A 72,089-nucleotide genomic window follows, 5' to 3' on the forward strand; every position below is an offset into this window, starting at 1 on the left:
TTTGATAGGGCAGGAACATTTCAGAACAAGACAGGGAAGCCTGATTTTTAAGATAGTATCACAAGGGATATATTTGTTCCAACAATGAATCTATTTGTTTCTGAGTCTCTGTAGACAACAGGCCCACGCTGACTCACAGGGCCCATGTTGGAGGATCCCACTATTGCTAGTAAGGGAGAAGAATCATGTCTGTAGACCTGAAAGCGGGAGATTTCCCGCCAAGAAATCAGGATCTCCTGCTAAGTGGCCCCCCCGTTCAGCAACAGCAGGCAACGTCTTCATAAAGCACCTGCTACTGCTATCTAATCCCACGCCCCATGCAGTGGCGTAGCTAGGTGGGGCGTAGGGGGAGCGGTTGCTCCCCCATACAGCTGTTTCAAAAAAATGGCGCCTATGCGCCTCAAGCCAATAAATAGTGTTTTTCTGCTCCCTCCCTCCTGAGCCGCTGGCGCTGCAGTCCCCGGTCTCACCTGCCTGCCTCCTCGGCTCCGGGCCCCCTGCATTCGAAGCGGCAGTCACAGATCGCCTCCCTTTGGGCCTTCCCTCCCTGTGTCCCGCCCTCGCGGAAACCGGAAGTTACCTCAGATGAGGGCGGGACACAGGGAGGGAAGGCCAGAAGAGAGGCGATCTGCGACTGCTGCTTCAAATGCAGGGGGCCCGGAGCCGTGGAGGCAGGCAGGTGAGACCGGGGACTACAGCGGCGGGGGGAGCGACGGGGGGGTGGCAGCGGCAGGGGGGAGCGACAGGGGACGGCAGGGAGAGCAACAAGGGCGGGGTCGGCAGCGGGGGGGGGGGGGCGGATGCGCCCGGCCTAGACTCTCAGCGGCCCTGGCTTCACGCACACCTCTTTTTAGAATATGCCTAAAAAAATGTACGTGTAAATTCCAATTATTGCTAATTACTGTGGATAATTGGTCATTAATGGCCAATTATCAACACTAATATGCTCATTAATTAATTGAATAGCGTGTGTAAATTGGCCATATGCACAATTTAACGTGCACTACTCGACACGCCTTATATAGAATCCAGGGGTTTACGCCTTACTTTGGGCACGAGCATTTATGTCTGCCATACTGGTGTAAATACTTGTGCCCCACTAATGGCACTTTGACATGCAATGCAGGTATTCTATAACATCGAGCCAAATTACTGGGAACTCCCCTGACCTGCCTATGCCCCTCCCATGGCCACACCCCCTTTGGAGTTGCACACTATGAAATTTAGGTGTGTATGCTAAAGAATAGGGAATACAGCAGATCCACGCGTAACTCCTAATTACTGCCAATTAAGCGCTTGTTAATGCCAGTAATTGATTAGCTAATTAGTTTACATGCAGTTCTGGGATCTGCGCCCAACTTTGGGCTACCTATAAAGAATCCGACAGACGGTGTTAGAGGCGGTAGGGGCTGGGTTGGGGGGTTAGGTCGAAGACAAGAGAGGAGAATCAGAGAGGAAGAAACTCAACTGGGCAGACTGGATTGGCCAATTGGTCTTTGTCTTCCATCGTTTCCTTTATTACTACAGAATGTTGCAATACAGAGTAATACGGGACCATGCAAATAGCGTACACAACTGAAACAATTTTACATAAACTACTACTACTACTACTTATCATTTCTATAACGCTACTACTCCAGGGTAACTTGTATGACAACACGGCCAGTGTTTACTATTTTGACCCCATTAGTTGGCGTGATGTTAGTATTGCAGTTCTAGTAGTAACGTTACTAGAGGAAACAATACTAGCTGTTACAGCACCTTTTAAAGGACCAGCACAAAGATCATGCAGTACACGAGTCTTTCAGACAACAAAAGAAAAAAACGATGGATACTCTATGTGGTCTATGTACTCCCAGAATTTCGAATTATTGTTAGATGGACCTGGTCAAAGGTATCACAGTTTGCAATGTCTCCTTTTGGTGTCTGAAATGTGCTCGGAATTATATATTGATAAAGGAAAATTACCAACCTTGAGTGAAACTATAAAAATTATTGTTTCATTTTAATGTTTACCGAGGTAGATTTAGACTGACTGACTCTCCGACATATTTTCTTTTCTTTTGTTCTTGCTAATCTCGGTGCTTTCCACATAAGAAGGTGACTCTACTCAACTCTGTTGACCAACTTTACAATATTGCCTTTGTTCACTGTTGGAATGGAACACTGCATACTGTAAATATTTGAAAGGAAGGCGTGGGAGTGAAATATGTGTATCTGCTATCACTGTCCTTATCTCTGTTTTGCTTTATAACCCCTCATTGTAGAGTAATAGAAAGGATCTTTTGGCTTTGGCAGGAGGTTGTGTAAGAAGTTTGCTGTTCACTCAGTTCAACAGGTAACCTGACTTCATTTTCATTGATAAGAATTTCATTTCATTTTTTTCCAGTAATTAAATGCATCGTTATTAAAAATTTGCAAGCGCATTAAATATAACCCAACCCCCCAGGAGATAATTTCATGATAAAGTAGCCAAAAGGTTTCTGGCACCCACCAATTCCTTAGACTTCTAAAACACTACCCTCACTAAAGAAGAAATGCAATTTACCTGATTCAGAGGGTTTTTTTATTGTCTATATCCATGACTTAGCACCTCAGGCATAGTTTTACCATGGATTTCTGTAGCAGCTCACCAAAACCCTGTTGCCAACGCTCACGAAGTGGCTACCTGCTAGGCTCAGCTGGGTGCCAAAAGAGCAATCGGGTCCAATTTATGAAGTCACAAAAATATACGCCATTTTAAAAACAGATACAGGATATTTAAGGTGATTTTTAAGGGTGTAACCCTATTTGCAACACCACATCGTATTGTTTGGGTTTAATCAATGTTTTTAATTCTTGTTTTGATTTTGTTTTTATGATGCCTTTATGAACATATTTCATGTATATTTTATTGATGTTTGCTCTTGGTTATGATTTATGGTTTCATAGATGTTTTTTATGTTAATATATTTATCATATTCTTTTACGATTATTGTTGTTTATAGTTTATAGCTATATTTATTCATGTTTTATATTTGGTTTTGTAGACTCCTGAAGAAGGTTCTACGGCGCCGAAACACAGCTGTGTTGAGTCAACTTGTTATAATAAACATCACGTTTTATTCAATTATACATTTCTCCCATTGATTGGAAAGAGCCTATCTTCTCCCACTTTCCTTTTTTTCGCCCTTTTATGAAAGCACACTACACAGTTACCCCCGGATTGTTTATAGCATAACTAAAATTGTGCGTGCATATTATGGATCTGCGTACACAAATTAACTCCCTGTTTACTAAGCTGCACTAGTGGCTGCCATGCGGCAATGTTGACATAGCCCATTCAAAGTGAATGGGCTGTGTCGGCATTACTGCATGCCAGCCGCTAGCGTGGTTTAGTAAAAAAAAGGGGGGGGGTTAATTATTTAACAAGCCAATCAGTGCTGTTAATTGCCACTTATTGATACTAATTGGCATGAATTAGAATTTACACACATAACTTGCTAGGCATATTCTGTAAAGTGGTGTGCATAAATTCTAATGCGCACTGCCAAAAAGGGGGCGTGGAATGGGTGGACCATCAGTGTTCTGAAAGTCAACGATCCCGATAATAGAATATACCTGCTCTGCACCTAACTTAGTACTCTATAAACTGGCTAGGCATATTCTATAACTGCTTGGCACACCCTTGCTTCACCCATGTCCCTCACACTTCCACGTCCCTCTCACAGTTACACACTACATAAGTACATAAGTACATAAGTAATGCCACACTGGGAAAAGACCAAGGGTCCATCGAGCCCAGCATCTTGTCCACGACAGCAGCCAATCCAGGCCAAGGGCACCTGGCAAGCTTCCCAAAGGCACCTGGCAAGCTTCCCCTAATTCTGTAAGAGCCATCAAAAATTGTGCACGCAAATTTGGGTTTGTAACCAGTTTGCACCCACAATTCAATTAAATAACGAGCTAATTAGCACCAATAATTGGCTTTTAAACAATTTATTGACACTAACTAGATTCAATTGGAATATACGTGCATTTACACACACGTTGAAAAATGGAGGTGTGGAAATGGGCGGGGTCACGTATGTTCCTTACATCTACGTATGTTGTCATAGAATAAGGAGGGGATATGCGCCCAATTTAGACAGGTACATTTGCAGCTCGTTTCAGTTGGTGCAATAATGACTGCACCTAAAGTTAGTTGCAATTCCCAGGCGTAAGTGGTATTTTCTAAATTGCGCCTGGTAAGCCTGCGGTGGGCTTACCGTCACTTAGAAAAAGAGCCCCTAAGTCTCTCCGCTATGGCCTTGTCGTCTCTGAGTGCTCCTTGAGGATCTAATGATCCCACTAACTCCCTCACAGGCTTTCTGCTTCTAATGTACCTGAAAACGTTTTCGCTATGAGTCTTTGCCTCTATAGCAAGATTCCTTTCAAATTCCCTTTTAGCCTTCTTTATCAATGCCTTGCATCTAACTATCCAGTGCTTAAGCTACTTCCTGTTTTCTTCATTTGGATCTTTTTTCTGTTTACTAAAAGCTGCTCCTTTGGCTTACCTTTTAACCATGCCTGCTGTCTTTTGGCTTTCATTCCTCCTTTTTTGATACTTGGAATACGTCTGATCTGGGCTTCTGAGATGGCATTTTTAAACAACATCCATGCCTGATTAAATCTTTTAACCTTTGCTGCTGCTCCTTCCAGCATCATTTGGTAAATGTGTTCCTCATTTTATCATAACTGCCCTTTCCCAAGTTACATGTTTGTTGCAATAGATTTCTTTAGTGTCCTCATTCCAGTTATTATTTATTTATTTATTTATTTATTGCATTTGTATCCCACATTTTCCCACCTATTTGCAGGCTCAATGTGGCTTACATAGTTTTATTAACATTGTCATTCTAGGGTATCAGATACAGTTAGTATTGTGCCAAGGTTAAGTAGGGAAGAGAGAAGAGGAAGGGAGTGATTAGGGTAGTTATAGAAGGTGGGTCTTCTTAACTGAGTAGGTTGGTGAGGTGGATTTGTTATGGTATAAGCCAATTGTCAGAATTATTTTATCAATATAAAAATGCATCTTTTAAAAGATGTATTGAAACTGCATTTCAATACCTTCTTTCCCCTTTTCCTTGGAAATTTCTGGTAGCAGGACTAGTCAATTACAAACACTTAACAGAGACAAAAGCTGGCTGGGAGGGTCACCAAGACATCTCTAGAGAACAAAAAACTGGAGCAGACAGAGACTCATATGACTCAAATGACAAAAGAAACTCCACCTATCACAGCAGACTGAAACCCTCAAGCTATAGAAAAGCCATTTGCCAGCAGATATCCAGGAAACATGTGACCATGCTTCCCTGCAAACTACAATACCCAAGATCCCCTGCAAACTACAACTCAGTGAACATTATAAAAAGCCTGGAAACAGCCCAGCTCTCTCTCTTGGAACCTGTCTCCTCTTGGGACCTGCTGCTCTCTTTGGGGTCTGCTGATGCCTTGCTCCTGACCATGTGCTCATCAATCAGCTGGACCACAGCATGCTTGTAACAAGGACTGTAAGTTAACCTACCTGCTACTTTGTTCTATTTTATGCACAAGTTCTCTGTTCTAAGATCCTTTTAAAACCTATCTCTCGTGTGCAATTGTATTTTAAAATAAACCTTTTCTGAAGCTAAAAGTATAGTCTCTTTGTGTTCTGAGTACCACATTTCAACAGAGGTATATACTTAATTTATTTAATTTATTGCAATTATCACCTTTGGTGATTGGTGGAGAAATTGATATCCTAAAACTTATAAATACAGCGCCTGCTCTTAAATTATAAACAGTAGCGAGTGCTCTAGAGCTCTTTCCCCCAAAATAAATTTCTTGTAACAGATTAATAAGGGAGATCTGCACCTAACTTTATCTGCCAAGCGCCCCCAAAACTGTTTCTCGGGATTAGACGAAAGACTAGATCTAAAATAGCTCCCGCTCTTGTCAGTTCCTGAACCAGCTGCTCTACGAAGTAGTCATTTATTCCATCTGGGGACTTTATTTCCCTAGCATTACTTGATGTGACATCTTTCTAGTCAATATTGGGGTAATTGAAATCATAAGCAAAAATGACTTTTGCTGCTAATCAATTTAAATCCCAGTGATACCTAAGGGGCCCTTTCACTAAGCCGCATAAGTGCCTACGCGAGCCCAACACGTGCCAAATCTGAGTTACTGCCCGGCTACCGCGAGGCCCGGGCGGTAATTTCATTTTTGATGCACGTCCCCTACGCGCACCAGAAAATAATTTTTATTTTCTGGCATGCGGCGCTACTGGGTGGTAAAAGGCATTTGACGCACGTAGACCATTACACGTGAGACCTTACCGTTAAGTCAATAGCTGGCGGTAAGGTCTCAGACCCAAAATGGACGCGCACCGATTTTCATTTTGCCACACGTCCATTTTCGGTCAAAATTTTAAAAAAAGTATTTTTTACAGGTGTGCTGAAAAATGGATCTGCGCACGTCCAAAACCTGCGCCTACACTACTGCAGGCCATTTCTCAGGGCACCTCAGTAAAAGGACCCCTTAGTGATCACATTCTTACAAAACTATTGTCACCACAAAACGAATTGCAATAAATGGAGAAAATAGACCTCAGACTTAAGTGGCAGTACTTGTAAGCTCTGTCGAGCAGGGACTGTCTCTTCATGTTCAAGTGTACAGCGCTGCATACTTCTAGTAGCGCTATAGAAATGATAAGTAGTAGTAGTCTTTAGGATTCCGGAATCTTGCTATTCTTTGGGTTCCGGAATGTTGCTACTCTTTGGGATTCCGCACAGAATCTTGCTCCTCTTTGGGATTCTGGAATCTTGCTACCCTTTGTCCTTATCCTTTATTTGTCCTGTTTGTCTGTCCTAATTAGATTGTAAGCTCTGCCGAGCAGGGACTGTCTCTTCATGTTCAAGTGTACAGCGCTGCATACGTCTAGTAGCGCTATAGAAATGATAAGTAGTAGTAGTAGTAGTACTACTAATCAATATCCATGAGAAGCCTTCAGTACGATTTAAAAAATTTTAAAAACCTCCATTTTATCATCAAAATCAGATCTTCACAAGAATCCAACAGTTAGTCAAACACTGGAATTATACTCATTCTCAAACAAAATTGCAGTATCTCACTCTGAAAAGATTTCTAGATTTTTAATTATGTGCTTTATAATCTTTGTGGCTGTTATTCACATCAACCTGAATATAAATGGTGTTTAAAATTGTGTGTACAAATTTAGGTACGCACCCAGTTTTCACGTGCAATTTAATTAACGAGCCAATGAGCACCAATAAATGGACGCTAAGAATCAATTATCAGCACTAACTGGCCTTAATTGAAATTTATGCACGCATTTAAGTCACATGGATCTGCGTGTAAATTTTATTCGCAGTTCCAAAATGGGGTGCGGCCATGGGAGGTTCATGAATGAATCAGGGATGTTCTTAGAATTTATGTGCACTGTTATGTAATAAGGGAGATCTGCACCTAACTTTAGACACGAGGTCTTACACCAGGGGTGCAAGTCCTTGCATCTAAAGTTAGGCCCTGAGCACTAGATTCTATATATAATGTCTATAAAATCGGTGCCAAAATGAAATACATCTAGCCATCAGGGCCGCGGGGGGGGGGGGGGGGGGGGGCAGGGGGGACAACTGCCTGCCTCCTCGGCTCCGGGCCCCCTGCATTCAAAGCGGCAGTCACAGATCGCCTCCCTTCGGGCCTTCCTTCCCTGTGTCCCGCCCTCACGGAAACCGGAAGTTACATCAGATGAGGGCGGGACACAGGGAGGGAAGGCCAGAAGGGAGGCGATCTGCGACTGCCGCTTCGAATGCAAGGGGCCCGGAGCCGTGGAGGCAGGCAGGTGAGACCGCGGACTGCAGTGACGGGGGTGGCAGCGGTGGGGGGAGCAGCAGGGGGAGCGACGGGGGGTGGCAGCGGCAGGGGGCGGAGTCGGGGCGGCCTTGCCCCAGGCCCGGCCTAGTCTCTCGGTGGCCCTGCTAGCCATATTCTATAAAGTGTGCCTAAATTTAGCAGTTTATAGAATACACCGAGTGCTGGTCTGCGCAACTAAATTTAATCGAGGTGTAAATGCTGACACTTAAATTAAGCGCAGACCAGGTGTATTCTATAACCACACATACAGATTTTAGAAATGCCCACGACCCACCCGTTACACACTCATGACTACGCCCCCTTTCAACTATGCGAATTAGAATTTATGCGCACCACATTACAGAATACGCTTAGACAGTTCTGCGCGTAAATTCTAATTAATGCCAATTAGTGTTAATAATTGCTTGCTAAGTGGCTATTATCAGCACCAATTGGCTTGTTAACTAATTAAGGGGTATGTTTACTAAGGTACGTTAGCGTTTTTAACACACCTGTAAATTTAAGGCGCGTTAAACGCTAATGCGCCTATACATGTCTATGGGCGCCTTAGCGTTTAACGCCCGTAAACCATTTATGTGTGTTAAAAATGCAAATGCGCCCATAGCGCCGCTTAGTAAACATAGGCGTAAGTTGTGTGCGCAAATCCATATTACGACTGGATATATGTGCACAACTTAAGTCGTGCTAAATAGAATCCCGGGATAAGCGTATTCTATAAACAGTGCCTAACTTTCAGCGCAGTTTATAGAACAATGCTTTTGGCACAATTTCCGTCCTGAAAGGGAACTTTAAAACAATACAGGAACGTAAGGCCTTTGAAGTCAGAATGATTAAATATTTTGACACCCACCAGACAGGACTTTACAAAGATCTGGGTTTTCTAGACCAATATAAACCATAAAATTGTACTGCGTTGTCACCCTCCTGTCTCCATGCATGTCTCCCTGTCTCTCACTTATCCACCCCCATCCTGTTAGACTGTCACTGGAATGCTTTGATGCTTCACTTATATATACTGTCATCTACCAACATTTGCTTATTTCCGATCTGACGAAGAAGGGCAACCTTCAAAAGCTAATCAAGAAATGTATTAAGTTATGTCCAATAAAAACGGTATCATCTTATTTTCTTTTCCATGTTTTATTTTGTTTTATTTCTATTGATTACCTTTAAAAGTGGACTAACACGGCTACCACACCTCTCGGCACAATTTATAGAATTTGGTCCCAAATGGCCAAATTCAATGTACCAAGACAGCCGCTTCTACTACTACTACTACTACTACTACTTAACATTTCTAGAGCACTACTAGAAATATTCTAGCCCTCCAGACTTGGTTGGAAGTTTGGCAGCTAGCCTCACACTTAGCTGCCTTGAGATTGCTGCAGCTAAGCCTCAGCTGCTCATGGGCTTTATTAAGCACCTGTGGCTTTGCTGCTTTGCCTTTGCAATGCCAAAAGTCATGGTTGTTGGTGTGCTGTTAGGTGCACTTCTGCCTGCTTTGCTTGAGCTTCCCTGATTTACCCCTTTTGGCTTCCTACTTTTCCCTTTTGGTGCTGTTAGGAGCACTTCTGTCTTGTTGGTGTGCTATTAGGAGCACTTCTGTCTGGTGGTGTGTTGTTAGGAGCGCTTCTGCCTCGCTTTGTCTGAGCTTCCCTGCCTTATCCTTTTGGTGCTGTTTGGAGCACTTCTGCCTTGCTTTGGTTTGTACCTGTATGCCTTGTCTGTCTTATGTTGTTTCTCTAGTCCCCTCTGCCTTTACCTTCAGTCCCTATTTAATCAAGCTTGTTGCTGTATCCTGTCACCTGAGGGAGTACCCTCAGTCTTGAGTCCTGATTCTTGGTCCCTGTTTAGTCAAGCTTGCTTTAGAGTCCTATACCCTGTGTGAGTTCCTGTATCCCATAAAGCCTGCCGGCTGCCCGCACCTAGGGGCTCAACCCCTAGGGAACGGCGGTCAAGCGCAGGTGAAGTCCTGCTCCAGTCCTGTGTTCCAGTCTGATAGTTCTGGTCCTATGTGTTCCTGCTTGCTTATCCAAATCTGCAGTGTCTGTCTTGTTTGTTTGTTTGTTTGTTAGTCCAGTTCTGGTTGGGGTTTTTTTTGCCTGCTGCTGCCGCTGAACGGCAGTAGCCCAAGGGCTCACATACCTCTAGTATCCGAGACCGTGACACCCGATTACCGCCAGGTACACATCGGCGCTACAAAAATGGAAATATTTTTGCAGCATCGGATATGGCACACACCGGGAGAGGGAAGTACTTCCCTCAGTAGCGAGGGGTAAGCCCGCGTTGGGCTTAGCGCCGCTTCATAAAAGTGCCCCTACACGCCTAATGATCGAGTCCCCGTCTAATGGTACTTAAAAGAGATGAGCAGGGACTAAGAAGACAGCGGGAACTGAAAAATTTGGCACTTTTTTTTTCACTCCATTTCCATGAGCTGGTCCAGAATAGCAATTTAAGAGCAAACACGTGTATTCATTGCAAAATCTGTAATATTACATTGAATACACAGAGTCCCGCATGCATGAACCATTACGATGTCACATAAGGGCCAACAATAATATCGGAAAACTGAAGGCACAAGCAGATTCATCAGCTTATCCCACCCAGTGAGGTAATCCATTCCAGAGGCATGATGACAGAAATGGTGAAGAGGTCTCCTGAGCAGAGTTTATGATGCATTCACAACACTGAAAGTGTCATTGTGCAGAAATAGAATTAAACAAAACAGGATCTCAAAATGTGTCTGTTATTGCATGTCTTTTGCCACACAGGAATATACATGATTTTTTTTTTCTCTCTGAACGATTCTAATGATGGATTAAACTCCGTTTTAAGCCTCTTTCAAACTGTTTCTATATAAAATACAATAAACATAGAATTTAGTCACAGATAAACTCCCATAGCTTAACCAGTATTGATGAGGCATAAAAGTTAGCACAGCAAACCAAACTATGCACATATGGGAGTGGAGGAGTGGCTTAGTGGTTAGAGCAGTGGTCTTACAATCCAGAGGTGGTCCGTTCAAATCCCACTGCTGCTCCTTGTGATCTTGGGCAAGTCACTTAACCCTCCATTGCCCTCAGGTACAAACTTAGATTGTCAGCCCTCCTGGGACAGAGAAATATCCAGTGTACCTGAATGGAACTCACCTTGAGCTACTACTGAAAAACGTGTGAGCAAAATCTAAATAAATACATATATGGAATGTTGCTACTATTGAAGATTCTACATGGAATGCTGGTACTATTTGAGATTCTGTTGCTACTATTTGAGATTCTACACAGCATGTTGCTGGTGGAGGAGTGGCCTAGTGGTTAGAGCACTGATCTTGCAATCCCAAGGTGGCTGGTTCAAATCCCACTGCTGCTCCTTGTGATCTTGGGCAAGTCACTTAACCCTCCATTTCCTCAGGTACAAACTTAGATTATGAGCCCTCCTGGGACAGAGAACTATCCAGAGTACCTGAATGTAACTCACTTTAAGCTACTACTAAAAAAGGTGTGAGCTAAATCTAAAAAAAAAATGGGTGCAGTTAATATTTTAATCACAAATTAATATGTTAAACTGACATGCAACATGCCTATAAAAGAACAAAGCCTTATAATCCTAAAATGATTCTGGAGAAAGCAAAAAGTAAGGCCATTTCATCTCTTCTTGGTTTTTGTAGCTCATTTCAAAATATTCTTTTACTACTGAAAGTCTATAACTCCTGAACAGTTTGGGATGGGACATGAGTGCGAGCTTATGTCTTTACCTGTTCACACTTTACTATGGCATTTAAACCTGCTACCAGCTTGTTTGATATCCTTTTGGGAATACTCTATCAAATACAATGGTTGGTGGAACTAGACAAAAAGTACTCTATTTAACGTGGAGGGGCATAATCGAATGTCGCCGGCCAAATAGATCACCGGAGATCTATGTTGGCGGCGGCGCTACAGCTGGCCGGAACCGTATTATCGAAAAGGATGGCCGGCCATCTTTTTTTTCGATAATACGGTTTAGCCCGGCCAAATGCCGTGGAGTTCGCTGGGTTTGAGATGGCCGGGTTTGTTTTTCAGCAATAATGGAAAGTTATGTCGGCCATCTCAAACCCCGGCCAAATTCAAGGCATTTGGCCGTGGGAGGAGCCAGCATTTTTAGTCCACTGGCCCCCTGACATGCCAGGACACCAATCAGCCACCCTAGGGTCACTGCAGTGGACTTCAGAAAAGCTCCCACGTGCATAGCTCCCTTACTTTGGGAGCTGAGCCCCCCAACCCCCCCAAACCCACTACCCACAAAAGTACTGCACCCACTAAAATTGCTCCAGGGACCTGCATACAGCCTCTAGGACTTATTGCTGCTGTATAACTTTGGCACACCAGTTCACACCTGAAGACTAATCTCTCTGAAAAAGTCCTTTCTTGAAATAAGCACGTTTACTCACAGTTAACTGCAGATCAGAGGTTGTGCCCCACTGGCAAAGAGTCCCCTGGTACTAAGATTAGCGGTAGGTCAGAGCTGGCACAATGGTGTACAATGCCCTCTTTCAGCACCATTCAAGGTAAGAACTACGTTCTCTAACGTGGGTAACACAGGAAAGGGAACTAAAACTGGCTTACAAAAATGGCCACTACCGCATGGACTACAACAGGAAACAAAACAGGGCACACTCTGACCCAGTTAGCAGGGGGGAAAAGCACCATGGGAGTAGAGCCCAGTACCCTACACCCACCACAATGCTTTGCTAATGTGATTCTGCAGGGCACCTAACAGAAAAGGTGTCACACTCACCCGAGAGCCACATCGCAACCAGGGAAAGGCTGTCGGAGGATACAATACATTCTGCTGTCATGGAGGTGGGTACGGCATTTGAGGCTGGCATAGAGGCTGGCAAAAAAGGATTTTAGTTTTATTTTTTTAGTTTGGAAAGGGATTGGTGACCACTGGGGGAGTATGGGGAGGTCATACCCCATTCCCTCCAGTGGTCATCTGGTCAGTTGGGGCACCTTTTTGAGGCTTGGTCGTGAAAATAAAAGGACCAAGTAAAGTCGGCGAAATACTGCTTAACGCCGCTTTTCTTTTCCATTATCGGCGATAGACGGCCATCTGGTAGCCACGCCCATTTCCGCCCATGTCCCGCCTGTGCTGATATACTGACACGCCCCCTTGAACTTTCGTCGGCGAAGCGACGGGAAAGCGGCGATGCTGTCAAAAATGCCGCTTTTGATTATACTGATTTTGCCGCTTTTAAGAAATCGCCGGCCATCTCCCAATTTGTGTCGGAAGATGGCCGGCGATCACTTTCGATTATAAGCTGGATAGTGAACGGTAGTGCAGTCTGACAGGATGGACTCCACCAAATTACCTCAGCAACAGTCTGGACTCCTGCTGTCTTAATCGTGTTTATAAAAAGCTTTTTGACATGCACAGGATCCAATACGTGAAAACTAGCACTAAAAAAAAAAAAGCTTTTCCCTGTGTACAGGTGATACAGGTCTGTAAAACAATGAGTAGAGTGGAACGGATAGATGTGAATCGCTTTTTTACCCTTTCCAGAAATACTAGCACTAGGGAGCACGCAGTGAAGCTACAAAGTAGTAAATTTAAAACAAATTGGAGAAAATATTTCTTCACTCAACGTGTAATTAAACTCTGGAATTCGTTGCCAGAGAATGTGGTAAAGGCAGTTAGCTTAGCAGGGTTTAAAAAAGGTTTGGTTAACTTCCTAAAAGAAAAGTACATGAGCCATTATTAAGATGGACTTGGGGGAAATCCACTGCTTATTTCTAGGATAAACAGCATAAAATGTTTTGTACTTTTTGGGGATCTTGCCAGGTATTTGTGACCTGGATTGGCCACTGCTGGAAACATGATACTGGGCTTGATGGACCTTCGGTCTGTCCCAGTATGGCAACACTTATATTCTTACAAATGTAATGTGTATTATAAAATACTAAGAAATGTGGAATGTGCTACATGTTTTGTTCAACAGACCAACAAAAACCAAAAGGACCCTTCAAGAGTGGGGGGGAGGGGGCATCAACACAGCATTTTTTAAAATCAGACCCACATGGTCTGTGTTTCGGCGAAGCCTCAAGGGTCTTCCAATGGTCAAAAAATCACATCCGAGAAGAATGCTTAATTGTAATACACAGAAAAGACACTGTCAAACAACCCGGGTATAGAGAGAAAAGTGCCAAAAATTCTTCTGTGTATGCTAAAATGCTAATAACTCTGAACTGTGCTACATTTGTGTCTCTGTGGCAAGGTTTGCTTTTCTTCACAGTATATAGATAGATAGATAGATAGATAGATAGATAGATAGATAGATAGATAGATAGATAGATAGATAGATAGATAGATAGATAGATAGATAGATAGATAGATAGATAGATCCATCCATGGGACTGTCTGACCTGACTCTGAGGACTCTTGTCAGGTCGATTCCTGCCAAACCCAGGTATGCTCCCGAGGGGGTGTTACATTCAGACCACTAACCAGATATATCAGGGACAACAGATTTTGGGTGAACCTAGGCAAGAAGTGGGTGGGCACCAAGTGTTCTCTCCCTCCCCCCCCCCCCCCCCCCCCCCAACCACCACCAAAAATACATCTCAGCTGGCAGGAAAATGCTTCTTTCCACCTTGGCAGTCTGCAGCAGGCATGCGCTGAAAACTGAGCATGCACGGGTGCCAGTATCGTGGAGAGCAGCATTTTCGTTACCATCAGGGGGAAGTGTTAAGCTGGCGGAGCTTGAGAGACCCCCACCAGCCACCGCTAAATGTGTGCTACTGTTGGGTGGGCCTGAGCTCTAAGTGGGTGGGCTCAGACCCACCTGTGTCTACGCCACTGAGATATATATGACATTGTGTGCCTCCAGCTAGGGTAAATAGATTTTAATGGGTAGGATTTTCCTCCCTTTTCCCCAGGAACAACAACAACAAATTCAATGAAATCTCTCAAGCATTTCTACTCCTATCTCATCTGTGACTGCTACCTGGATGCTCCGCTCCCAGACCACTCTCAAACTGTCCAGTTAGTCCGAGGACATAGTTAGCGACTCTTATCTGGGTACCAGCACCCACTAACTGAGTAAGTACCTTTGAATAACAGGTCCACAAGGTCAAAAAAAAGCCTACTGAGCCAATACAGTAAATAGAGAAGGGAATTAAACGGATGAGCGGCTTCCTTTCAGGACTGAGTGAATACTGACGAGTGAAGGGATGATGTGTGATGTTTACTGCAGGGTGGCTAATGAAAGTACCGAAACAGCCTTCACCTCAAGTTTTCAGAAAGAGAAACAATAGCCCGACTGACCTGATGCATGAAGAGGATGTTGTTTTGTCATTATAAGCACCATACGGGGGAAAGTCTTTTCATTTTCCTAAAGTGGTTTATTTGGTTTTTGACTAGCAGAGCCTCGCCTCCTGGCTCCAAACAGTAGAAAGGAAAACATCCCATGCAGTTCGTGCCAAAATCCACACTCTACATCATATGGCGTTTCCTCCTGATATCCTCTGCATGTGACCTCTGGTCTTTTCCTTTGATAACCATGCATTTGTTGACCTGGTACCCACTGGGTACACCCATGGTTACTTTTCTCTGCCAGAAGGAAACTTCATACAGTAACCATGGTCAGGGAAATGTATCCAACAATTTGCTCATCTGCATGAAAGGGAGTGGGACTTAATATACCACCTTTCTGTGGTTTTTCCAACTACATTCAAAGCGGTTTACATTATATACATTGTACCTGGGACAATGGAGGGTTAAGTGACTTGCCCAAGGTCACAAGGAGCTGCAATGGGAATTGAACCCAGTTCGCCAGGATGAACCCAGTTCGCCAGGATGAAAGGCTCCTCCTCCACTCTGAGACTAGGACTTGCAAGTAATTAGCTCAGGTAAGCTCACATCACACAGTTGTTCTTTCCTACCAAAGATGGGTGGCAGTGGGTAATTATTTATTTAGTTATTTGTTACATTTGTACCCCACATTTTCACACCTATTTGCAGGCTCAATGTGGCTTACATAGTACCGTAAAGGCGTTTGCCAATTCGGCTGATAACAAATACAAGGTTAGATTGTGGTCAAATGAGGTAGGTGTGAGTCAGGCGTCATGAGGGTCGAAGGGAATGAAGATTTTAGATTGTCCAGTACGGTCATTGGTAATGCTGTGTTGCTGGGAGTTGGGATGCTGCAGTCCTATTGAGCAGTTTTTTTCTGCTATCATCCTAACTGATGGGAATGGTCTGACAGGACATTTTAGCAAAAGTGGAGTGAAATGGAGGCGTGGCCTAGTAGTTAAAGCACTGGGCTGACAACCAGGGGATGTTGGTTCAAATCCTGCTGGTGCTCCTTGCAATCTGGGGCAAATCATGTAACCTTCCGTTACTCCAGTTACAAATCTAGATTGCAAGCCCTCCAGCGACAGAGAAATACCTAGTGTGCCTGAATGTTACTCACCTTGAGCTACTAGTGAAAAAGGTGTGAGCAAAATCCAAATAAAAGACTTTCAGGAGCCCATATTCTAAAGGGATATTGCATGGAAAGGCAACTTAAAGAGCAAAAATGTACCACATTTCTGTCCTAATCAGTGGCATAGCCAAGGGTGGGCCCAGGCCCACTCACTTTGGAATCAGGCCCATCCAGTAGCAGCACACCTATGATGTGGCTGGCAGGGATCCCCAAGCCCCTCCAGCCCAAAACTCCCAACAACTGTCCCTCCTGCATACCTTGTAAATAGCAGATCTTCGCTTGCAGCAAGCAGTGACCGATACATACTTCTCACACCGGCCCCACAGCCTTCCCTCTGACGTGTTCCTGCCTATGCAAAAACAGGAAGTTACATCATGGGAAGGCTGTGTGGCCAACATGAGCAGTGTGTATAAGTTTCTGCTCGCTACTGGTGGAAATCTGCTATTGAAAAGGTATGCGGGAGAGGGGGGACGTTTGAGAGACCATATGGCATGCAGGTGAGAGGAGAGATCAAATTACCTGTGGGACGGGGTGGGACTCTTCTGCCCATCCATCTTGGACCCAGGCCCACCCAAAATTGTGTGTCTGGCTACGCCCCTGGTCCTAATGAATTATCACATCAGTTGTACACAGTGAAGAGGAGAGTACCACATGTCATAAAGCAGGGGCAGACTGAGAGTGGTCTGGGCCCCCCCCCCCCCCACATGCCCACCGCCTGATGCCCCACCTACCGGCCGTGCTGCTCTCCCTTCCACCACCGCAGCCAATGCCCCCACCATCCTGGTCCTACCTGAAGGACCCTAGTGGTCTAGTGGCCTCTGCGGGGGTGAGCATGTTCTTTTCTGCCCACTACCACTATTCCCCCACCCGCCAGCACCGCCGTGTTTTCAAAATGGCAGCCGAGACTTCCTATGGTAGTCTCACGGGTCTCAACAGCAGATGCAAATTTCAAAAACTGACCTATTTCAATCACTATACTATAGGTTAACAAATGCAATTAAAACAAAAAAATGGAAAATATGATGATACCATTTTATTGGACTAAATATATTTTTCAATTAGCTTTCAGAGGCCAAAATCTCTTTCCTCAGGTCAGGTCAGGACAGTATACTGCTGTAAAGGTATTCTGTTCTGACATGAGAAAGGAGAGTTGGGTCTCCAAACATTGGTCAAAAATGTATTAAAATTAGTTCAATAAAGATTTTCTTATATAATTCTTATAATAAGAATTATTTAAGAAATATATATCTGCTTATTAAATTACTATCATGCCTTATCATCATCATATTACCAAAGACCCTGTTGTTATTACTAAATGCATATTTTCTCATGTATTTCCACTATTCATGATGTATTGTAAGCCACATTGAGCCTGCAAAGAGGTGGGAAAATGTGGGATACAAATGCAATAAATAAATAAATAAATATCACCTTATTTCCATTTTCTGTATTTGTCAACACAGCTACCACATTACTTTATCCTAAACTAAAAATAATCTCCACTCAATAACTCAGTCAGTGCCAATAAAGTTGTTTTGAATCAGGATTTTTACTAATGTATCTCAAAGTCACAGTAGAACATCAGCAATGGCAAAGGCAACATATGCGTACCAAACAGAACATCAACTGTAGCAAAAGTATTTACATTTTATCTCCAGAACTTCAAGCTTACATATCAGCACTGCTGTAATCCTTTAACTCCTATCGCCTACCACTGAGGGTTGCAAGGTCAAACACGGTTCTCCTTGTTCTTGCTCTTACTGCTAGGTAAAGTTAGGATTATCAGTTCACTCTGTTAGGAATATCAATTCACTTTAACATTGATTATCACTCACAGTTTGTAGGTGGCAGTGGTGAGACAGACTCTCAGACTTGCCTAGTCTCCCACTTTTGCGGGTCATCTCCTGCCGAGAAACTGGGATCTCCCACTGAGTGGCCTCCCCTTCCAGTGGTAGCAGAAAGTGCCTTCATAAAGCATCATCTCCTGCTGCTGTTGAGGTCTCACACCCCACTGCAGCAGGACATGGCATTTTATGAAGGCGTTTCCTGCTGCAGCTGGACGGGGACACCACTCCTGTTGCCGCTAGCCGCAAATCAGCTGTGCTGTGGTGGAGCAATGGGTCTGGATGGGCAAAGTTGTGGGAGAGCTGGGTGGGGCAATGGATGGGGCAGGGGGAGTGGGGTGGGCTGAGGGCAGACCCTAAAATTCCCGCTGAGTGGGTCAGCCCCCTTGGCAGCTCTGGACTCTGAGCTCATCAAGGGCTCCTTTTACTGAGCGGCAGTAAGCCCAATGCGGGCTTACCGCTCGCTATTTAGGAAGTACCACCGGGATACTGCAGCAGCCCAGCGGTACTTCCCAGCCCTACCGCACCATCATTTCTGGCGCTATGCAAATTTGTAGCACCGGATACTACCCAGCGGTAATCTGGCAGTGCCATGCGCTGGCCTGGTTACCGCAGGAGCCCTTACCGCTTCCTCAATGGGTGAAGGTAAAGGTTCCCCCTCGAAATTTCTCCAATTCATTTTAAATTTTCTACATTGTAGCTTCATCGCATGCCCCCTAGTCCTAGTACTTTTGGAAAGCGTAAACAGATGCTTCACATCTACCCGTTCAGCTCCACTCATTTTATAGACCTCTATCATATTTTCCCTCAGCCGCCTTTTCTCCAAGCTGAAGAGCCCTAGCCGCTTTAGCCTTTCCTCATAGGGAAGTGGTCCCATCCCCTTTATCATTTTCGTCGCCCTTCTCTGCACCTTTTCTAATTCCACTATATCTTTTTTGAGATGCGGTGACCAGAATTGAACACAATATTCGAGGTGCGGTCACACCATGGAGCGATACAAGGGCATTATAACATCCTCATTTTTGTTTTCCATTCCTTTCCTAATAATACCTAACATTCTATTTGCGTTTTTAGCCGCAGCAGCACACTGAGCAGAAGGTTTCAACGTATCATCAACGACGACAGATAGATCCCTTTCTTGGTCCGTGGTTAAAGGTGGTTAATAAATCCCAACAAATAAATAAAATCTTATTATTTTTGTTTTAGTTCTGTTTACTAGGCTTCACTTGAATTCCTGGCTTGTTTCAGCCTTCATGGCACCCAGTCCTCTCCTGGTATTATGGCATTCATGTGTGTTTCGCCATGTTTTTCCTTGCTTGAATTCTGTTTCTGTCCTGGTGGAGGAGTGGCCTAGTGGTTAGGGTGGTGGACTTTGGTCCTGAGGAACTGACTTCGATTCCCACTTCAAGCACAGGCAGCTCCTTGTGACTCTGGGCAAGTCACTTAACTCTCCATTGCCCCATGTAAGCTGCATTGAGCCTGCCATGAGTGGGAAAGCGCAGGGTACAAATGTAACAAAGGAAGGTGCTGTTAAACCTGCCTTGCTACACTGAAGTGCTATTTAACTTGCCTAATTATAGTGAAGCTAAAGTGTCCTTAAACTTGCTTATGAGATTCTCGTTTGTATATCCCCTAAACTTCACAAACTGTTTATACCAGCCAGGGTCCTGACGGTTGCGTTTTCTTTATCTGTGCCTTGTTTTCCCCTTATCACCTTTCTCACAGTATTCAGCTTCCCTTAACTAGGTGGGCCCAACCCAGCTGGTTTCTGAGGGATAATAAACTGCATTTTTGGCATCTTTAGTCTTTACATTTTATTTAATTTTAACATTTCTATTGCCAAAAGACTATTTGTAAATGATTTGACATTTTATTTGGTGGTATTGTAACCCCCTTCAGGGGTTAAATTTTGTATTTAAAAAAAAAAAAAGAAGTTTTACCTGAGGAGTGGTCTGCCTTGGTTCCAAGCTCTTCCGCGCCCTCTGGGGTTCTGTGAGGATCCCTGGTGCCTAGTGGTTGCATTGGTGGCCAGGGCTCTGGCTACCTCCTGGAGGTCCACAGGCAGAGGATATGCCGGGCACGACCATTCTAGATGTTGTCCAGCCCTGGAATGAGGTTTCCCGGGGCCAGAACAGCTAAGAAAATGGCCGCCTTCAGCCTATGGATGTCGCCGGAGCATGCTGTTTGGGGATGTATGTAGAGCTTTATTAAATATTTTTGGAAGGGATGTCTGTGGTTCTTTGGGGTTTTGTGGTATCTGTATATATGGAGTAAAATTTATGGAAAAAATGTGGAATATAGCATTTGATGGCTTCTTGGGAAATAGGTTCTTTTTAATGGAAATATTTGTGGTAAATATGACAAAAATGGGGGTTTTTTTTCTCTTATTAATTTCTATGGGATCAAAATGGAGACTTCGGACCTTACAGTTAAGTTCCAGAAGTTTAAATGTTTTGTGAAACGTGATCTGATTGGCCACTAGAAGTCAGCTGGTGACTCCGAGTCCTTGTCTCCCTTAGCAACAGCTGCTGAAGCTATTGGGAGAGGGGCTGAAGATCTCTGACAGAGTGGATGCATGTTTGTGAGCTCTGTGTGACAGGGTGCGTTAAAGCTTTTAAAAAACTGACAGCTGTGCTGGAAAATTAGTAATTCTGCCCCTGGGGGTTGAGAACACACTGGTGTTCATTTTAAAAGTGATTTTCTTAAAAGAAAAATAATTTCATATTTGGTTACTTTTGAGCAGTGCTGGGAGAAAGTGTGAAAGTGTTTGGAATTGTGACAGGTGCCTTATGAAAGGAGAGAGTAAGGTCACAGAAGAAGAGAAGTTAAACTTTTCTTTGGAACAGTATGTTTTTAAGGGTGGGCCTGCAAAGCCTAGGTTTGGCCTACAAGGCCTGAGCACTGTCTTACTAGCCAAGTGAAGTAGTATTGCGTGAATGCTGTTTTTTAAAAAATGGTTGAAGTCTTATTAGATCTGAGTCTCTAAGACCTGAGTGAAAGGTGAAATACAGGGGTTTGCCTATTAAAATGGCATAGGGATAAATGAGAGTGTACACAAAGTGTGCATGCATCCAAAAAGAAAACCTGTGCCTTTCCTAGTTTAGGGAAGAAAGTAAAAAGATAGGTCTTAAATTAAGAATTATGTTTTAAGTTATTTTAAAAATAGCTAGAGGTAAAAGTGATTTCCTGTTCCTAACAGAAAGTGTAACTGAATAAGTCAGGAAGTTAGACTCTCTTCTTGAGTTATGATTTTTTTAGAGTAGTAGGTCAACGTTCCAGAGACGACACTGGGGCTCCAAAAGGGCCCCACCGTTTCAAGAAAAAACAAGCCTAAGTCAAGACAGATTTCAGCTAAGTGTATATCTGCATGTGCAAGAAAGTGGGACTTTGAGGTATCTGAGAAGCTTGTTTAAATTTTACTTACCTGAGGGCTTGAAATTCATTTCCAGAGGGAAACATTGGGTGACCTGAAAAATAAAAATATCACAAACAATCATTTCCTCGAGAAAAGAAAAAGAAAAGAGAGTTCAAGAATTTGCAGGGTTAAAGAGACAACATAATTGATAAACATTAATACTTATCTGATTTGAATGTGTTCCAGATGATATGCTTATGTCTTTATGAAGCGGGTTCTTTGTTAAAATTACCTGAAAAATAATTTAGTTAATTGAAAACATTGTTTCATCTCCAATATTTGTTTATATTTTGCAACTTAATCTTTTGACTTCAAAGAAATATAATATTATTGAAACAACATCTACGTGTGATTCACTTTTTGAAAACAAAAAATCCTGTAATTTAGTTTATTTCCTGCACTTGATAGTCGAGTATACGAGGTTAGTGACTCTGAACCACCTCACCGAATTGGAGCAAGCTTGAGGTAACTGACCACGACTACTAGGTATAAATAAAGCTTGAACCCTCTTCGAGTGGGGGAGGGGGGGTCAGTTTCATATTGTTAATTTTAACATTTCTATTGCCAAAAGACTATTTGTAAATTACTTGGACCTTCTTACAATTAAGTAAGCATTTTTGAAAATGAAATTACCTCAAGGGCCACACGGTAGCCGGGCAGTAACTCAAAACTGGTGCACGTGGGCGTCTGGACTGGTGGTTGGGAGGCAGGGATAGTGCTGGGCAGACTTATACGGTCTGTGCCCTGAAGAGGACAGGTACAAATCAAAGTAGGGTATACACAAAAAGTAGCACATATGAGTTTATCTTGTTGGGCAGACTGGATGGACCATGCAGGTCTTTTTCTGCCGTCATCTACTATGTTACTATCCACCTTATAATCGAAAGAGAAAAACGCCTAGATTTCGACCCAAATCGGGAGATAGACGTTTATCTCACAAAAATGAATAAATCGGTATAATGGAAAGCCGATTTTGGACGTTTTCAACTGCACTCCATCGCGGAAGCGTACAAAGTTGACGGGGGTGTGTTGGAGGCGTGGCGAAGGTGGAACTGGGGCGTGGTTATCGGCCGAGGAGAGATGGGCGCCTTTCGCCGATAATGGAAAAAAAGTATGCGTTTGTAGCTAGAATTTAGGGCACTTTTCCTGGACCCTGTTTTTTCATGAATAAGGCCCCAAAAAGTGCCCTAAATGACCAGATTACCCCCAGAGGGAATCGGGATGACCTCCCCTGACTCCCCCAGTGGTCACTAACCCCCTCCCACCACAAAAAATGATGTTTCACAACTTTTGATTTTCACCCTCAAATGTCATACCCACCTCCCTGGCAGCAGTATGCAGGTCCCTGGAGCAGTTGTTAGGGGGTGCAGTGGACTTCAGGCAGGTGGACCCAGGCCCATCCCCCCCTACCTGTTACAATTGTGCTGCTTAATGCTTAGTCGTACAACCCCCCCAAAACCCACTGTACCCACACGTAGGTGCCCCCCTTCACCCCTTAGGGCTATAGTAATGGTGTAGACTTGTGGGCAGTGGGTTTTGAGGGGGATTTGGGGGGCTCAACACACAAGGGAAGGGTGCTATGCACTTGGGAGCTCTTTTACCTTTTTTTTTTGTTTTTGTAAAAGTGCCCCCTAGGGTGCCCGGTTGGTGTCCTGTCGTGTGAGGGGGACCAGTGCACTACGAATCCTGGCCCCTCCCACGAACAAATGCCTTGGATTTATTCGTTTTTGAGCTGGGCGCTTTCATTTTCCATTATCACTGAAAAACAAAAACGCCCAGCTCACAAATTGTCGAATAAAAAATGGACGTCTATTTTTTTCGAAAATACGGTTCGGTCCGCCCCTTCATGGACCCGTTCTCGGAGATAAATGCCCATGGAGATAGACGTTTTCGTTCAATTATGCCCCTCCACGTATGTTACACGGCTTAGTAAAAGGGCCCCCATGTGTTAGCCATTTACAGAAACCCAGAAATTCAATGCTAGTGACCAGACATGGCCCAGCATTGAATTTCCAGGTTTAACACCAGCAATGGTCAAAATGCTGATCGCTACCGGCAAAATATCGGGCCTTAAGTGCCTACGTTTATGCACACTTTGGAATACTAGCATTACATGTGTATGTATACAGATACCTGCAAAAGGGCCAGCAGAGCACCTAAGTTCTTTTCTGCAAATACCCGCTTGTCTTACACAGCGGGTATTTGCAAGGGAAGCATGAATACAGGTAGAGCATGAGTGGGACATGGACAGGGCTCCCAGAATGCTGCAAGTTAGTCTCATCCTTCTCACATTTAAGCTAACTCTATGGCTGGTATAACTACGGATGTATAAATGTTAGGTTACCAGGTTACGCTAGCATTCTATAATTCCACCTGTGCATTCAGGGGCCCTTATACTAAGCCGCGGCAAAAAGTGGCCTGCGGCAGTGCGAGCATGTCTTTTGGCCATGCGGTGGGTCAATTTGTACCACGTCATGGAAAAAGGGCCTTTTTTTAAAGGGCCGGAAAAAAAGACGTCTGGCAAAATAAAAACCAGCGTGCATCCATTTTTGACATGAGACCTTATCGCCACCCATTGACGTGGCAGTAAGGTCTCATGCGCTTCCCAGGTGGTAGCCATGCAGCACGCACCCACTGCAGTTTACCACTGGGTAAGCGCCACGCGATAGAAAATAGAAAATATTTTCTACCACGTGTTTTCAGCGCACGCCAAATTCAAAATTGCCGCCCGTGGATGATTTGATGCACGCTGGATGCACATAGGCCCTTACGCACTTTTGTAAGAGGCCCCTCAGGCTCCTCTATAGAATAGACTTCTACCTCGCGGCCTTGGGACACCTAAACGGAAGCATCTAGTTGTAGCATTGTCTCCTGTGTGACTGTTCAGCCTTTCAGCCTTGCCACAATAACTTTTGATTCACAAATGACTCCAGCTTGCACACTACAGATTCAACAACTTTTTGTGTAATACAGTAAAATAGAAGATGACAGCAAATACAGAAGTACACTGGCTCCCAATCAAAGAACGCATTGATTTCAAAATCTGCACTCTGGTTCACAAAATTATCTACGGTGAAGATACATGACATGGGATACATGACAGACTTGATCGACCTACCAACTAGAAACACATCCGAATCAACACAAACGTACCTAAATCTGCACTAACCAAGCTGCAAAGGACTCAAATACAAATCAACTTACGCGTCCAGTTTCTCCTACATAAGCACACAACTGTGGAACGCATTACCAAAAGCCTTGAAAACTACGTACGACCACCTAAATTTCCGGAAAAAACTAAAAACTAACCTGTTTAAAAAGGCATACCCTACCAATCCAACATAAATGCCTGATCCCTGCAACACAACAAAACTAAAGTACATAATGGACATAACACAACTCTTCCGTTGTACGATTTCCTAATGTGGCTATGCCACATGAACTTTATCTTACCACAACATCACTTTGTATTTGTTTACACCGGAGTCTCCAAACGCCTCTCCGGTACTATGTAAGCCACATTGAGCCTACAAATAGGTGGGAAAATGTGAGATACAAATGTAACAAATAAATAAAATAACAAATAAACTGCATGGTCCATCCAGTCTGCCCAAAAAGATAAAGTCATAGCATATGATATAATGCGATATAACAAATATATACTTGATCATATGTCCTTGCCGTTTTGGGGGGACAAGCCATAGATGCCCAGCACTGGTCTTATCCCTCATTACTGCATTTGCATCAAAGCCCACTTCAGCCATTCCAGATCTCAGTGGAGTATCAAGGGTGGGGCGATGGGGGCAATCCGCCCCAGGTGCAAGCTGCAAGGGGGTGCAGGGAGCAGCTGTGTGGCTGTCAGCTCCATTGGTTCCCTGCTCTCTCTGACGTTACTTCCTGTTCCAGGGCAGGGAATGACTGCTCCCTGCACCTCCAGGAGGTGATGTGCCAGGGGGGGTGGAGGTGATGCGCGCCGGGGGGGGGGGGGTGCAGCGGCGATCTGCCCCAGGTGGCAGCCACCATAGCAACGCCACTGCCAGATCTATCTAGACATAATCAGGGCACAGAGTCAGCCCAATTACTGGAGTTGCTTTTAAGCACCCCTAAGTTTTATTTTGATTCCATTCTGTTTTTTGTTTTTTTTGTTTATTTTTTTGTTACATTTGTACCCCGCGCTTTCCCACTCATGGCATGGTCAATGCGGCTTACATGGGGCAATGGAGGGTTAAGTGACTTGCCCAGAGTCACAAGGAGCTGCCTGTGCCTGAAGTGGGAATCGAACTCAGTTTCTATATAGGAATCCTTTATGTTTATCCCACGCATTTTTTTAAATTCTGTTACTCTTTTTGTCTCCACCACTTCCCACAGGAGGACATTCCAGGTGTCCACCACCCTCTCTGTGAAGAAAGACTTCATGACTGCACTCTTACGTCTACCATCCTGCAACCTCAATTCATGTCCTCTACTATTTCCCCATCTTTGGAAAAGATTTGCTTGTATCCGTTGGAAGAAGAAGAAGTCTCAGACTCAACCTAGTGAAAGAAGCAGGGAATAGAAAAGAGAAAATTCTTGACGACACAGCTAAAAACAATTCACTGTTTTATAAACTGGAAAAAAACGGATGAGTTTTTAAAAGTACCCATTACTCAGTCTTTTTATGGATGTATTATTGTAGTATAAGCAACTTGTTCAGGCTGAGGAAAATGCAGGGAGAAAGGGGGATTGGAAATCCAAAAGATAGGCGTCTAACCTTCTATTTGAAATCTCACTGCTATCACCTCTCGAATGTTTTACAAATCAAATGTATATTTCCTTCTAGTTCAGTGAATTCGGACTCATAAGTGGTTGCACTTTCACAGTCCAAGAAAAACAACATCTAATGTAGCCAGAAATAAAATATTTATTACATAGTCCCATCAGGATAATATAGCCTCGCAATCTGGAGCAGAAATTTTGAAGACTAAGTTAAAAATGATCATGTTTTTCCTTGCTCAGAGGGAGGATTCCTGGGTCTTTTTGTTTTTTGTTTTTCTGAAAATGTGCTGAGCATTGTTCAAATCCCAAACCAGTCTTTTCTGTTTTGTTGTGGTTATGAAACACTTATTACTTGAAAATAGCCTTTTTATGCACAGTGAAACAACTTGAAACATCAAGTTCTTGGCAAAATTCAGAGTGAATCATGACACAGCTTGCATCGAGGGAATTCAAATCAGAACCAAGAGTGAATGACTCAGAATTTTAATAATTGTTATTATCCAGTGTTTATTTAACTTCGATTTCCATTTGAAAATAGCACCTAAGGGCTTTTAGTTACAAACTGCAATTTAAATAGTGCCAAATGGTGCATTAATATCCATAAAGCTTCAAAAAAAACATCTAGAATATTTTTACATTTGTGAAAGTAATGATATGTTGCACAAACAAGAGGAAGCTAAACCAACTTCAGTTTAACCTCTGATGACCAGTTATATATAACGTTAGCTCAGAACCCCTGAGAAAAACCCCAGGAAGACCCTGTTTGAGGGTGATCTCAAGGGCTAGACAAATAAGAAAAGGATGGTTTCCATGGGGCATCACTCTTTATAGTTATCCTGATCTTTTATTACCACATTGTTTTTCCTAATCACGGGTGCTACTCAAAATAAGCCAACCCCACACACATGGACAGACAACTGAAATTCCAGTTGAACAGTAACCCAATGGAGGTCAGGACCATTCAGCAATCCCACATTATCCCCACAGACATGCAGGCTCAATGTGGCTTACATAAACCGGAGAGAGAGAACTCCGAGTGATATGAGATACAAATGAGAATAGTAGAGTAGAAGGGCAAGAAAGAAAGGATACTTTACATATAACAGTACATAAGAATAGGGTTAATCAGGATCCACGTATGCCAGCTGGCAGAGGCTATAGTTCTACATTGTTCCCGGAGAAAATGCTTTGGTAAACAGGTGCGTTTTTAGTGCCTTGCGAAAGGTAAGGTAGTCTCTCTGACTGGTGATGTCTCTAGGAAGTACATTCCAAAGTTGCGCACTGATGAAGGGAAAGCTTGACGCCTGAATAGATCCGTGCTTACAGCCTTTCCAGCTGGGGTAGTGCAAGGTGAGAGAGAATCTTGAGGACGGGTCAGCATTTCTGGCTGGCAAGTCAATCATATTCAGCATGTAACTTGGGATATCCCCGTTGATGATTTTGTGAACCCTGGTGCAAACCTTGAATTCATTGCGCTCCTTGATCGGAAGCCAGTGAAATTTAGCAAGACGAGGCATCGCGCTATCTAACCGGGCTTTATTGACGACAAGTCTCGCTGCCGTATTTCGGACAGTCTGTAGTTTTCTCAAGACAAAGCCCTTCCACCCTGCTAATGTACCATTGCAGTAGTCCGTATGACAAAGCACCAATGATTGTACCCTATTTCTAAAGAGTGGTCTCGGGAAGACGCGGCGTACTCGCTTTAGCTTCCACAACATGATGAACATCTTCTTGCCTTGCGCCTTTGCTTGACTTTCAAATGTTAAAAAACGGTCAAATATTACTCCCAAAATTTTCAAACTTTCAGAGATAGGAAGGGTTTGACCACAATAGAAGTGGGAGGGATGAACTTGCGCTGGGAAGTCAAAACAAGGCAGTGTTTTGCAGTGGAATTTACAACAACATTACTCTCCTTCTTCCACAGGCTTAAAGGCTAGGCTCTCGCATTCCTCTCACTCCCTCCTTGTTAGGTCTAACAGGTAGCTTCCCAGTAAAAGCAGTTAGCCATTATTAAAATGGACTTGGGAAAATCCGCTGCTTATTTCTAGGATAACTGTCACACTATTATGGCTATACTCTAATGCCAGTGTCAAACACGCAAAACTTATTCTAGTAGAGGTTTTTTTTACAGGATCACTGTGTTGATTGTGACTATTTGTGACTGTCTATTCACAGGGGAAGTCTCATATAATCACCAGGGAACTGTATCAACCATCAATCTTGGTATACCCTTTTGGTGATGGATTTAATCATCGACTGACCCCCTCCTGCCTTAAGATTTTTACTTTTTTTTTTTGTATTTTCGATATCACAATTCTGTCAGTATATCTGCTTTCTACAACTATCGACTTCCTGCCAAAGTCTTATATCAGGCTGTATATGTAGTGCCAGGGGTCTGCTAATTCTTCCCAAAGCATCAAACATATAAGAAACTGCACTTATCTGTCCACATTAGCACCTGGACTTACAGATAAGTGCAGTTTCTTGTATGTTTGATGCTTTCGGAAGAATTATTATTATTATTATTATTATTTGCTGCATTTGTATCCCACATTTTCCCACCTATTTGCAGGCTCAATGTGGCTTACAATGTTCCTTCATGGCATTTGCCACTCCAGAGTAAAAAGGTACAGTTGATATTAAATAGAATACATGGATGACATAATAGATTATGTGATTAACATAATGGATCATCATTACAGAGTAAAAGAGACAATTGGTATTACCTAAAGAATATTGATGACCCGGAAGACTAAATAGATAGATTAATAGCACGTCATTTCAGAGTATAGATGCAATTTGTATACTACAGAGAATATAGATGATCTACAAGAACTAAGCAATAAGCATAAGGAGAAAACATTTTGGATCTCAGTAAGAGGTGATGTATTACAGCTCCTGTTATGGGTCATTGTGGTATGCCTTGTTGAAGAGATAGGTCATAAGTACGTAAGTAATGCCACACTGGGAAAAGACCAAAGGTCCATCGAGCCCAGCATCCTGTCCACGACAGCGGCCAATCCAGGCCAAGGGCACCTGGCGAGCTTCCCAAAAGTACAAACATTCTATACATGTTATTCCTGGAATTGTGGATTTTTCCCAAGTCCATTTAGTAGTGGTTTATGGACTTGTCCTTTAGGAAACCGTCTAACCCCTTTTTAAACTCTGCTAAGCTAACCGCCTTCACCACATTCTCCGGCAACGAATTCCAGAGTTTAATTATGCATTGGCCGATGCGCCCCCCCCCCCCCCGGGTGCAATGCCCCCCCCCCCCGACAAAAGGACACCCTCCCTCCCGGGTGCATTTTTACCTGCTGGGGGGTGCCGCACGCCCGTCGGCTTCACTCATTCCATGCTCCCTCTGCCCCGGAACAGGAAGTAACCTGTTCCCAGGCAGAGGGAGCACGGAACGAGCGGAGCCGACAGGCGCGTGGCACCCCCCCCCCCAGCGGTGTGCACCCGGGGAGGACCGCACCCACCGCCCCCCTCCCTAGGAACGCCACTGGTGTCGGGGGCATGTTAAGAGCGGGGTGTGGATGTTCCTAAGACTTATAAAATAAAACCAAGACATCTAGGGCTGAAACTTCAACGTTTTGGTCTAGACCTGTTTTTATAATGAATAAGGCACAAAAGGTGCCCTAAATGACCAGATGATCACTGGGGGGAATCAGGGGTGACCCCCCAATACCCCCCCCAGTGGTCACTGATCCCCTCCCACCCCCTAAAACGATGAATAAAAATATGATTTACCAGCCTATGTGACAGCCTCGGATGTTAAAGTCTGGTCTACTAGAACAGCATGCAGGTCCCTGGAGTAGTGTAGTGGTTGGTACAATTCATTATGGCATGGGAGATCAGGTCCCTATCTCCCTCTACCTGTCACACTTGTGGTGGAAACTGTGACCTCTCCCAAAGTCCCAAAAACCCTACTGTATCCACATATAGGTGTCCCCTTCACTCATAAGGGCTATTGTAGGTTTTGGGTGGGTTTTGGAGGGCTCAGGGGACAAGATAGGGGAGCAAAGGTGAGAAGGGTACCTGGGAGCATTTTTATGACATGCACAGAAGTGTCCTCTAGGGTGCCCCATTGCTCTCCTGGGATGTCTGGGGGACCAGTCTACTAAAAAAGCTGGCTCCTCCTATATCCAAATGGCATGAATCTCTATGTTTTGCACTTACTCATTTTTTTTTTTTTCAAAAAAGGACCAAAAAAGAAAATGTCGAAAGCACAAAACCTTGTTCGAAACAGTATTTTCAAAAAAAGAAATAGACGTTTTTCTTTTTCGAAAATGACCTTCTTTCGTATTCAGATTTTGGACGTTTTGTGCAAAACGTTCAAAATGTGACTTAGTCGTCATATCGAAAATGCTCCTCTCCTTTCCAGGGTCTGCACGTAAGTCTGTAGTTCTGGGAGAGTATTAGAAACTGAGGTTTCAAGTAGTCAGATCTTCGGGGCCTCGCAAACACTGTAAATTGGAATAGAAAGAAAGAGCAGCCCTTTGCAACCACTGGCATCTCAGTGTGAACCTCAACACATACCACCAGCCCCAAAAGTATTATGTATATCTATATATAGAAACTGAAAATGATCTAACAGGATCCAATTGTCAAAAATACAAACCACAAATCACTATATATTTTTTAACTTTATACTATAATATTTATAATATTCAAGTAAGATATAATCTTTTCCATTTGAATAGAAAACAGGAAAATAAACACATATTTATACAGTAGGAAACAGGATCTGCAAATAGCAGAGCCTTATCAAAATAACTAAACTAACAAATCCCTTAACCCCCAATAATGGAGAGAGCAGAAAAATCGGAGAGGAATATAATTATAATATAATAATAACAAGATAAACGAAACCAGGCAATCTCACAATTGCCCTCAATTCAGTGAGCACAAATCACTATGGTTCTCTTTTACCAAACAAGGTAGGGCTACCATAGGCTTGGCATGCGGCAATTAGGCCCTACCACGGGAGCCTGGCAGTAGTGCCCACACCAACTGTCATAATGGGACTTTTATTGAAGAATGACCCTACTCAGCCGAGTTTTGGTTCACAAGAGACTTTTATTGAACAATGACCCTACTCAGTCAAGTTTTGGCTCACAGGGGACTTTTATTGAAGAATGGCCCTACTCGGCTGAGTTTCAGCTCACAAGAGACATTTATTGAAGAAGGAGCCTGCTCGGCCGAGTTTCGGTTCACAAGAGACTTTTATTGCACAATGACCCTACTCAGCCTTGTTTTGGTTCACAAGAGACTTTTCTTGAACAATGACCCTACTCAGTCAAGTTTTGGCTCACAGGGGACTTTTATTGAAGAATGACCCTACTTGGCTGAGTTTCGGCTCACAAGAGACTTTTATTGAACAATGACCCTACTCAGCTGAGGTTTGGCTCACAGGGGACTTTTATTGAAGAATGGCCCTACTCGGCTGAGTTTCAGCTCACAAGAGACATTTATTGAAGAATGAGCCTGCTCGGTCGAGTTTCGGTTCACAAGAGACTTTTATTGAAGAATGACCCTACTCGGCCAATTCGAATAAAAGTCTCTTGTAAATTTGTGCTTAAGCATGCCAGCAGGAATCACCATATAGAGGGAAGGGAAATGGGACTTGGTATACCACCTTTCTGAGGTTCTTGCAACTACATCCAAAGCAGTTCACATATATTCAGGTACTTATTTTGTACCAGGAGCAATGGAGGGTTAAGTGGCTTGCCCAGAGTCACAAGGAGCTGCAGTGGGAATCAAACTCAGTTCCCCAGGATCAAAGTCCACTGCACTAACCACTAGGCTACTCCTCCACTAGCAGCATTCCATGTGGAATCTCAAATAGTAGCAACAGAATCTTGAACCGTAGCAACATTCCATGTAGAATCTTCAAATAGTAGCAACATTCCAGAATCTCAAATAGTAGCAACAGCAACATTCCATGTAGAATCTCAAATAGGGAAAGGGAAATGGGACTTGATATACCACTTTTCTGAGGTTTTTGCAACTACATTCAATGCGGTTTACATATATTCAGGTACTTATTTTGTATCAGGTGCAATGGAGGATTAAGTGACTTGCCCAGTGCAGTGGGAATCAAACTCAGTTCCCCAGGATCAAAGTCCACTGCACTAACCACTAGGCTACTCCTCTGCTCAATTCTATAAGTAGCCTAAAAATCAGCGCTGATAATGTGCCATGCTTAGCGCGATTCTATAAAGAGTATGCATCCTTTATAGAATCGCACTTAGCACTAAGCCACACCTAATTGTAGGCACCTGCAATTAGGCCTGCTATAAGCTGGTGCCTAAGTTTGGAGCGCTTAAGCGTGATTGTGTATCAACACGCATAAAGTCCGGGAACGCCCCTAACCACAACCCCAAATTGTTATCATTATAGGATTTAGGCATACCCCATAAGAATTGTATATGCCCCTAAATCTTAATTATTGCCAATTAGTGCTCATAATTGATTACACCCAATTATCAATTCTGATTACCTTGTTGTTCAATCAAGTTATGCGCACACGATAGAATCACGTTAAGCATGCTGATTTATCAGGTGCAATATATAGAATTTGGCCCATAAATTATAAAATACAAGCATTTATGCCAATCCTGCTCCTCTCTTGCTCCGCCTACCAGAACATCAATCCTCTTGCATAAAAATTGCATTATTTTCTCAGCATCTACATTTACATGCATACATTATTGGGAACTTTACAAGTACCTACATGAATACATAAACCACTATTCTACGTCGACACTAACTTTGACCCCAATGACACATTTGACCTTATTCTCAAATCCCCTTATAATCAATCCCTTATCTTCTCCCCTCCATCCTTTTACCATTTCCCTCCCAATCTCCTTCCCTTTTTACCTATCCTATCCTTGTCTACCTTCCCTATTCCGCTCATATATTCCTGGGCACTGTTGCCACTGTGTTTTTTTTTCTCAGCTCTTAATATTCTTTTCACATGTCCTTAATAATGCTTTTTCACTATGTAAGTAGCTTTGATCATCACAGTTTATAATACTCTGCCTACATTTTCTTGTTTTGCTTTATTTTCTACCATGTAAGATGCTTTTCTTTTACAACGTAAGCCGCACTGAGCCTGCTGTATGTGGGAAAGAGCGGGGGTACAAATATAATAAATAAATATATGGTCAAGTCACTTATATTACCATCAACCTAACCTAGCCTACTACTACTACTACTTGACATTTCTAGAGCGCTACTAGGGTTACGCAGCGCTGTACAGTTTAACAAAGAAGGGACAGTCCCTGCTCAAAGGAGCTTACAATCTAAATATGGAATGTTGCTAGTGGAATAGCAACATTCCATGTAGAATGTCAAATAGTAGCAACATTCCATGTTCCACTGCACTAACCACTAGGCTGCTACTCCTCCACTACTACTACTACTACTACTTAACATTTCTAGAGCGCTACTAGGGTTACGCAGCGCTGTACAGTTTAACAAAGAAGGGACAGTCCCTGCTCAAAGGAGCTTACAATCTAAATATGGAATGTTGCTAGTGGAATAGCAACATTCCATGTAGAATGTCAAATAGTAGCAACATTCCATGTTCCACTGCACTAACCACTAGGCTGCTACTCCTCCACTACTACTACTACTACTACTTAACATTTCTAGAGCGCTACTAGGGTTACGCAGCGCTGTACAGTTTAACAAAGAAGGGACAGTCCCTGCTCAAAGGAGCTTACAATCTAAAGGACGAAATGTCAAGTGGGGGCAGTCTAGATTTCCTGAATAGAGGTATGGTGGTTAGGTGCCGAAGGCGACATTGAAGAGGTGGGCTTTGAGCAAGGATTTGAAGATGGGCGTGGAGGGGGCCTGGCGAATGGGCTCAGGGAGTTTATTCCAAGCATGGGGTGAGGCGAGGCAGCCTAGCCTTTAAAAAGTATACAGCTGGTTTAAATTAATTTTAAAGAACTATCACCTATTAGAACACTACAAATTCCAGCTGAACGCAACCCCCACACAAATTGCACCAACCTCCCAACGCCATTACTGCCATTCCCCTTTCCTTGTGCCTTCAGTTCAGTTCGGTGTGATTTCCATGTCAATATTCCCTTTCGTTTTAAAGTGCAATAACGATCAACAGAATCATGGGCAGCTGAATAATATGAATTAATATGCACATTTATAGGAGAAGTACATTTCCATAAACAAATTACCAGCTAATGTTCCATTCAGCGAGGTAAAATGAATTAGCCCCATCACAGAGGAGGAACAAAATGTACACGAGCGTGCTTTTAATCATTTCCAGGAGACTCGTGATTTGCTATAAGATGAGCTTAAGAAGAAGGCTCTACAAACATAAAATGATAATTTCTTCTAATCATGGTATTGATGGTCATAGCCATAGACAGTGCAGGTGATGGGCTCGTTTGGACTCTGTGGGCTTTTGTGAAATCCTTTTTGTCCATATAAAACAGGTAGAAATAGATAGCATCATAGTCTCAGTTCTGGATATAAAAAATGCTGCAAATATAACCCATGGACCACATAATGAACAGGGCTGCCAAGAGACAAAGCAGGGCCCAAGGCAAGCACCCCTGCCCCCTCCCCACATATGCCCCCACCACCTTGCACGGGTCCCCCACCTCGCATGAGCACCCTCACTTCATCTCCTGCTCCTGTATGCCAGGACCACGTTAACTCTGCTCTGATTCTTCCTGTTCTGTCCCCTCCTGTGTTTGCGGAAACAGGAAGTAATTCTCACAGAAGGCGGGATGAGACAGGAAGAAGAACCTATGGCTGGCAGAGCAGAGTTAACACAATAACGGGATAACCCGGCACTGAGGCACACAGGAGCAGGAGACCAATCAGCCTAGCCGGTGCCAGGTGGGCCCCGCTTGGAGGCCGGGTCCTGGGAAATCTTGCCCCCTCTCTGCGGCCCCAATAGTGAAAAGAGCCCTGTCTTTGTGCACTCCAAATGCACATAAGAACCCCAAATTCTGTGTAGGTCACTCAAATTTGGCATGGATCTCTGATCCACACATAAACTAATCAATCAAATAGGTACTAACAATCTCTTTATTTATTTAGTTATTGGGGTTTATTAACCAACTTTTATGAAGAGATTCACCCAAGGTGGTGTACAGTAGGTACAGTTTAACATAAAATTTACAATCTTGTTAACAGCATAACAATAATAAAATAACCAAGAATAAACTAAATACAATAAATGAGGTAAACTTGAAAGCAGTAAATTGAAACCTAATAATAGAACTACCGTGAAACAGTATCGAAAACATACACAGTTACTTGCTTAACAGCACTGGAATTCAAATACCAGAGATACAATGTTAGCATAATATTAATGATACACCTAATAAGCAGGCATTAGAGCATTCAACTAACATAGATATGATGCTAAAGATTTTCTACAATACGGCTTACCATATAGCTGAGGGACTAAGAGCAGATATATGATGGGAATAAGATGCATGGTACAGAGTGAGTTGGGATCATTTGATGGTTGGCTAAACTCAAGGCACGTTCTTTGTATAGTTAAGCAAGAGATAAGGAACTGACCTAAGTTACAGTGTGTGTAGCAGGCTAGTCCAGGTATAGAATGAGTGTATAGTCAGTCACCCTATGTATTGAAGTCTTAGGAGAAGACACTGGCATAGCTACAGATGGGCCTGGGTGGGCCTGTCTTGCCTTAGGCCTACCCAGCTGCAGCTCCACTCTGCTCTCCTCCATGGTGTCCCGGCTTCTGCACTCCAATCTCTGAACCCCTTCCCTCCCTGGTGTCGGTACAGGTGTCCTCAGCTCCTGCAGTGATTCATTCTTGCTGCTTGCGCCGGCCCTGCAAGCTTCCATGTTCCATGTTCCGCCAGACAGGAAACAGGCAATGATGTCAGCGAGGGCGGAAGATGGCAGATGGAAAGCCTGTGGAGCTGTCGCAAGCAGCGAGAATGAATCGCTGTAGGCGTCGAGGACGCCTGTACCGACATCGGGGAGGGACGGAGTTCAGAGACAGGAGCACAGATGCCTGGACACTGCAGAGGAGAGGGAGAAGATGTGGGGTAGGTGAAAAAAACCCTTCTTATGTTCTTAAAAATATCTCCAGGAAGATATATGTGGTCTGTGTTTGGGGGGGGGGGGGGAGGAAAGAGGCATGTGCATGTGGAATAGCCCATCCAATTTACCTCTGGACCCATCCAAAATATTGAATCTAGCTACATCTCTGGAAGAAGAGCCAGTCTTTCACCTGCTTCCTAAAATAGAGGTATTCTTGAGTTACACGTAGCCCCTCTGGGAGTAAATTCTAGAGGGTGGGGCTACTCCTGAGAAAGCTCACTGGCGGGTATCACATCATACAATTTCTTTTGACAAGGGTACAGATAATGATGATCCTTGGGAGGACCTTAGAGGTCTGAAAGGTTTGTAAAGGGCTAACTTATTCTTTAGGTACCCTGATCCATTTTGTCTGAGGACCTTGAAAATCAAACATACAGTTTTAAATTTAGCCCTGTAAGATACCAGTAGCCAGTGTAGCTTTCACGGGAAGGGTGTGAAATGATCATGCCATTTGTAGCCTTCTATCAGTCGTGCTGCAGCATTCTGAATTAGCTGGAGCTGGTACAAACTCTCTTTGGTTTGGCCAGTGTTCAGGGCATTGCAATAGTCTAGATGTGATGTTATCATGGTATTGACCACTGTGGTCAGACTCATTTTTTCATAGCTGCCATAGGTTGTTTGAATTTGTAGGATCAGATTGAGTGATGAGTCTAGCAGTATCCCAAGATTCCTGACCTGTGATTTCAGTGGGAGTTCATACTTCCCAGAAGGTATTTTGAAGTCCGGTATTTCTCCACTTGTGTTTGGTATCCAAAGAATCTGTTTTATTTGGGTTGTTGGAATTATCAAGCGCTTAATTGGCAGTAATTGCGAGTTACATACATATCTGCTCTATACCCTGCTTTATAACATACACACCTAAATTGCTTAGTGCATAACTTCAAAGGGGGCGTGACCATGGACAGGTTAGGGGCATTCCCAGAATTTAGGCACAATGTTAAAGAACACCTGGATTTATAAACCTGCCTGCCATTAATTGGTTGCCAGCATTTTCATCAGCCTAGCATAGTTGCTCGCTCCCCGTTAGGCGCAAAATGCACGCTAAGCTAGTATTCTATAAAGGACGTTTTGCACAGAGCACCCTTTACAGCAGTGTTTCCCAAGTCCAGTCCTGGAGTACCCCTTCTCAGTCAGGTTTTCAGGATAACCACAGTGAACATGCATGAACTTGATTTGCATACACTGCCTCCATTATATCCAAATCTCTTTCATACATATTCATTTTGTTCCTCCTCTGTGCTGGGATGACGATGTAGAACCCTCTGTTACTGAATAGAAACACAGAAACATAAAAACATGACGGCAGATAAAGGCCATATGACCCATCTGGTCTGCCCATCCTCTGTAACCCCCAATTCTTCCTGTTCCTAAGCGATCCCACATGCTTATCCCATGCTTTTTTAAATTCTGGAACAGTCCTAGACTCCACCAGGAGGCCATTCCACGCCTCCACCACCCTTTCTGTGAAATAATACTTCCTTAGGTTACTCCGAAGCCTATTCCCTCTTATCTTTGTCATGTGCCCCCTCATTCCAGAGCTCTCCTTCATTTGAAAAAGGCTCTCTTCCTGTACATAAATGCCCTTGAGATATTTAAACGTCTCTACCATGTCTCCTCTCTCCCTCCCCTCTTCCCGTGTATACATGTTGAGGTTCATAAGCCTGTCCCTATAATTTTTGCATTCAAGACCGCTTACTAATTTTGTAGCCGCTCTCTGGACCAACTCCATCCTGTTTATACCTTTCCGTAGGTTCGGTCTCCAGATCTGCACACAGTACTCCAAATGAGGCCTCACCAGAGACTTATACAACAGCACTATCACCTCCTTTTTCCTGCTGGTCATGCCTCTCTTTATGCACCCAAGCATCCTTCTGGCTTTGGCTGTCGCTTTTTCTACCTGTTTGAAAGCTTTAAGGTTGTCAGACACAATCACCCCCAAGTCCCGCTCTTCCTTCGCACACTGAAGCACTACACCCCCTATACTGTACTGTTCCCTCGGATTTTTGTGACCCAAGTGCATGACCCTGCATTTTTTTGGATTAAACCTTAGTTGCAAAATATCGGTCCATTCCTCTAGCTTCGCTAGGTCCTTCCTCATGTCATTCACACCCTCTAGGGTGTCCACCCTGTTGCAGAGTTTAGTATCATCCGCAAAGAGACAAACCTTACCAGACAGCCCTTCCGCAATATCGCTCACAAAGACGTTAAAAAAGCTGACCCTAGGACCGATCCCTGCGGTACTCCACTGATGACATCCTTTTCTTCAGAGCAAGCTCCATTTACCACCACCCTCTGTCTCCTACCATTCAACCAATTTTTTACCCAATCAGTTACTCTAGGCCCACACCGAGGGCACTCAATATATTTATCAGTCGCCTATGCGGAACCGTGTCAAAGGCTTTGCTGAATGACCCCTGATGCCAGGACCAGACATGGGAAACACTGCTTTACAGAATACATTTTGGCACCTACCTTTGGGTGCATTTGCAGAATGTAGCCCAAAGAGTGCCCTTCATGGGAAAAGCAGTATCATCAATCAGCCCCCACAGCCCCACGGAATAATTTGGAGGCACGTTCTGCAGCCAGCACATATCTCAACATCTGACACAAGATACAGAGGATGAACCGTCCAGATTGTAAAGGCAGAAAAAAACCCTTAATTTTGGTTTAGTGATTTGACTATACCAGGTTTGGTATTCTGAAGGTGCAGCATCTCGGATACCTTTGTATTTTGCCCAGCATAGGAGGAAATGCATTTCTGTTTATCAGATGTTGCACTGCAGGCAGGGTCTGTCTTCTTTATGTGTTTATTTATTGGGATTTATTAGCCTGCCATTATGAAAAGGGCATTGGCTAGAGCAGGGGCTTGTCGAGTTCCGTACGGGAAGTTTTTTGGTGGAGCAGGTTTTACCATACTGGTTTGGATGGCTTCCTAAGGGAAAAGTCCATAAGCCATTATTAAAATGGACTTGGGGAAAATCCACTGCTTATTTCTCCAACAAGCAGCATAAAATGTATTGTACTGTTTTGGGATCTTGTGACCAGGATTGGCTACTGTTGGAAACAGGATGCTGGGCTTGATGGACCTTCTGTCTGTCCCAGTATGGCAAGACAGTGTACAGCAGGTACAGCTTGACATAAAACTTACAATTGTGTTAATGATACTACAATCAATGAGGTAAACTTGGAGAAGGTAAATTGAATCCTAGAAGTAGGTGTAACATGATACTGTATCAGAAATATACACATGAAAACAGCACAGTAGAACAATCATCTCTCTATATAAAAGGCAGCACCAACGTTCTAATGAAGCCTCCAGCCGGAAGTGTGAAGCTACAGAGATATCCGGTTTCCCCATGAGTGTCTGCCCCATGAGTGTCTGCCCCGCCCTCGCTCTCTCTGTAACTCAGTGCAGGAAAACACAGCACAGCAGGAAATCGCTCTCTTTGTAACAGTGAAGGACTGGAGGAGGGAGGGGAGAGAGGGCAGACGCCTTCACTCTCTCTGTAACACAAACAAACACAGCACAGCAGGAAACTTAACACTGAAGGACTGGGGGGGGGGGGGGGGGACGGAGAGCAGAGGGGAAGGGAGAAAGGGCAGAAGGCAGGGACACACACACTCCCACATTCTTGACATGCTGTTAGACAGGCACTCAGTTTACTCAAAGTTGTGGGTAAGTCTGGTTCAGTGGCATAGCTATGGGGGTCCTTGGGGACCTGCCTCCCCCCCCCCTCCCCACACACACACAATTTGGGGTTTGGGCCCACAAGGTCTGCTGGTTTGGCTGGCGGGTAATCCCCAATCCCCGCCAGCAGAAACTTTCCTATGGCGATATTTGGCCCTGCTTTTCCCTCCCCCACTCGCATGCTTAGGTTTAGCGGGGGCCAAATCAACCCTACCGCCAGGGTGGTGTGGGTGCCTGGCTGTAATTCCAAAGTTGGTGCGCACAATTTCCTGTGGTAGAAAATAATTTTCTATTTTCTTCCAAGGGGGGGTTGTTCCCGGAAGTAATCAGCAATGCGGCCACATTACCGTACGCTGCCTGATTACCACACGAGTAGCTCGTGAACCCCTTGACCACCTTCTAAATTGGTAGCGGTAAGGGCTCAAGCAGTACCAGGATACATGATAGACCTAATAGATCTACCAACCAGAAACAGAATCAGATCATCACGATCATACCTAAACCTACATTATCCAAACTGTAAAGGACTAAAATACAAAACAACTTACGTATCCAGCTTCTCCTACATCAGCGCACAACTACGGAACGGACTCCCAAATGCTGTGAGAACAATCCGTGACCACTTAAACTTCAGGAAATCACTCAAAACTCACCTCTTCAAAAAGGCCTATCCCACCGATCCAACATAAATCCCAGAACCCAGCAACACAACATAACGAATGATCGTACTGGACAATCTATAATCTTCACTCCCTTCGACCCCTTGATGCCTGATCCACACCTACCTCATCTGACCACAATATACTACTACTACTATAAATCATTTCTATAGCGCTACCAGTCGTACGCAGCGCTTCACAATTGAACATGAAGAAAAGACAGTCCCTGCTCAAAAGAGCTTGCAATCTAAATCAGGACAGACAGGACCAATAAGGGATAAGGGTAGGACAGATAGAAGGACACACAGGGAAAGGGACTATTGAAGAGAGGAAGACAAGATAAAGGTTACGAGCAAGTGACAAGTTAGGAGTCAAAAGCAGCATCAAACAGGTAGGTCTTTAGCCCGGATTTGAAGGCGGCCAGGGATGGAGCTAGATGTAACGGCTCAGGAAGCTTATTCCAGGCATAAGGTGCGGCGAGATAAAAGGAACGGAGTCTGGAGTTAGCAATGGAGGAGAAGGGTGCAATTAGGAGAGATTTGCTTAGTGAACAGAGTTCCTGGGAAGGAGTGTAGGGAGAGATGAGGGTGGAGAGGTAGTGAGGGGCTGCAGAGTGAATGCACTTATAGGTCAATAAGAGGAGCTTGAATTTTATACGGAAACGGATAGGGAGCCAGTGAAGTGACTTCAGGAGAGGGCTGATATGGGCATAATGTCTTTGGTGAAATATTAGTCGTGCTGCAGAATTTTGAATAGATTGAAGAGGAGAGAGATGGCTAAGTGGGAGACCTGTGAGAAGCAAGTTGCAGTAATCTGAGCGAGAGGCGATGAGAGTATGGATGAGGGTTCTGATAGCGTGTTCAGAAAGGAAAGGGTGAATTTTGGCGATATTATAAAGGAAGAAACGACAGGTTTTAGCAATCTGTTGAATATGTGCAGAGAAGGAGAGGGAGGAGTCGTATCTGCTATCAACCGAATTGGCAACAGCCTCTACGGTACTATGTAAGCCACATTGAGCCTGCAAATAGGTGGTAAAATGTGGGGTACAAATGTAACAAATAAATAAAAGCAATGTGCTAATTTTAATATTAGTGCATGGCCATTTACTGCCCCATTTAAAAATTTCATGTGCCAAAACTATCGCAGACCACTTTTTACCGTGGCTTAGTAAAAGGGCCCCATAGTGCATTGTAGCGCTAGCATACCAAGAGAGGGGCAGTAGAGGCAGTCTACCCCGGGTGCAGGCAGCAAGGTATTGCATGGAGCAGTTGCGCGGCCGTCAGCTCCGCCGGTTCCCTGCCCCCTATGACATTACTTCCTGTTCCGGAGCAGGGGACTGCGAAGCCAACAGCCTCACTACTGCTCATGCACCTCCAGGTGGTGAGGATGATGCGCCTCGGTGGGGAGGAGGGTGATGCACTTCAGGGAGGAGGGGTGATGCTCCGGAGGGGGTGCGATGTGCTAGAGGGGCATAGCGACGACTCGCCCCGGGTGATGGCCAACCTAGTTATGCCACTGCATTTTAGCATACCCCGAGTGCAACTTTAAAAGCTATTTATGCATGTAATCTGGCGGTCTGAAAATTGCTTTCCCTCGGTACAACTCGAGTGGAGTGGAACAGGTGGATGTGAAGCATCTGTTCACACTTTCCAAAAATACTAGGATTAGGGGGCATGCGATGAAACTAAAGTGCAGTACATTTAAAACAAATAAGAGAAAATATTTCTTCACCCAACGCGTAATTAAACTCTGGAATTCGTTGTCGGAGAACGTAGTGAAGGCGGTTAGCTTGGCAGACTTTAAAAAGGGGTTAGACGGTTTCCTAAAGGACAAGTCCATAGACCGCTATTAAATGGACACAATTTCGGGAATAACGTACAAAATGTTTGTACGTTTGGGTAGCTTGCCTGGTGCCCTTGACCTGGATTGGCCGCTGTCGGGGACAGGTTGCTGGGCTTGATGGACCATTGGTCTTTTCCCAGTATGGCATTACTTATGTACTTATGACCTGCACTATGTGCTCTTCTAGCTGCATCTATAGGAGGCATCTCCAGGGCTCTGTTCAGGTCAGAGGAGGAAAATCATGTGTGTACTGTCAATTTCAATTCTACCCTCGCTGTTTTCCATGGAAAAAGGACCCAAAGAAAAATTAGGGAGGTCTTTTACTAAGCCGTGGTAGCGTTTTTAGCGCTCGCTAAATGCTAGAGACCCCATAGGAATATATGGGCCTCTCTGGCATTTAGCACACGTGTATTTTTAGCGTGTACCAAAAACGCCACAGTGGCTTAGTAAAAGGCCCTATTAGTGCAGTTGTCCACGGGCAAGTGTCAAACCGAGAGCAGGGTGTATTTGCTCTTTGAAAACTGGTGCCGAATGCACAGGTTAAAAGTACCCATAGACCTTGTGATAGTGCAGACAGCTGGAACACTTCTTCCTACAGTACAGCCCTTGGAAAGTAATTTTATCACTGGGCGCCTAGGTTAATAGGGTAGGAAGGCACCTATTTTTAACCTAACATATAGTAACATAGTAGATGACAGCAGAAAAAGACCTAAACGATCCATCCAGTCTGCACAACAAGATAAACTCATATGCGCTACTTTATATGTATACCTGACCTTGATTTGTATCTGCCATTTTCAGGGCACAGACCTTAGAAGTCTGCCCAGCACTAGCCCCGCCTCCCAACCACCAGCCCCGCCTCCCCCCCCCCCCCCCCCCCTACCGGCTCAGTCATCTGTGTCTTTATAAAATACTGGCACAAATCGACCAGAAACAGCGCCTAGATTGTGGATGCTATTTACACCTCTCAAACAGTCCTTCACCCTGTCATTTCTCAATCCCAGCCTATTAGTAAAAATACAGTCCTCAAAGTTTCCTCACTCTGCTTGGTACTTCTTATTTCCCAGACTATCTCCAGTATACAGGACTATACCCCGGTCTTAGAAGCCCTGGGGCCTTTGACAGCCTTTCCTTTTGGGATGATTCCGCTTCAAGCAATCGGCACTATCCCCCACCCTGTAGCTGTCAAACACTGGTAAAATAGTGTAACGTGGAGGGGCATAATCGAACGGCGCCGGCCAAATAGATCGCCGTCCATCTATATGGCCAACACCGTAAAGAGCTGTCCCTGACCGTATTATCGAAAAAGATGGCTGGCCATCTTTTGTTTCAATAATACGGTTGGGGCCGGCCAAATGTCAGAGATGGCCGGGTTTGAGATGGCCGGCATCGGTTTTCACCCATAATGGAAACTGAAGCCGGCCATCTCAAACCCGGCCAAATCCAAGGCATTTGGTCGTGGGAGGAGCCAGCATTTGTAGTGCACTGGCCCCCCTCACATGCCAGGACACCAACCGGGCACCCTAGGGGGCACTGCAGTGGACTTTAAAACTGCTCCCAGGTGCATACCTCCCTTACCTTGGGTGCTGAGCCCCCCAAATCCCCCCCAAAACCTACTCTGCACTCCACACCACTACCATAGCCCTAAGGGGTGAAGGGGGGGCACCTACATGTGGGTACAGTGGGTTTTGGGGGGGTGGAGGGCTCCCATTTACCACCACAAGTATAACAGGTAGGGGGGATGGGCCTGGGTCCACCTGCCTGAAGTGCACTGCACCCACTAAAAACTGCTCCAGGGACCTGCATACTGCTGTCAGGGAGCTGGGTATGACATTTCAGGCTGGCATAGGGGCTGGAAAAAAATGTTTTTTACATTTTGGGGGGGGCTGGGAGGGGGTTGGTGACCACTGGGGGAGTAAGGGGATGTCATCCCGGATTCCCACCGGTGGTCATCTGGTCAATTGGGGCACTTTTTTGAGGCTTGGTCCTAAAAATAAATGGACCAAGTGAAGGTGGCCAAGTGCTCGTCAGAGCCGGCCATCTTTTTTCCATTATCGGCCAAAGCTGGCCATCTCATAACCACACCCCATCCCGTCTTCCATACCCTTCCGAAACGCCCCCTTTAACTTTAGCCGGCTCTGCGACAGAAAGCAGTTGGAGCCGGCCAAAATCGGCTTTCCATTATACCAATTTGGCCGGGTTCATGAGATGGCCGGCCATCTCCCGATTTGTGTCGGAAGATGGCCGGCGATCTCTTTCGAAAACAAGCTGGATAGTAACATAGTAAATGATGGCAGATAAAGACCTAACGGTCCATCCAGTCTGCCCAACAAGATAAACTCATTTTACATGTTATACAATACTTTATATGTATACCCAAGTTTGATTTTTCCTTGCCTTTCTCATGGCACAGAGCATAGAAGTCTGCCCAGCACTGTTCTTGTACTAAGTTCTGGAGCTAACGTCAAAGCCCCTTAAAATTTACACTCCAGCCCATCCCTATCTATTCAGTCATGATCAGGGTGTAGACCGTAGAAGTCTGCCCAGCCTCCATTTTGTTTCCCAATTACCGGCGTCGCCACCCAATCTCCGCTAAGATTCCATGGAACCATTCCTTCTAAACAGGATTCCTTTGTGTTTATCCCACGCATGTTTGATTCCATTACCGTTTTCATCTCCACCACCTCCCGCGGGAGGGCATTCCACGTACCCACCACCCTCTCCGTGAAAAAATACTTCCTGACATTACTCCTGAGTCTGCCCCTCCTTGAACCTCAATTCATGTCCTCTAGTTCTAAGCCTTTCTTCACAATAAAATGGCTTCAGTTGTATCCCCCTTTCATATCTCGAGATTCAAATTCAGCTTCCAAGTAACTGCAGTCCATATGTTCAGGCTCTGTCTTTTTTTCTGCAACAGGATTCCCAGGATTTGCAGTTGCTGCGTATTAACTTCCGCAGTTAATCTGTGTTCACTGGAAAACATAATGTGGCTTAGAAAGTGAGTCCCTATATTATATAAAGAGTGTATGAAAGAAAAAAACATGAAGTAAGAAAACAGGCAGCAGAAAATGGGATAGGGGACCAAAGGTTTTTGTTGGCTGCTAGACCTCTGCAACTAAAAAGACATTACTGCCACTGCCCCAGCTCATTGTAATGCAGAGTGAAATAGGGTCATGTGCAGGGTCTCATCACAGAGCCCTAAAGCAGGGCAGAAAAGCGGGGCGATGTGTAAAACCCCCAGTTGTTCAATGGTAGGGAGACCCCTGCACCTGCTGTGAGTGACAATATAGATTAAAGCTAATACACTGATGTATGGAAACTGCTCTCCATACTCCTGAAGGCGCTGATAAGGATCTAAGCTTCACTGTTGAGGGTCAACTAGGAATGCTGATGTTGACACAAGGTATATCAGAAAAGGCATCAAGTACACTTGGTTACATAACAGGAAGTGGAGTTACACACAGGGATTCTGATCCTTTGAGGTCACACAGTTTACAGTTTTGGTCTCGCCAGCTGTAAGAGAAATATAGCAGAGTTCAAGGGTAAAAGAGTTCAAAGTAGGGGTGAGCTTCCTCTTTTCCAGCCCCCAAGTCTCTCCGTTCTCTTCCCTCTCTGATCAGAAAGTGTCCGGGGGCAGGGAGGAAGCAACCGCTATGCACATTCATCATGCTCAAGCCTCAGTCTCAATGTTGTGAGGGGGTGGAAGGGCAGAGCCAGCGGCAGCATCAGGGGAAGAAAGAGTGACATAGTAACATAGTAGATGACGGCAGAAAAAGACCTGCATGGTCCATCCAGTCTGCCCAACAAGATAAACTCATATGTGTATACCTTACCTTGATTTGTACCTGCCTTTTTCAGGGCACAGACCGTACAAGTCTGCCCAGCAGTATTTTCCGCCTCCCAACCACCAGTCCCACCTCCCATCTCCGGCTCTGGCACAGACCGTATAAGTCTGCCCTCCACTATCCTCGCCTCCCAACTACAAACCTCTCTTCCCCCACCTGCTCCGCCACCCAATTTTGGCTAAGCTTCTGAGGATCCATTCCTACTGCACAGGATTCCTTTATGTTGATCCCACGCATGTTTGAATTCCGTTACCATTTTCATCTCCACCACCTCCCGCGGGAGGGCATTCCAAGCATCCACCACCCTCTCCGTGAAAAAATACTTCCTGACATCTTTTTTGAGCCTGTCCCCCTTCAATCTCATTTCATGTCCTCTCGTTCTACCGCCTTCTCATCTCCGGAAAAGATTTTTTTGCAGATTAATACCTTTCAAGTATTTGAACGTCTGTATCATATCACCCCTGTTCCTCCTTTCCTCCATGGTATACATGTTCAGGTCAGCAAGTCTCTGCTCATACATCTTGGAACGCAAATCCCATACCATTCTCGTAGCTTTTCTTTGCACCGCTTCCATTTTTTTAACTTCCTTCGCAAGGTATGGCCTCCAAAACTGAACACAATACTCCAGGTGGGGCCTCACCAACGACTTGTACAGGGGCATCAACACTTCCTTTCTTCTGCTGATCACACCTCTCTCTATACAGCCTAGCAACCTTCTCGCTACGGCCACCGCCTTGTCACACTGTTTCGTCGCCTTCAGATCCTTGGATACTATCACCCCAAGATCCCTCTCCCCCTCAGTACCTATCAGACTCTCCCCGCCTAACACATAAGGCTCTCGTGGGTTTCTACTCCCTAAATGCATCACTTTGCATTTCTTCGCATTGAATTTTAATTGCCAAACCTTAGACCAATCTTCTAGCTTCCTCAGATCCCTTTTCATACTTTCCACTCCCTCCCGGGTGTCCACTCTGTTGCAAATCTTAGTATCATCCGCAAATAGGCAAACTTTACCTTCTAACCCTTCGGCAATGTCACTCACAAATATATTGAGTGTCGTGGTGCCGCTGTTTCACGGAGAGGAAGAAAGGTGTTGGTTCACTACGGCTATGAGGATGACAAAAGCAGAACACCGCTGCAAGAGAGGTTTTATGTCAGAGGTCCCAATCCAGTCCTAGAGGAGCCCCTAGCCACTCTGGTTTCCATGATATCCACAATGAATGTACAGTGAAGTCCAGTTGACCAGTTTACCTGGAATCCAATGGACCGGGATCTGAATACACAATTCTACATCTATGCTGATGATGTGCAACTACTCATACCCATTGAACCAGATCCACCCACAGCTCTGAGTAAACTGACTGACTGCCTAACCGCATCTCAGGAATGGGCAAACAACAACAAACTCTGCCTGAATCTAAGAAAACAAAGATGTTTTTTGAGTACCTAACTCATATGGACAAATACAAGACTTCAAAATACCTTTGCGGAAGTATGAACGCCCCCTAAAATCACAGGTCAGGAATCTTGGGATATTGCTAGACTCATCACTCATTCTGATCTCGCAAATTCAAACAACCTTTAAAAACTGTCTCTATCACCTATCTCTCTCCATATATTGAAAAGATGAGTCTGACTACAGTAGACCATGCCACGATAACATAGACTACTGTAATGCCCTGTACACTGGCCAAACCAAAAAGTGTTTGTATCAGCTCCAACTAATTCAGAATGCTGCAGGACAACTGATAGAAGGCTGCAAGTGGCGTGACCACATCACACCCTTCCTGCAAAAGCTACACTGGCTACCAGTACCTCACAGGGCTAAATTTAAAACTGCTTGATTTTCAAGGCCCTCAGACAAAATAGACCAGAGTACTTAAAGAATAAGTTTTGGGGTTTTTTTGTTACATTTGTACCCCGCGCTTTCCCACTCATGGCAGGCAACGGAGGGTTAAGTGACTTGCCCAGAGTCACAAGGAGCTGCCTGTGCTGGGAATTGAACTCAGTTCCTCAGTTTCCCAGGACCAAAGTCCAGCACCCTAACCACTAGGCCACTCCTCCACTGTTGCTACTATTTGAGATTCTACATGGAATGTTGCTATTCCAACATTCCATGTAGAAGTCGGCCCTTGCAGATCACCAATGTGGCCGCGCAGGCTTCTGCGAGTCTGACGTCCTGCACGTATGTGCAGGACGTCAGACTCACAGAAACAGAAGCCTGCGCAGCCTTCTACATGGAATGTTGCTAGTGGAATAGCAACATCCATGTAGAATCTCCAATAGTAGCAACATTCCACGTAGAATCTCCAATTGTATCTATTTTATTTTTGTTACATTTGTACCCTGCGCTTTCCCACTCATGGCAGGCTCAATGCGGCTTACATGGGGCAATGGAGGGTTAAGTGACTTGCCCAGAGTCACAAGGAGCTGCCTGTGCCAGGAATCAAACTCAGTTCCTCAGTTTCCCAGGACCAAAGTCCACCACCCTAACCACTAGGCCACTCCTCCATTAGCCCTTTACACACCTTTGAGACCTCTGAGATCCTCTCAAGGAGTATCATTACCTGCACCCTCAGTAAAAGAAATTGTACGATGTGATACCCGCTAGCGAGTCTTCTCGGGAGTAGCCGCCACGCTCTGGAATTTACTCCCAGAGGGACTACGTATAACTCGAGACTACCTCTATTTCGGGAAGCAGGTGAAAGCCTGGTTCTTTTCCCAAGCCGTTAGTCCATAGGGTGACTGACTATACACTCGTTCTGCACCTGGACTAGCTTACTACACACTCTGTAGCTTAGACCAGTTCCTTATGTCTTGTTTAACTGTACAAAGAACTTGCCTTTGGTTTAGCCACCCATGTCTTTATCCCAACTGACTCTGAACAACACATCTTGTCCCCGTGTATCTATCTGCACTTGGCCCCTCAGCTATATGGTAAGCTGTATTGTAGGAAAGCATTTATTTATTTATTTATTTATTGCATTTGTATCCCACGTTTTCCCACCTCTTTGCAGGCTCAATGTGGTTTACAATATATCATGGATACTGGAAATAAGAAGAGGATATACATTTGGTTTTACAGAAGGATTTTGGGTTACATAGTCATGAAGTACAAGATAGTGGTATTACAGAAGACATTATCAGACATTAGAAATACAAGATAATGATGTAGCAGAGACATTGTAAGACATTAGACGGGTTACGACGTTTCTGGGTGTATTTGGAGATTTTACATGTTTTGATCTTTGTGATATATCTTTTCAAAGAGATGAGTCTTTAGTAGTTTACGGAAGTTGGCCAGTTCATAGGTCGCTTTCAAGTAGCGTGGTAACGCGTTCCAGAGTTGCGTGCTCATGTAGGAGAAGGTGGAGGCGTGTATTAATTTGTATTTCAGACCTTTGCAGTTGGGGAAATGAAGATTAAGGAATGTTCGAGAAGATTTTTTTGCATTCCTGGGTGGCAGGTCTATTAGGTCTGACATGTAGGCTGGGGCAGCTCCATGGATAATTTTATGGACGAGGGTACATACTTTGAACGTGATTCGTTCTTTGAGTGGGAGCCAGTGTAGTTTCTCTCGTAGGGGCTTCGCACTTTCATATTTTGGTTTTCCGAATATTAGTCTGGCCGCCGTGTTCTGGGCTGTCTGGAGTTTTTTGAGTATTTGTTCTTTACAGCTGGCGTAGAGTGAGTTGCAATAGTCCAGATGACTGAGTACCAGTGATTGTACCAAATTGCGGAAGACGGTCCTTGGATAAAATGGTCTTACTCTTTTTAGTTTCCACATTGAGTGAAACATCTTTTTGGTTATGTTTCATATGTATCATAGCAATGTTATTTGACTATTCTGTGTGCTTATTAGATATTCCATCACTATTATGGTGACATCATATTATATCTCTGTTATTTGAATTCCAGTGCTGGTAAAGGTGTATATTTTTGATCCTGTTTAATGGTAGTCCTATTATTATGCTTCAATTTGCTGCTTTCAAGTTTTCCTCTTTCATTGTCCTATGTCTATACTTGTTCATTTTATATACTGTTATTATTAAGTTGTTAACAAAATTGTAAGTTTGATGTTAAACTGTACCTGCTGTACATCGCCTTACGTGAATCTCTTCATAAAGGCGGTTAATAAATCCCAATAAATATATAAAGAAATATATTTTGTTTGAGGGTTCCCCCCCACCCCTCTTTTGCCATAATGGGAGCAATATGCACCCTTCTGAAAGAGTGTGTATTCTTTCTCGATAGTGTGAACATTGAGGGGCATAATCAAAAGGGGCGCCCAAGTTTTCCTGAGGACGTCTTCGCAGGACGTCCCGGTGAAGGGGCATGGAAACCCGTATTATCGAAACAAGATGGACGTCCATCTTTCGTTTCGATAATACAGTTGGGGATGTCCAAATCTTGACATTTAGGACGTCCCTAGAGATGGTCGTCCTTAGATTTAGTCGTTTCTGATTTTCGGCAATAATGGAAACTAAGGACGCCCATCTCAGAAACGACCAAATGCAAGCCCTTTGGTCATGGGAGGAGCCAGCATTTGTAGTGCACTGGTCCCCCTGACATGCCAGGCACCCTAGGGCACCCTAGGGGGCACTGCAGTAGACTTCAGAAAAAGCTCCCAGATACATACCCTTACCTTATGTGCTGAGCCCCCAAAACCCACTACTCCTTGTGACTCTGGGCAAGTCACTTAACCCTCCATTGCCCCATGTAAGCTGCATTGAGCCTGCCATGAGTGGGAAAGCGCGGGGGTACAAATGTAACAAAAAAATACCCACAACTGTACACCTTACAGGTGAAGAGGGCACCTACATGTGGGTACAGTGGGTTTGTGGTGGGTTTTGGAGGGCTCATATTTACCACCACAAGTGTAACAGGTAGGGGGGGATGGGCCTGGGTCCGCTTGCCTGAAGTGCACTGCACCCACTAAAACTGCTCCAGGGACCTGCATACTGCTGCGATGGACCTGAGTTTGACATTTGAGGCTGGCATAGAGGCTGGCACAAAAGATTTTTAAACTATTTTTTGAGGGTGGGAGGGGTTTAGTGACCACTGGGGGGGGTAAGGGGAAGTCATCCCCAATTCCCTCCGGTGGGCACCTTTTCGTGGCTTGGTCATAACAAAAAAAGGACCAAGTAAAGTCGTCCAAGTGCTCTTCAGAGACACCCTTTTTTCGATTATGGTTCGAGGACGCCCATGTGTTAGGCATGCCCAAGTCCTACCTTCACTATGCCTCCGACACGCCCCCGGGAACTTTGGTCATCCTCGCAATGGAACGCAGTTGGGGACACCCAAAATCGGCTTTCGATTATGCCGATTTGTGCGACCCTGGGAGAAGGACGCCCTTCTTCCAATTTGTGTCGAAAGATGGGCGTCCTTCTCTTTCGAAAATAAGCCTGACTGGGATACAGTGCACTCTTTCCAAAAAGTGTGCCCTCTTCACAAACAGTGCGCACTGTATCCAAAAAGTATGCAGTCTTCTGGAATAGTGTACATTGGGACCCTTTTACTAAGCAACAGTAAGCCCAACATGGGCTTGCCGCTCGCTAAACAGGAAGTACCACCGGGCTACCCCAGCAGCCCGGCAGTACTTCCCACCCATAGAGGGGCATTTTCGAAAGAAATGTCCAAGTTGTGATTTGGACATCCTTGCAAAACATGCAAATCCGGGGGGCATGGAAAACCGTATTTTTGAAAAAAGATGGATGTCCATCTTTCGTTTCGAAAATACTGTCAGAGATGTCCACATCCTTAAATTTCGACGTCCCTAGATTTGGACATTCCTAGACATGGACGTTTCTGACTTTCGACGATTTTCGAAACCCAAAACGTCCACGTCAAAAATGTCCAAATGCAAGCCATTTGGACGTGGGAGGAGCCAGCATTTGTTTTGCACTGGTCCCCCTGACATGCCAGGACACCAACTGGGCACCCTAGGGGGCACTGCAGTGGACTTCATAAAATGCTCCCAGGAACATAGCTCCCTTACCTTTGTGTGCTGAGCCCCCCACCCCCCCCCAAACCCACTACCCACAACTGTACACCACTACCATAGCCCTTATGGGTGAAGGAAGCACCTATATATGGGTGCAGTGGGTTTGTGATGGGTTTTGGAGGGCTCGCTGTTTCCTCCACAAATGTAACAGGTGGGGGGGGGGGGGTATGAGCCTGGGTCCGCCTGTCTGAAGTGCACTGCAGTACCGACTAAAACTACTCCTGGGGCCTTCATGCGCTGTCACGGACCTGAGTATGACATCTGAGGCTGGCATAGAGGTTGGAACGAAATATTTTTAAAGATGTTTTTTGACGGGTTAGTGACCACTGGGGGAGTAAGGGGAGGTCATCCCCGATTCTCTCCAGTGGTCATCTAGTCATTTCAGGCACCTTTTTGTGCCTTGTTCGTTAAAAAAACACGTCCAGGTGAAAATATCCAAGTGTTCGTCAGGGACGTCCTTGCTTTTTTCGATTATGGGTCAAAGACGTCCAAGTGTTAGGCACGCCCAAGTCCCACCTCTGACACGCCCCCGTGAAATTCGGACGTCCTTGTGACGGACTGCAGTTGGAGACGTCCAAAATCGGGTTTCAATTATACCGATTTGGACGACTCTGGGAGAAGGACGTTCATCTTCCGATTTATGTCGAAAGATGGACGTCCTTCTCTTTCGAAAATGAGCCCGATAGCGTACCCAGCAGGAAAGGAAGACTCTGTAAAATGGCTGCCGCAAGAGGCAGGAGCGAGGAGGCTGCACTCCTGCCCCAACGACCCCGATGGACCACCAGGGATGTAGGTAAGTTCAGGAGCTTACCTCCATGTTTGGGATGTCTTGTGGGGGGGGGGGTCTTATGTGGGCTGGGGGAGGGAAAGAGGGGGCAGGAGGGGGTTTGGGGCTTTTGTCTTGTATTTGTTTTTAGAAATAAACAAGTTATGCGGATGCCGGACCGATATACAGAGCCGGCACCTGCATAGTTAAGCAGTCTTAAATGAAGCCGCTTAGCTATGAGGGTGCTGGCATTGAATATTGCTGGCACCCGCATAACCTGGGGCTCCTCTCCAGTGCTGCCCTTGACCTGCCCACTTTTGGTTTGGGTGGTCTCAGGGGATTTTCAGTGGCACTGCCTGGTTAAGTGCCGCTGAATTTTCACGGTTAATCAGCAGGAAGCTATTTAAGTGGGCATGAGAGGGTCCTGCTCGCTTAAATTGCTTTGGATATTGTCCTCCCTATCTGTATGCAGTTCAGCTTATGCAGTCAAGCGCTGAATATTGCACTTAACCGTATAAGTTTTAGCAGTCAACCTATAACCAGATATTCAATGTCGGTGACCAGACATAGCCTGGCATTGAATATCTGGGAATACAGCTGGCCGCTCCCGGCTGACTATCAAACGAATATCATGGGCGGACTGAGGGTGGTCTGGGCCCCTGGGCACTGACGCTGGTCTGTCCCCCCCCCCCCCCCCGCCTGGCCACTGCCCGACACCCCCCTGCCACCACAGCCGATGCCCCAACTGCCTCGGTCCTCCTACCTGAGAGGTCCTGGTAGTCTGGTGGCCTCTGCGGGGGGGGGGGGGGGCATGTTCTTTCCTACCCGCTCTGCTGCCGCTATTCCCTCATCTGCCGGCAGCACCATGTTTTCAAAATGGTGGCCAATAATTCCCACAGTAGTCTCGCGGGTCTCAACAGTCTCAATTGCCTTTTTTAAAATATGTTTTACTGGGTGGGTGGGTGGGGGGGGGAATAGTGGCAGCTCAGCGGGTCGGGCAGGAGAGAACATGTGTGTGTCCCCACCCCCCCCCCCCCCCCCCCCCCCGCTGAGGCCACTAGATCAATAGCAGCACACCGGGCATCCGGGCATCTGGACAGAGCCTCTGGGCCCTTGGGCAATGCCCGATTGCCCGAATGGTCAGTTCTCCCTCCCAGATACTATTTTAATATGGCTTTTGCTGACCAAGGGCAATTGTTTGGCCAGCTGTAGCAGTTTTGCTGATTTGTGGACTCTGATGCATCATAATTTATGTTTTGGTGAGTTTATCTAGTATTTATCAGTGTGTTGTTTACCACTATGAGATTTCTATTAGAGATTTTTAAAATAAATGAAAAAATGCATGCGCTCCGTGCCCCACCAGAGGTCCTATTCTACTTCTCTTTGATACAAAACCCATCACCTGTGTTGAACACTACTAACCACTAGCTACAAATGTCAGAAATACATATGCGGTGACACCCGTGCTCTGCACAAACTGGTAACGGAGGAGTCTTCTCAACAGGAAATGTTCCCATCTTCCTGCCATTGTGGTTTCTCTTATCTGACAAATAATGCTTCTCTGACACCTCAGTTCTCATAACAATAAGCAACCTGACCGCACGAGGAACACTTTTTATTTTACGTGTTCTATACATGTTTGTGCCAAAGCACGTTTCTTACTGCTCTTTGAAGTTTCACAGTTCTGGGTAATCAGTCTGTGACGGTTATGCACAGGCAACATCACTGATGCTCCTGAAATGCTGCACCGTTAGGCCCTGAAGAAACTTTGACCTCAGCACAGCATTCAGATGAAATCCCATCCAGGATCCTGTCCGGGGTCTTCAGCGAGTCGTCTGTGGCTAGACAACCAGAGCAATCCGTCCCGGTGTTTCAAAGGCTAGGGGGCAGAAAGATTTTTTTTAATGTGTTTTCTGTAACTCAGCGAGGAAGGTGAATAAAGTTCTGTTCTCAGAACCCAAGGAATCTGCAGCCTCTGTGTGAAATCTACATAATTTACCCTCAAAACAGAAACACCGCCATGAGAAGTGGAAAAATATCGTACCACAAGTGACATCGGGGGCTTTTCTCAAAAGTTCTTCTGTGTCTGCTTGTCAAATGGGTAGAGCTGACAAGTGTTGTTTCTGCTCAGTTTGCCTGCTTTGGCTGCACCCCTGCAGCGGCTGACTCTGATGCACACGGTTGACTTTTCAGAGTCCGTTCTGCCACACTAAAGGCTTAGGGGCCCTTTTACTAAGCCGCGAACGCGTCTACGTGTGCCCAACGTGTGCTAAAATGGAGTTACCGCGTGGCTACCGCCTGGCTCTTGCGGTAATTTAATTTTTGCCCTGCGGCCAATGCGCACGACTGAAAATTGTTTCCTGCCGCGTGTTTCGGACGTGCGACAAGTGGCATTCGGCGCGCGTAGGTCCTTACCGCCCGGTTACCTCGTGAGACTTTACCGCTAGGTCAATGGCTGGCGGTAAGGTCTCAGACCCAAAATGGGCGCGCGGCAATTTTCATTTTGCCGCGCGTCCATTTTCGGCAAAAATTGCAAAAAAGGCCTTTTTTCTACAGGTGCGCTGAAAAATGATTCTGCGCGCACCCAAAACCCACGCCTACACTATCGCAGGCCATTTTTTAGGGCACCTTAGTAGAAGGACCCCTTACAGTGGTGGTGAGGAATGTTATAACATCTTGATCTAAAAAGACATCTAGTCACGTGAAAAAGATGTTAGCATTCTGGGAGGAGTGGCCTAGTGGTTAGGGTGGTGGACTTTGGTCCTGAGGAACTGAGTTTGATTCCCACTTCAGGCACAGGCAGCTCCTTGTGACTCTGGGCAAGTCACTTAACCCTCCATTGCCCCATGTAAGCTGCATTGAGCCTGCCATGAGTGGGAAAGTGCGGGGTACAAATGTAACAAAAAATAAAATTTCCTTTGGGGTTGAATAGATGGGTAAATATCAGAAGTGTGTGTATGTTTTTTTTAAATAAACAGTTGTATTTTACTACTTTGTTCAAATGATGCCCAGCAATATTTCTCAAGCTAGTCCTGGGATACTCCCTAGCCAGTCTGATTTTCATTTTGTCCAAGGGGAATTGCCATTCCAAATCTATCTCATGCATATTCATTGCAGGGGTGTAGCTAGACAACAGATTTTTGGGTGGGCGTAGGCAAGAAGTGGGTGGGCACCAAGTGTTCTCTCCCCCCCCCCTCCCCCCACCAAACAAATATCTCAGCTGGTGGGAAAACGCTTCTTTCCACCTTGGCAGTCTGCAGCAGGCATATATTGAAAACTGAGCACGCGCAGGTGCCGGTTTCATGGAGAGTAGCGTTTTCATTACCATCAGGGGGAAGTTTTCAACTGGCGGAGCTTGGGATCCCCACCAGCTACCGCTAAACGTGTGCTACTGTTGGGTGGGCCTGAGCTCTAAGTGGGTGGGCCCTGGCCCACCTGTGGCTATGCCACTGATTCATTGTGGATGCTCTGAAAACTAGACCAGCTATGAGAGACTCCCGAGAAAATTAAAGAGTCATGGGATGGGAGACAAGGTTCTGGTGTGGATTAGAAATTGGTTATTCAACAGAAAACAGGAGGTAGGGTTAAATGGTCGTTTCTCTCAGTGGAGGAGGGTGAACGGTGGAGCGCCGCAGGGATCTGTACTGGGACCCGTGCTATTTATTTATAAATAATATGGAAATTGGAAGAACGAGTGAGGTGACGGCATTTGCAGATGACACAAAATTATTCAAGGTTGTTAAAACACATGCGGACTGTGAAATATTGCAGGAAGACCTTAGGAAATTGGAAGAATTGGCGTCCAAATGGCAGATGAAATTTAATGTGGACAAATGCAAGGTGATGCACATTGGAAAGAATCATAGCTACCTGATGCTAGGGTTCACCTTGGGGGGTCAGCACTCAAGAAAACGATCTGGGTGTTGTTGTAGATAATACGCTGAAATCTTCCAGTGTGTGGCGGCAGCCAAAAAAGCAAACAGGATGCTAGGAATTATTAGGACAGGGACGGTGAATAAAACTGAAAATACTATAATGCCTCTCTATCACTCCATGGTGCGACCGCACCTTGAGTATTGCATTCAGTACTGGTCACCGTATCTCAAAAAAGATGGGGAAGGGCATTTCGAAAGGGGACGACCATCTCTAAGGGCGCCCAACTCTAAGGACAGTGCCTCGAAGGGGCGGGGCAACGTGTATTATCGAAACAAGTTGGACATCCATCTTTCGTTTCAATAATACGGTCGGGGACACCCAAATCTTGACATTTAGGTCGACCTTAGAGATGGTCGTCCTCAGTTTTCAGCGATAATGGAAACCAAAGATGTCTATCTCAAAAATGTCCAAATCCAAGCCCTTTGGTCGTGGGAGGAGCCAGCATTTGTAGTGCACTGGTCCCCCTGACATGCCAGGACACCGACCGGGCACCCTAGGGGGCACTGCAGTGGACTTCAAAAATTGCTCCCAGCCAGGTGTATAGCTCCCTTACCTTGGGTGCTGAGCCCCCCCAACCCCCCCCCCCCCCCCCCAGGTCCGCCTGCCTGAAGTACACTGCACCCACTACAAGTGCTCCAGGGACCTGTATACTGCTGCGATGGACCTGAGTATGGCATTTGAGGTTGGCATAGAGGCTGGCAAAAAGTATTTTTAAACGTGTTTTTTATGGTGGGAGGGGGTTGGTGACCACTGGGAGAGTAAGTGGAGGTCATCCCCGATTTCCTCCGGTGGTCATCTGGTCAGTTAGGGCACCTTTTTGAGGCTTGGTTGTGAAAAACAATGTACCAAGTAAAGTCGGCCAAGTGCTCGTCAGGGACGCCCTTCTTTTTTCTATTATCGGCCGAGGACGACCATCTCCTAATCACGCCCAGTCCCGCCTTCGCTACCCTGCCGACACGCCCCCGTGAACTTTGGTTGTCCCCGCGACTGAAAGCAGTCGAGGGTGTCAAAAAATCGGCTTTCAATTATGCCGATTTGGATGACCTTGCGAGAAGGACGCCCATCTCCCGATTTGTGTGGAAAGATGGGCGTCCTTCTCTTTCGAAAATAAGCGTGATAGTGGAATTAGAAAAGATTCAAAGAAAAGCGACCAAAATGATAAAGGGGCTGGAACTCCTCTGACAAATGAGGAAAGGCTAAAGAGGTTAGGGAAAAGAGTTGGATGAGGGGAGATATGATTGAGGTCTACAAAATCCTGAGTGGTGTAAAATGAGTAAAAGTAAATTGATGTTTTACTCATTCCAAAAGTACAAAGACTAGGGAACACTCGAGGAAGTTACATGGAAATGTGTTTAAAACAAATAGGAGGAAATATTTTTTCACTCAAGGAACAGTTAAGCTCTGGAACTCTTTGCCAGATGATGTGGTAACAGCAGTTAGCATATCTGGGTTTAAAAAAGGGGTTTGGACAAGTTCCTGGAGGAAAGGTCCATAGTCTGCTACTGAGACAGACATGAGGAAGCAGCTGCTTCCTTGGGATTTGTAACATGGAAGGTTGTCACGATTTGGGTTTCTGCCAGGTCCTTGTGACCTGGCTTGGCCACTGGTGGAAGCAGGATACTGGGCTAGATGGACCATTGGTCTGACCCAGATTGGTATGTATCTTGAACAATTCTATTTTTAAAAGTTCAAATGTTTTTGCATTTCTGCTGTAAGATAGTTTGCTAACTTGTTATTTTGGGAAGCAGTTCCTCATATAGAAGTCTGCAAACTGAAATTATGTCAAATACAGGTACTGCACAAATCATAACTATATCAGAACATATGGAACACCAGTTAGGAAACAAAATGGTGTGAAGTATCCTCTTTCAAGCTCACTAGTCTCTCCTAGGATCCTGCACTCATCCAACAACTCAGTTCTATCACCCCTGCTGTCATCCCCTCAATTTGTCACATTCTCAGTCTATCACACTCCACTGCCGCTGTCCCCACTGCCTTCAGACAAGCTGTAATCACACCACCCCCTCAAAAAGTCTTCCCCCCCCCCCCCCGGACCCTTTCTGCACTGGAATTATTTCCCCATCAGTCTCATCCCAATTACTTCAGCATGCCATTCACCTCCACTGTCTTAAATTTAATCACCATACACTGCACCCTAGCTTTCATCCTGGCATTTCTGATTGAAATGTCAGGGGAAGAAAACCAGACATTTTAGGTCAATGTTTAAAGTGATTTAAATGGCCATGAGGGGCTCCTGGCCATTTACATTTGTCTAACCAGGCGTATTCAGCGACACTTAATCATCTATCTATCTACTTATCATTTCTATAGCGCTACAAGGCATACGCAGTGCTGTACCCCATACACAGAAGACAGTCCCTGCTCAAAGAGCTTACAATCTAGATAAGACAGGTAAACAGAACAATTAAGGGTAAGGGAATAAGAGGTGAGGATAAAGGACAGGGTAAGTGAGTTAGGAGTCAAAAGCAGTGGTAAAGAGGTGGAGTTTGAGTTTGGACTTGAAAACGGCTAAAGACGGGGCTAGACGTATAGGCTCGGGAAGACTATTCCAGGCATGAGGTGCAGTGAGATAAAAGGAACGGATTCTTGAATTAGCAGTAGAGGAGAAAGGGACGGATAAGAGAGATTTATCTACAGAATGGAGTACTCGAGGGGGAACGTAGGGGGAGACAAGAGTGGAGAGGTACTGGGGAGCGGCAGAGTGAATGCACTTATAGGTCAATAGGAGAACTTTGAATAGAATACGGAAACGGATAGAGAGCCAGTGAAGTGACTTAAGGAGAGGGCTAATGTGGGCATAGCGACTTTGGCGGAAAATGAGTCATGCAGCAGAGTTTTGGATTGATTGAAGAGGAGAGAGATGGCTAAGAGGGAGTCCGGTGAGGAATAGGTTACAATAATCAAGACGAGAGGTGATAAGAGTGTGGATAAGGGTTCTGGTAGAGTGCTCAGAGATGAAGGGACAGGTTTTGCTGATGTTATAGAGAAAGAAAGGACAGGTTTTGGCAATCTGTTGAATGTGAGCAGAAAAGGAGAGAGAGGAGTCAAAGATGACCCCAAGGTTACGAGCTGATGAGACAGGGAGAATGAGAGTGCCATCCACCGAAATAGAGAAAGGGGGAGAGGAGAGGTAGGTTTAGGGGGAAAGATGAGGAGCTAGGTTTTGGCCATGTTAAGTTTCAGATATCATTGACACATCCAGGCAGCGATGTCAGATAGGCAGGCTGAGACATTGGGTCTGGATGCTGGTTGAGATTTCAGGGGTAGAGAGGTAGATTTGGGAGTCATCAGCATAGAGATGGTATTGATATTGATATCAACATAGAGATGGTATTAATCATATATATCACGCATTTTAAAAAATCGATGCCGAAAAAAATACGTCTAGGCGTAATCCATAAACCGCGCCTAAATTTAGGTGCAGTTTATAGAATACGCCCAACTCCCATTTTCAGCAACTATTTAGTCACAGCCATTTACGCCAGTGGAAACCTTGCATAAAGGCTGTTGCCTAAACTACATGCAGAATAGGCATGTTCTATAACACTGCATGTAAATTCTAGGAATGCCCACGACCAGGGACGTAGCCAGACTTCGGCGGAAGGGGGGTTCCAGAGCCCAGGTGAGAGGGCGCATTTTAGCTGTCGCTGTCGCTGCGGTGGGGGAGGGTTGGCGGTGGAAGGGGGGACGAGAGGGTTGTCGGCAGGGGGGACCAGGACCAAATCTACGGGGGCCCAGGCCCCCGTGGCCCCACTTAGCTAGGCCACTGCCCATGACCCTCCCATGGCCGGATTTGTGAAGGCAACTCAAGTTGCACTATATAGAATCCAGAGGAAAGTGCTGCTCAATATGCCTGGTTAATGCGTAAGCGGCCCTTTTACTAAGTCGGGTAGACGCCTACGCACATCCAACATGCGTCAAAATTGGAACTACCACCCAGCTGCCGCATGCCCTGAGCAGTAATTCCATTTTTGACGCATGTACAAAACACAAGGTAGAAATTTTCTACCGCGTGGCGCTTACCCGCCGGTAATCAGCAGTGTACCTGCGCTGACAATTACTGCCCGGTTAACGCATGAGACCTTACCGCTAAGTCAATGGGTGGCAGTAAGGTCTCAGGCCAAAAATGGAGAGGCCCTGGTTTTAATTTTGCCACATGTCCATTTTCAGGCACAAAGAAAAGGCCTTTTTTTGCAGGCGGGCTGAAAAATGGACCTGCGCACATCCACAACACGTGCGTACACCAGAGGCCATTTTTCGGCACGTCTTAGTAAAAGGGCCCCTAAGTCAAAACCAGCCATTTTATAGACAGTCTGGGGGCGGGTTCAGCACTTAGGTGGTTAAGTGCCAAAATTCAGCTCTTAACAGCATAAGGTAACCGCACAAATAGGACCACATAAAACACAGTCTTATTTTTACGTGGTTTACCTTATTTAGTTAAGTGCTGAATATCGCACTGAACCGCAAGAGTGTTAGCTGGCTGTATATGCACAAATATTCAATGCTGTGTGCCCGGACATGGCACAGCATTGAATATCTGGTTTTAAAGCCACTGGTAGCTTAAAAAAAAAAAAAAAAAAAAAAGCACTGACTGAATATCTACCCCTAGTGTGCATGCTTTGGGAATAGTGAGAGCTATCTGAGAAAAGTGTGCACCATTTTTCAGTAGTGTGTGCATGTGCACACACTATTTCTCCAATACTGTGCACTCTTCGTGAATAGTGTCTGTTATTTGAGAAGAGTGTGCACTATATTTTTTCAATAGTTTGTGCATGTGCACATTATTTATCAATAGTGCACAGTCTTCAGGAAAGAGTGCACACTCTGTGAATAGTGTTTGCTATTTGAGAAGAGTGTGCACTATATTTTTCAATAGTTTGTGCATGTGCACATTATTTATCAATAGTGCACAGTCTTCAGGAAAGAGTGCACACTCTGTGAATAGTGTTTGCTATTTGAGAAGAGTGTGCACTATTTTTCAACAGTGTGTGCATATGCACATTATTTATCAATAGTGCACAGTCTTCAGGAAAGAGTGCACACTCTGTGAATAGTGTTTGCTGTTTGAGAAGAGTGTGCACTAGTGGTGTGCATGTGCACATTATTTATCAATAGTGCACAGTCTTCAGGAAAGAGTGCACACTCTGCGAATAGTGTTTGCTATTTGAGAAGAGTGTGCACTATTTTTCAACAGTGTGTGCATGTGCACATTATTTATCAATAGTGCACAGTCTTCAGGAAAGAATGCACTCTTTTGAATAGTGTGTACTATTTGAGAAGAGTGCACACTATTTTTCAAGAGAGCTCTGGAGATGTAATAAATTAAGGGGCCCTTTTACAAAGATGCATGGGTGCCTACGCGTGTCCAACGAGCATCCAATACACACGTCAGAAAATATATTTTTTTAATTTTCTACCGCGCAGCGCTAACCAGGCAGTAATCGGCAGCGTATGCACTGACAATTAGCGCCCGGTTAACGCATGAGACCTTACCTCTAAGTCATAAGTACATAAGTATTGCTATACTGGGAAAGACCAAAGGTCCATCGAGCCCAGCATCCTGTTTCCAACAATGGCCAATCCAGGTCATAAATACCCGGCAAGATCCCAAAAATGTACAAAACATTTTATACTGCTTATCCCAGAAATAGTGGACTTTCCCCAAGTCCGTTTAATAACAGTCTATGGACTTTTCCTTTAGGAAGCCGTCCAAACCAAAATCCATGGGTGGCGATAAGGACTCAGGCCCAAAATGGACGCGTACCAATTTTAATTTTGCCGCACGTCCATTTTCAGCCAAAAAAAAGGCCTTTTTTTTTACAGGCGCACTGAAAAATGGACCTGCACGCATCCAAAACACGCACCTACACTAGCGCAGGCCATTTTTAAGTGCACCTTAGTAAAAGGACCCTTCAAATAATTAAGAGGCCCTTTTACTAAGCTGTGGTAAAAAGTGGCCTGCAATAGTCTGGATGCGTGAAATTGGCGTGCACTGGGCCATTTTTTACCACAGCAGGGAAAAAGGGATTTTTAGTGGGGTGGTAAATGGATATACATTAAAATTAAAAGTAGCATACAGCTATCGACATCTTGAACCCTTACCACCACTCATTGACCTAGCGGTAAGGGCTCACGTGTTACTCGTGTGGCAATCAGTCATCACACACCAATGTGGTCACGCGGCCAATTACTACTAGGAATGTCCCCCGCGGTAGAACCTATAAAAATATTTTCTACCACGGGAAACAGCGTGCACCAACTTCGAAATTACCGCCGCGCTAGCCTGGCAGTAGTGTCAATTTGACGTACGTTTTCCGCAGGTTATCCCCTACCACGTCTTAGTAAAAGGACCCCTCAACCAAATAATAATGAAGCCTGGAGAGATTATATATCAGCCCAAACAACAAACACCTGCTGACAAATCGTTTCACGTAAATCTAAGCTTTCTAATTTACACTTTAGGCTTATCTGACAAAAAAACGTTTCTAAGGTATGGCATCCAAAACGCACAAGAATTGTTTCCGTAAGTTATCAGAAACGTACAGGGAAATTGTAGGAAAGAAGTCATTCAAGAGCTTTTACTCAGTCCACATCTTTTTTGGCCAACATTGATGAGTTGTTTTGCATGTTATGTAGCTCACTGAAATAATTTCTACGTTAATTTTGCATCAAAGTGAGTCAAAGTGTTGCGTGTCATTTTAACATGCATTAAAAGCCACCCCCCCCCCCCCCCCGAAAAAGCATTTAATGAATGCGAGGGCATGAATGCATTTTTAATAAATAGATGCCACACTATGACTCATCCTAACCGAGCTCTCCGGAATGCAGTCCTGTCCACAAAACTTCTCACACAGAGATGAGAGGTCTGGTCAAGGAGAAACTAGCCAGACCCTCTCACAATCATCTTCTTCAAATCTGCCCTTAAGAAACGTGGTCTTCTAGCGCAGGTGTGACATCTCCTCCAATGTGAACTAAAGAGGGGATGCACTCAAAAAGCCGTTGGGTTATAGAAAGATATCCATCCTAGCTGGGCCCAGGGAAAAGCAAAGCACACTTTTCTTCCTACCTCACTTATAAAAGGGCATCCTTTAATTGTGAGATGAAAGCATAGGATGTGTGATAGGGGTGCCACTCTCAAACTCTTGTAAGTCATGTGTTGCTTGTTATTACTACTACTACTACTATTTAGCATTTCTATAGCGCTACAAGGCATACGCAGCGCTACACAAACATAGAAGAAAGACAGTCCCTGCTCAAAGAGCTTACAATCTAATAGACAAAAAATAAAGTAAGCAAATCAAATCCTGATGGACACCATGACCACACCCTAGCCATATTCCGGCCTTATTCCGGTTGATCCTCCCAGACCCATACTGGGGTACTGGGAATGTACCTCCTTACCACTTGGTAAGATGAAGGCCAATTGGAGCTAGAATATCTGTGTAAAGTATTGGTTTCTCATCCATTTTCGATTTGTCCCATGCATGCTGAGAGGTTGAAAATGAGCCATCATAGGAACACTGGAATTCTCTTTCACCCCGTGTAGCTAACACGAGCTTCTCTTTGGGTGTCTTTCAGAACGAGCAAGATCTAGCCTCCATGCTGCTTTCATAGTGGGGGTCACAGTCAGGCACCCTCACCAGACACAACATTTTTTAAATGTAACATATATATTTAATTAATTTATAGCTATTACTAAAATTTCTGCTTCGTTATGAATATAGGGCTAGATAAGTGTGCTGTTTGAGAATGTGAAAGTGTGTTATTTAACTGAGTAATGTACAAGTTAAAATAAGGAGTGAAGGGTGAGGTTTTTCTGGTCAACAATAGAATTATGGTCTGTAGGGTGTTGTATGAAATTTTGCGTACCACAGACCGTCTGTAGGGTGCTGTATGACCATAGACTTCTGAGGCTTTTTCCCCTCCTTTAGTCACTTGGTATCTCTACCATTATCCACTGTTGATTATGGTTGTTGATCAATTTTTGATGTGGTTAAAGCTATGAATCTGCTAATATGGAGGAATGAAGGAAGGGAGAAAGAACTGGCTTTTTTGGGAATAACCAGAATGAATATGTATGAGAATATTATGGTTATTCCTTCTTTCCTCCTTACCCAGCACTCCCTCTTCCTCTCTAGTAATATTTCCTTACCCCCTTTCCCATACCATGCCAGTTCTTAGACCTTAGAAATGCATAAGCTCTATATGTAGATCCTTCAAGAGGTAATGTGTCATGATTTAGGCTCTACACCCTTTCTGATGTTTTGGGGCCATCTCAGTAAGGCCAACACACAATCTCTCCAGTGCAAAACACTATATACAAACTTGTGCAAAAACCCACTCATAACCTTACCAAATCATAACAATATCCAACAAAATTCCTCACTTCTCTGCCCAAATTCATCCATCCATGTCCAGCAATTCTCCTCTCCCCTGCCCTCCCCTCCATCCATCCATGTCCAGCAACTCTCCATTCTTCCCTGCCCTCTCCTCCATCCATCCAATGTCCAGCAACTCTCCATTCTCCCCTGCTCTCTCATCCATCCACCCATATCCAGCAAAATAAAATCTATTTTCTATCACTGGAAATGGCACACAGCAGAACCGGAACTACTGCCGGGCTCCTGGAAGAACCCAGTGGTAAGGCCGATTCGCAGTGTGCTACCCTGGCGGTAGCCCGATCACCGGTTGGTAAAAGGGCCCCTAAGTATGCTAAGCTATATGCCGAGTCATATGCTCTCTGTGCGGACATTTACACCTCTTCCGGAGGCATATGGGGGAATTATATATATATATATATATATATATATATATATATATATATATATATATAGCGCTGAAAGTTAGGTCATACACCCATGCCACATTTTCAGTCCAGAAAAGCATTCTATTGGATGCAAGGCGCTGAAATGGGGCAGAAAAGCAGATCTACATGAAAACACACACGCCCATTTGTACAATCACGCATACGTGTTTTTGTGCGGATCTGCAAAGGGGCATGGCCATGGGAGGGGCGTGGGCAGGTCAGGAACATTCCCTTAAAATGTGCACAGTGTTATAGAGCATTGCGGATTTGCATGCAACTTGCATACTAGGATTTACGCCTGGTGTCTGTTGGTGTAACTCCCTCATGACCAAATTTCAAGACGGATCCCAGTGCTACTTGCTGTTCTATAAAGGGCACTGATCCCAGAATGTCCATTACAGAATATCATTCAACACTGATTTTTTTTCGGGTGCCATATTTTGAGCACCATTTACTGAATCCAGTCCATAATGTCTGCATCTTCAGTCTAGGCATGACTTGCTACTGATTTTCCACTAGTTTTTTTAAGCAAAACATCCAAAGCTGGACTTAGACGTCATGTTGAAAATGTCCCTCCACATAACTTTGTAAATCTAAGTGCTTTGAAAATACGCCTATGAGCATAGTTCTTAAAATTAAGAAAACAGATAGGTAGATGAGAGATAGATTGAGGTCTAGGACAATGGAGGTAAAGGGCAGAGAGATGGAAGGAGGGAAGGGGGAGATGAAAGTAAAAGACCAAACATAGTCTAAGGATAGAGTATTAGGGAATGAGATAGCATGAAAGGGTGACTGGAGGGCATGGGAGAGCTTGAAAGGGATGATTGGAAGGGATGAGCATGGGTAACAGTTAAGTCAGAGGAAAAGTTGGAGAAAAATTAGCTTGGAGGTTAAAAGAGACTGGTGATGAGAGAACCAGAAAGAAGGTGGTTATTGGGAGAAAGGACAGGAGATAAGTGAGGGGAGCAACCAAATGGGGAATGAGGTACATTGAAGGCTAAGAGGGAGCAATGGACAGAAAGGATGGGATGATGGAAGGTTGGAACTAGGAGGGGAGAGAAGAAGAAGAAACAGATATTAATTTACCACAAATATTTCATAAGGTTCAACTAGTTTTGTCGTATTTTCCACTAGGGGCATCATTCCCATAGATTACTCCTGCACATGATCATAACATGGCTGCTAATATCATTATTTCTAGGATGGGTGGGACAAATTGCTTGTTCTTTTGGCCGCTGTCGGTCACAGGGTGCTGGGCTCAATGGACCCTTGGTTTGTCCCAGCATGGTGATGCTTATGTACTTATGTACATTCCATTTAAGACTGATTTAGGCATTCCAGCAAAGCGACTGGACCTCAGCATCAGCATAAACAATCATAGCACTGTAAAATGAACATGAAGCCAAATTATACTGCCACCAAATATCACACCTGTCCAACAGGAAGCAAACCAATAATGCATATGTGACATCAAACTGCGAATGAATTACCTGTGCAAACTAGGAAGTAGAAGCACGACTTTATGTGCAACAAAACTGAAGTGCTAAGTATGAGGACAGAAGTTTGGTTACATGTGGTCTCCGTCAATGAATGATGTCACTAAACTCTGACAATGAACATACATAATCCTGTATTAAACTGTTTCTTAGTTGTTCCTCACCCTAAGTGTTTTCTTATGTCACCCTAAGAATTACGTAATTAACACTTTCGTTTTCTTCTTAAAATGTTATACAAGGCAAGTGCACTTCTACTGGGCTCTCTGGGTTTTCTTCTTCAAAGGCCCGACAAACTCTGAAGTGTAAAATTCCTCTCCAGTGCTGCTGTGTTGCACTGATACCCTTCCACTGCCTGACCTCTTTTGATGCTGGCATAGGCAGTAAATTCCTGCATGATTTTCTTGTCAGCAACTCACTGTATGGCCTTAAACCTCCTTGAACTCAAGTTCAGGTTCAAAGCTTTTCAGGGTGGGAACATAGACACAGGGAGAGCAATTGTATAACAGTGAGTCTATACTTAGGCACTTTAAAGGGCAAGTCTATAAACTGGGGGGCCCTGCATTTACACACTAGTTATGCACGTAAATGTGCAGAATACTGACATTAAATACACATTTATTTATTTATTTGTTGCATTTGTATCCCGCATTTTCCCACCTATTGGCAGGCTCAATGTGGCTTACATTGTTCCGTAATGGCGATCGTCAGTTCCGGAATGAGAAATACAAACTGGTATTGCATTAAAGTTCATAAGTGACAGGGTAGATTATGCAATCGAGAACAGAGAATTCATTTTCGTAGCGAGAGATAAAGTGGTAATTGCGTTAAAAGTTCATTAGTGATAGAGTGATTTAAGCATGTGCGTACATTTTATTTTATTTATTTGTAGCATTTGTATCCCACATTTTCCCACCTATTTGCAGGTTCAATGTGGCTTACATTATGCCGTAATGGCGAACGCCATTTCCGGGTCGAGAATTACAAATGATATTACAGTAAGGTGCATACATGATAAAATATGATACAATAAGGTATTGCATAGAGGTTCTTAAGTGATAGAGTTAATTATAGCATAAGTTCATTTCTGTCCTACGGAATAAAGTGATAGTGCGTATTACGTAATTTTCATTAGTAGCCATTTGGTTATCAGTCAAGTGTGGGGTGCAGTTTTGTCTAGTTCATTTACAGTCTGTGGTTAGGATGGAACGTTGTGGTATGCCTTCTTGAGTTGTTCTTAGGGTCACCGCTACTAGATTACACCTAGTATTCGATAATGGAACCTTGGAGCCTAGGTGCATTATAGAAAGACTCTTGCTGTGTGAGAACTGTCTTCTGAATCGGCCCGTATGTAGTAGACGCCTACTATCCATTACAAAATACTAGCCTAATAGGTGAAATAAAAGCCTATAATTTAGGCACAAGCCATAGAGCTAACACCTAAATGCTAGAGATGCACATGTAATTTATAGCAGTCTGTAAGGTTACACGGACTAGTGTGGGTCCCACCTTTGCTCCGCCCAGACTCCGCCTATGTGTACCCTTACCTATAAAATACACCCTGTGAAAGACATCTCAAAAAGATATAGTGGAATTAGAAAAAGTTCCAAGAAGAGTAACCAGAATGATAAAAGGGATGAAACTCCTCCCATGTGAGGAAAGACTAAAGAGGTTAGGACTTTTCAGCTTGGAAAAGAAATGGATGAGGGAAGATATGATTAAGGTCTAGAAAGCCCTGAGTGGTGTAGAATGGTCCAAAGTGAATCGATTTTTCACTCTTTCAAAAAGTACAAAGACCAGGGGATGCTCAATGAAATTTCATGGAAATAATTTTATAATAAATAGGAGGAAATATTTTTTCACTCAGCAAATAGTTAAGCTTTGGAACTCGCTTCCGGAGGATGTGGTAACAGCAGTTAGCATATCTTGGTTTTAAAAAGGTTTGGACAAGTTCCTGAAGGAAAAGTCCATAGTCTGTTATTGAGATGGACATGGGGAAGCCACTGCTTGTCCTGAGATTGGTAGTATAGAATTTGCTACTCATTGGGTTTCTGCAGGTACTAGTGACATGGATTGGCCACTATTGGAAGTAGGATACTGGGCTAGATGGACCATTGGTTTGACCCAGTATGGCTACTCATATATTTACAGAATAATGTTTAGGCTGAATTTGGGCTTTTACGCTTGTATAGGTGCACATATTTGTGTATATGACATAATTGCTGTATATTGGAGCTCAATTTATACAATTAACCCCCCCCCCCCTCTCTTTTTGGGAATAATTCTGTAAAAAGCCACCTAGGTAGCAAGAACCTGCATAAATGTTGCTCTTCATAAATGTTGCTCTTCTTATTTTATTTTATCATCCTCACTTTAATATTCCCTTACCTCTTGTTTGTCCTGTTTGTCTGTCCTAATTAGATTGTAAGCTCTGTTGAGAAGGGACTGTGTCTTCATGTTCAAGTGTACAGCGCTGCGTACGTCTAGTAGCGCCTTAGAAATGATAAGTAGTAGTCATCTTTGGGATTCCAGAATCTTGCTTCTCTTAGGGATTCCGGAATCTTGTTACCCTTTGTCCTTATCCCTTATTTGTCCTGTTTGTCTGTCCTAATTAGATTGTAAGCTCTGTTGAGCAGGGACTGTCTCTTCATGTTCAAGTGTACTGTGCTGCGTACGTCTAGTAGCGCTTTACAAATGATAAATAGTAGTAGTCTTTAGGTTTCCCGAATGTTGCTACTCTTTAGGATTCCGCACAGAATCCTGCTACTCTTTGGGATTCCGGAATCTTGCTACCCTTTGTCCTTATCCCTTATTTGTCGGGTTTGTCTGTCCTAATTATATTGTAAGCTCTGTCGAGCAGGGACTGTCTCTTCATGTTCAAGTGTGCAGCGCTGCGTACGTCTAGTAGCGCTTTAGAAATGATAAGTAGTTGTAGTAGTTCTAGTCATTTGGATGCATGTATATAATGTAGAGCAACAGGGAATGTGACTCAACACGGTCCATGTGGTCAGACTCCTGACATAGGCAGAATTGCTGAAGCACAGCCCATGTCAAGTCACATTCTCCGTTGTACTACATTTGTGTCGTATTTGTAATAAATGTAACTGCTTTCAAATGACTGTTTCCTTGGACATTTGTTCGTACTAGGATGATAGAAGACTGTCAGAACTGTCTAGTCACCATCAAATTAGCCAACATGAACTAGTATAACTAAAATAGGAGGAAAAAGATCTCGGAATCCAACTGGACAATTACTTAAAGCAAATATTTTGTCGTAGCAAGTTCCAAGTTTCAGTCAACGATCCTGAAAAACTTCCATGTGCTCTTACTCTACAAGTTCTTAAACTCATACAATCCAATGAAAGAGAAAAGCATAATGATAATACTGGTAGAGTAATAGAAATGCACTTTCTTCCGTACTGTGCTAAATACAAAATGAAAAGATGTACATTTCCAAGAAAGCAAACATCCATGAGTATGTCCCCCGTTCCTTTCCCTTCATCCGTGAGCAGCATATCCCCCTCTCTCCTCTCCATTCCTTTCTATCCATATACTATATTTCCCCCTATTCCCTCTCCCATGTACATCCCCCTCCCCAATCTTTTTTCCAGCCTCCCTCTAACCTTTTTTTTTGCAGCCCCTCCCTCCTTCCATCCACCTACACACCCACATGACTCTTTCTACCTCCCCTCCCCTCATTTATCACACCCTGGTGGTCTACTGGCCTCTTTAGGGCAGGAAAGAACCTCACTCTTTACTGCCTGGCGCTGCCGTTGACCCACTCGCTGCTGGCGCCGTTTCAAAATGGCTGCCGAGACTTCAAGTGGAAGTCTCAGGGGAGATAGAGGGAGACAGTTGAGAGATGGTCTGGTGCCCCCTGGGGCAGCGGTTTGGCATTGTGAAATGGTGGCCAGTGTTGGGGAGAACTCTGCAGTTGTTAAGCAAAGTAGCTAGATGCTATCAAGTGAAAAACTGAAAGAAAAATATTTACATAAAAAAAGTTGTATTATATAAATTAAAAATGAAAGATTTTTTTTAGCTAATGATTGATGAAAGCAGGACTTGACAAATTTTCAATCTGCATGTTCTGAGGCTTTTTCCTTTAGTTTTTTCCCCACTGCTAACTCCCGGCTCCGTTCCTTCTATCTCGCTGCTCCCTATGCCTGGAATAGACTCCCTGAGCCAGTACGTCAGGCTCAGTCTCTGGCTGTCTTCAAGTCTAGGCTTAAAGCCCACCTCTTTGCTACTGCTTTCGACTCCTAACCATGACTCTCTTACTCAACACCCTCACTTATCACCCCTACCACTGCAATTTCCCCACCCCTAGCTGTCTGTTCGTCTGTCCAATTTAGATTGTAAGCTCTGTTGAGCAGGGACTGTCTTTTCATGTTCATTTGTACAGCGCTGCGTAAGTCTAGTAGCGCTATAGAAATGTTTAATAGTAGTAGTAGTAGTAGTAGACAGTAATCATGGGAGATTAAGGAGATGCCAAGCTTTAATCCCTCCAGTGGTCAGCTAGTCAATCAAAGCAACTTT

At 44.5% G+C, this 72,089-nt stretch overlaps 1 long non-coding RNA gene across 1 annotated transcript; it reads left to right on the forward strand.

Annotated features, from left to right (window-relative positions):
* The first annotated feature begins 5,491 nt into the window (after window positions 1-5,491).
* LOC115465363 lies at window positions 5,492-26,906 on the forward strand. Its single transcript, XR_003941403.1, has 3 exons — window positions 5,492-5,531; window positions 14,811-14,973; window positions 25,985-26,906. It is a non-coding gene; the product is annotated as an uncharacterized LOC115465363 (long non-coding RNA).
* Window positions 26,907-72,089: the final 45,183 nt, after the last annotated feature.

This window comes from Microcaecilia unicolor, chromosome 3 (genome assembly GCF_901765095.1).
Source record: "Microcaecilia unicolor chromosome 3, aMicUni1.1, whole genome shotgun sequence".
Lineage (NCBI taxonomy): Eukaryota > Metazoa > Chordata > Amphibia > Gymnophiona > Siphonopidae > Microcaecilia > Microcaecilia unicolor.